General features: G+C 33.5%; 1 protein-coding gene and 1 long non-coding RNA gene across 3 annotated transcripts; one reads left to right on the top strand and one right to left on the bottom strand.

Moving 5' to 3' along the window:
* The first annotated feature begins 13,708 nt into the window (after positions 1-13,708).
* LOC143238296 (para-nitrobenzyl esterase-like) lies at positions 13,709-41,418 on the top strand. Of its 2 annotated transcripts, XM_076478389.1 has the most exons (10): positions 13,709-13,906; positions 16,344-16,556; positions 22,931-23,215; positions 23,440-23,761; positions 28,214-28,285; positions 34,730-34,885; positions 36,849-36,994; positions 38,946-39,204; positions 39,667-39,707; positions 41,150-41,418. In XM_076478389.1, exons 1-10 carry the CDS (start codon positions 13,709-13,711, stop codon positions 41,159-41,161), a joined length of 1,704 nt encoding a protein of 567 aa, XP_076334504.1. In that variant the 3' UTR covers positions 41,162-41,418. The 2 variants fall into 2 exon arrangements, with proteins under 2 accessions (XP_076334504.1, XP_076334503.1); XM_076478388.1 differs by having other exon boundaries at positions 39,667-41,418.
* LOC143238297 (uncharacterized) lies at positions 16,551-42,887 on the bottom strand. The gene is made up of 3 exons (XR_013020502.1): positions 42,536-42,887; positions 18,292-18,348; positions 16,551-17,294 (listed from the first exon to the last, which is right to left on the bottom strand). It is a non-coding gene; the product is annotated as an uncharacterized LOC143238297 (long non-coding RNA).
* Between the last annotated feature and the right edge of the window lie 20,479 nt (positions 42,888-63,366).

Here is a 63,366-nt window from a genome sequence, read left to right on the forward strand (position 1 = left end):
AGTCAGTGTGACCCTATTCGTTCAAGGAGCGGTTGTCATCATGCCCATCCATTAATAACGCACTGTTGTCATTATAAGTATCCAACGACCATGGAAGATGAGTCATGTTGACTCGGTCAGGACCACCTCTGCAATGTCACTGTTAGGCAAAGAGACCATTTTCAGTCAGTTGTGGTCAGCAGAATCATCACTGAGCAGTCAACCCCGCAGCTATCTGATGATTCAACCTAAGTCCCAGTAACCTGCCACCATCCTGAAAAATATAAAATACATTTTAGCAGCAGCATTTTTATTCCAAACTGAACACAAGTGTACATCAATATACATGCACCAAAATAAAATTCAAAATGCAGCAACAATTTGAGAATAAACAACTGAACTTTACACTTGGTTTTGAAAATTCACCCTGGATCAAATACACATGACAAGTTACTATTACCAGATCTAATATAACCTTATGGCTTTGAACACTTTCCTCTTCCTTTAAATGTGGACGTTTTGACAGATTTCTTGCTGCTATGTTTTTTGACATTCAAGAGATCAAGCAACTGAAGAACACATCTGTCTGTATCTTTATCAGATTTGGTAATTTTCCTGGAGTCAGCATAGAGCTTCAGAATAACTCTTTCAACAAAGTTGAAAGTTTTCTTGAGTTTTGTTGGAAATGCAAAGTTGAAGATATAAAAACATACATAGTGAATGGTTCCATAAAATCTTCAGTGGCACAAATATCAAAGCCATCAACATATAGTTTGAATTTCTGATCGCAAAACTGAGAAATTCAACCACATTGAATGTATATACCACTCTTAGCAGGTTCACTAATTTCAGTACCCACCATGATACTTTCACTTTCTTTTAGAAGAAAAGGGATACCAAGAATGGCAATATTAGATGTAACATCAGGCATGTGTGAGGACTGTTTCATAAGAAATGCTAACAATGGATTATTTTCTGGTGATATGTTTCTGTCCTGCAGGTAAGAATTTACTGAGTCCTTATATTGAGAAAGTTGGACACCTTTTTCTGCATCATTTCCAAGCCGCTTAAATTTATTCAATAGCTGTGCTGGTGATGCCACAAAAAAAGGATAATGCTCTGTAAGTTCATTGACAGGAGTGTTGTCAATGGCCAGTTTCCTACGATCATGCAGAGTTTTGTCCATAAGCAAGTCCACCCTTTTTTCTGCGATACAGACGAGTTTTCATCCATTTCTCGTATTTTTCGGTGGAAGTTTCATCCTTTCCAACTGGCTTTTCACGCAAGTATTGCTTTAATCCATATAGCCTCTGTTCTGAGATGTTTTTTGGATGCAGTTTTCGTCTTTTTTTCTTTCTTGGACTATAGACAAAGATGAATTCTTCCGCTTTCTATTATTCTGGAATTTCTGACGAAGTCTCATCCTCAACAGCTCCTGCAATTAGAATTGACAGAATTAGTTCTATTGAGAATGAATAACAAAAATGCCCTGGTATAACTATAATTATTTTAAACAATATTTCTTTTAAACCACTTTTGGCATTTTTCAGATTTAATCTGAGAAACTGAAAGTCATACACATACTGGTTAATAAATCAGTTGTACGAGTTCATCTTGACAATGTATTCTCTTTAGCGTCAAATTAGTTGAGTTTCATTAGTTGAGCCATGTTATATGGTATACAAACAAAACAAATGTTTCAAAGTATCAAAATAGTATTTTCCACAGCCCCTTCTTGGTAGATATATGTACTTGTGTGTATTTAAAAAATATAAAACTTCCCACAAAATTTTCACTTGTTTCTTCACTAATATTATGCAACACAAAAATGTTACTTAATTTATTTTGTAACTAATGAACATATTTCTTGCAAAATACATTTACACCCTTACAAGTGGTCATATGATCATTCCTGTTATGGTGATATGGTCATTCCTGTTATGCACTTTAGAACAAATTTTACTGGGCTCATTGGCTTTTAGGCTCATAAAGTCAAATGTATATATGAAAGAATATATTTGTGATGAAAATATATTTCACAACAAACATAACATAATGCACATGTGGATAGTACTTACACGAACACCTTAGGGTGTTAGATTTTGAACATCTGACAGCTAAGGGTTGCACATAAATATTTTATCCACTACTTGGCCATACTGCTTTGAAGTGGGATATCTGGAAAATAGAGGTTAGGCAGGCTATCAAGTGCAGAGGAAGACATCTGAAGAGATATAATTACACGCTTGTAATTAGAAATGGTACACATGGTATTCACTGCACAGCACTTACAAGGTATAGTTGGAAACCTCTGTGTAGACTGAATTGAGTAAATGAAAGCGACCTTCTTTCTCAACAGGCTTTCCTTGCGACAACAGCAAAGCAATAGATCTAGGTAGACTTGACAAATTTTCCAGCTTAAAGGGTACTGGCCAAGACTTAAATGCTAAGATGCTGACCAAAGAAAATATCAAATAGTTCAAAACACTTGAAAATTGGGGTTGACTGATTGCAATGAAATACTAACTAAGGCCTAATTATCTCAAGTGAAAGATGAAACTATTTCTCCAACAGATTAAAAGATTTGTTTGACATTCATTAGGACATATCCTACCATGATGATATGAACTGAATTTGTTGAGTATTGGGACCGGGTGAAGATGCGCTCTGTTTGCTTGAAGGCACTTCAGGGTTCGGTGGATTCTGGTCAAAAATAAGTTTTTGACAGGTCTAAATTTGTAATAAAACAAATTAACAACCGTAATTGTGCTATGTTGAATAATGTATATTGAACAATTTTACTTTTTTTCTTCGAAATAAAGTTTCCACAGAGTGATTTCCAATGACTACATAAATGATTATAATCACTCATATTTAAAATTTAAATGGGTTGCGCATTCTTACAAACGACTCACCACAACAGCTATATCTCCGTCAGAGGCACCAACATTAGAAACCAGAGAAAAACACAATTTTCTCGTGGTTTTGGAATGTCAGACCATTGAACATCAACCCAGTTCTGCCAGTCTTTCATGTACACTTGAGCTGACAAGTTGGTAGCATCTACATCCAGATTTAGGTTGTCAGAAATCTTACTGGGCAACAATCCCAGATCATCCACTGACACCACAATTTTGTGTTTCATTATAGGTAATTTGGTAGGATAAAACCTAAAACCTCTGAAATCTAAAAGTATGGTACTGATCAAAAATGATTTATATGCAGAAAAGGTGTCATTGAAGAACAACTACAAAACACCAAAAAGATATATTAAATTTCCATAAAGTTAACATCAGCAGAACTGGTATAAATCAGTTAAATAAGTAATTTGTTTTTTTCCCGAACAAATAGTAGACTTTAAAAGGTAAAAGCAAATATAAGTAGCCTGATCTCAATAGATGGTGATGATAGTGGTGATTTTGGTGCAAATATGCATGATACATATTAATATGACACAAGCTCTCTTTGAAAATTTTGATGAAATTTGTCACAAAAAGGCAGAAACAAATTTACATAAAATATGTCAAATCTTTTGATGAAATTTTTCACTGAAAGGTACACACCAAGTTGCATAAAATAGGTTAAAATTTACCACTGATTACCGAGTTCTGTTTAAAATTTGTCATCATTCAGTCGCTACGAATGTAGTGATGTAGGATGATCATATTTTCACCTTTGTTTACATAACAAGGCAATGGGTAATGATCATAAAGATCTGGAATGCTCAGAAGTTCATAGCTTCTCATTGACTCTACAATGTAAGCATGAAGATGCTTGTGATAATCAACAGTTTGGTATCTATCTGATAATACAAAAAAGGTTTTCCCCAAAGAACAAAGCAACAGATCACTGAAGAAAATTGAAGATTGTCGAATTCGTAGCTACTGATAACCATTGTCCCTGTGTTGTATGTGAGGCAGTTGACTGTACAACCTGATGTTTTAGTGACAAAATCGCCTTCCCCAACAAATGCACTGACAAGGTTTCGCTCTTCTCCGAGTGAATTCACAGGCAATCTGACAGGATTAGTCAGGTCAACGGCATCTATTCCAAGAAATCCATTGCTTTCGAATTGTGAACAGAGTTTATACTGGTGTCTCATTGCCATTGTTTTAGCTAGATTCCTCTTGTTTTTGGTACGTCTTGCAACATCAACAAAAAACTATGTTTGGCCTCAAATCTCATGGTCCACACATTCCTCAGTGGACCAAATCTGCGGGTCATCTCTGGGTAATGCAAAGTAAAATGTCCCTTTGGCTTAAGAGTTATATTTGGAAATTCATTTTCATAAAGAGAATGAAACTGTTGTATGACATCATTTAAGAATTCAATGCTTGCATATGACATTGATGGACACATTATCAATTCTACCATATCCAACAGAGCCAACGGAACTTCCCAATTGTTGTTGCCTTCTGGCACTGCATCACCCACCAGTAATAGAAATAGCCTTAAAGACACAAAACTTGCACAGCTTTTTGCTTAATGTGTACAAACCCTCTCAAAATAACAAGCTCAGGCCTATTGATTTTATCAGTTCCTTTGTAGTGGAACTTCTTCACTCTGTCTGCAAGGTACTGAAGGCTGAAGTATCCAGACAAGACATATTGATCTATGAGTAAAACTAAACTTTCTGACACAAAGCCAGATTAAAAAATATCATGTTATATGTCAGGTGGTAGAGCATTTGCCACATGAAATTGCTGCAGAACGTTCAGGGGCGATCTTTTTTTAACCCCATATATACTTGACAAAGTCGGTTCAGTTTCGACCATTGCAACTGGTAATTATAGGATGCAATAAATCTCTCTGGACATTTTGAAATATCAGTCAACTTTCTTAAATCATCCCGAGTTACCATGCAGGATCTGTAGGATCTGAGAGCAGAAAATTATTCAAGAAACCCTCCAATAGCATGGCTTCCCAAATTATCTGCAACAACGACAAGAGGTGCATCTCTGAATTTGAATGTTCCCTCTGGTTTGACAATGTCAATACCGATGTTTTCAAGAACAGATAGTTCTTCAATCAAAGGTCTCATCACTGTTCTTAGCCCATGTTTTTTTACATTTTGGCTCTTCACCAAGATTGTTAAGAATATACAATGAAGCTGAGATCTCAAAGTAGGTTCAATATTGCCTAACTGATAGTAGAAAGCAGCATATTTGTAAGCAGGAGCTCGTATTCCAGCCTGGTTCACAGCTGTAAACTCATCAAAATAGAGAATGATTTGAAGGGCAAGGGGAGTTTCTTGCCAGAATGGATGGTTTTTGAAATGTTCACCATCAACGACATCTCTAAGACAATCATCAGCTGAATGGCGAGGATAAACAACCTGACTAAAAATATCATCATGTTTAAGCAAACACTTCAGAGTATCTAATAAAAAAACATACTGCATTGTGTCATGGTTTCCCATCACCAGCAATTCCCAGGTCATACTCAACAGGTTTTACAAATGACAAATTATCTTCAATATCAGAATGGAAATTATTATGGTCAGTGAAATTTTCAATCATGGAATGAAAGTCAAGACTTTCCTTCTTGGAAGCTTCCATCACTGCAACTATACTATTTCTAGGAACCCCATCACTGATCAATGTTCTTTTTATGGTTTGGAATAAACGTTCATCTTTGGCAGCCATAATAATACAGGACAAATTAGAAAATTACTTGTAGTTTTGTAAGTAATATTTTCATTTTCACGCAGCTGCAGAATTGTTTTAGCTAAGGTTCTTCACTTGTTTGTGACAATCATCTCCTTATTACCATCAACTATCTCATCACTGTCAGAGTTTTAATACCTCTGTTTCATAAAGTACTCGGCACATTCACCACCAGCTTCATTATCATGCATACTGGTAGTAGCAAACCATCCATGCTTTTTATTTATGTCTTTTCAAACCTCTGATGCTTTTCAATGGTCTTTCACATCCATTAACCCCACATGAGACAACAAATCCAGGCTCATGCTCATGAACCAAAGAAAAATGTGGAAGAAGCTTGCTAAAATGCCTAACCTTATAATTACATTTAATGCAAGGGAAAATATTGAAAACGTCTGACTGTTTTGCCATGTTTAACTCCAAAGTTTACCAAACTTCACAGTGTCTATTAATAAATATCATGCAAGACATGCATCCAAATGTCACGGGTTTTCATTCTGGAACATAAAATGTATAATCTATTTAACTAAATTTAAAGATAAATTTCAACAATAACAATTAGCAAATGTCGGTCGCCCGCGAACCGACGGTGTATCCTCGGACTTACCCTCAATCTAGCGAATAAAAACGTACTTCAAAATGCAAATTCTTGCCACAACCCCGGGGATGGCCAAAACATTCATTGGCCAAACCTCAACCTAACTAACGTATTCACCAAATTGGGCAGAAATCCGAAAGGAATTGTGTACTGTAGAGTGAACACAAGGAAATCTCTGCAGACACATACGCATGCTGATGCATGATCCATAGTATCCCCTGATTTTCGTAAGGGTATACAATTTTTATTATTTTAACTACACAACTCGGTTGCTCATGGCTCGATGCAATATCCCCCGGATCCTACATTTTTCTCACCGGTATGGATGTGGTATGGATTATGGGAGGGACATCAAGTCTGAGAAAGTTCCCTGGAAGCAAAGAAGGGAGAGGGGTTGGAGGAATATTTTGCAGGATCACAGGCCTTCTATTCATAGTGTATGGCCTGGATGAATTCACTTTAGCTAATCTAGAAAATTAAACATTCGTATTCTTATATTGTTTTATTGAAACATAGTATAGGAAAATAAGACATAAACGATTAATATTTACCTGGATTTCTTCTTTCCGTCATCTGCGCGGTTGCATGGCAATTGTGCAATGTCAGTACAAGTTTCGGTCATTATAAATTCTATAAACGTCATATGTAATTCTCCAGTGGGCCCAGCATAGTCAAGCGTGTTCAAAACGTTTGACTCGTAATCTGAGGGTCGCGGGTTCGCATCCCTGTCGCGCCAAACATGCTCGCCCTTTCAGCCGTGAGAGCGTTATAGTGTGACGGTCAATCCCACTATTCGTTGGTAAAAGAGTAGCCCAAGAGTTGGCGGTGGGTGATGATGACTAGCTGCCTTCCCTCTAGTCTTACACTGCTAAATTAGGGACGGCTAGCACAGATAGCCCTCGAGTAGCTTTGTACGAAATTCAAAAACCAAACCAATTCTCCAAAATGTTGCTGTGTGTGATTTCTCCACCACCCCCGTCCCATTTGAGTTTATAGTGTCATCCCTACCTTCGGCTGCTGCTAAGGAGTGGACAGTGCCGTCTTTACTTCTCCCTGTGTATGTATTTGTATGTGAGCTACTAAATCCCTCCTCGACCACCTTGAAGAATGATCAACCTCTCTCCACAAATAACACCTACAGCCCTCCTTCAGATAAACTCCACCTGGTACACCCCTTTGGAAAAGAGATACTCGCGCTTGCGCCTAATGTAGCTGCTCTCCATTTGTACTCGATTTGCGCTGCGGACCACTAGACGAATCGGATGCATTTCCCGGACGTGTGGTGTCAGCGCGAGTGTTAACCACGTGGGGAAAGCTTATTTCAGTCATAACTCAGATCGTTGTGGATTGTAATAATAAATGTATTGATTATTGGATTTCATATTCGAATATTCCAACACACGCACACAACAATATAAAAACACAATTGTCAAATAAAACAGTGAATAAATAGTAGTGGTCGATAAATAAAATTTATTTAGGTAGGATTTATTTTGTGTGAAAAAAATTTATCCCCCCCAAATAAAAGTAAATAAATAAATAAATAAATTCTTGCAAAGTTTAGCCGTGGTTACGTTTCAATTGTTGCATTTATGGAATAAAATACATGTATATAGTCATTTGTTTGAACTGCGCCATAATGATATAAGAAACATCAAGGGTGTTAATTCATGAGTTAATGCTGACTATGGTGTTGGTCTTCCTGAGCACAAAGTAGTCCTTAAGACTAGCATAGCAGTGCTGCTATGAAGTAGTCAAGGTGACTGAGAAGTGGTAAAACAGACTGGGACGTGGTCATTCTGACTGGGAGTAGTCAAACTGACTAATTGCTTAAATTGACTGAGAGTCAGTCAAACTGACTAGTAATAGATCATCGTTACTACTTAATAGTCAATTTCATATCCACGACTAGAAAATGATAGTCATCTTGCTTATTGATACATTTTAGATAGTCAATTTGTCAACGGACCACGATATCTTTAAAGCAGAAAATAGACGTGACTATGCCCTGGTAGTCGTAATGAACAACTTTTATTTAGAGTAGTTCTTCAATACGTTTCTTAATCCATGCTATACAATGTGTGATTTATAGCTGTAATAAATGATCAAAGACAGCCTTGTATAACGATACAGACTTTCTCAGCAACATCGCGATCATAAGTTACTATGACGAATAATCGCTTTATTTTTTCTGCTGCTACAGCACCTAGTTTATTAGATCAGTTTCTTGACGTTTCGTTCAGTACAAATTATAGAAATACTTCTGTTTAAGTTGTTTTTATTCGTGTGTACACAGGTAGCACTAAAATAAACACACTCGTCTCGCATTGGTTTTATGGTTAATACCATACATCAGTCGAGAAAATAAGTCAACCCCAGTTTAATCAAACAAGGATATTGTCTATAAGCATGCATTTTCGTAAAACATCTACTTTTGTTTCATGAAGTGAGACCCTGAATAAACCCCTTGCATGTGGTTTGGTAGGAATATCTTGTAAACAGGTCATATGATATGATATTCTGGCTAAGCTAGTTCTGTAGCGAATTGTAAACGAAAGAATTCTATTGAATGTAAGCGTTCCCACGAATAAACAAAAGACCATTGAACTCCTAACTCACATAAAATACACTCCTAACATTGAACGTTGAATGCTGTAAATACTCAACCGTTTCTAAGCTGGTTCAAATGTAAATTCAATGTTCTTCGTAACTTTACCAACCCCTTCCAAAATGTGTTTACCAGCCCCAAACACTGACATAGATACGGCATAAATACATTATTATACGACCAGGTGTGTGAAACAATGTATCTTGTTTAAACAGTGAATTTTCTGTGTTTAGGAATTAATTGAAGTGTCACACTCATATTTGGAGAAGAATGATGAATGTTTATCTGTACGATAACACCAAAATAAACAAATGTAAATATAAAGCGCCATCTGCGAAGAGGCAGAAACGTTTATAAGGGAAAGAACTAAATAAGAAAACAAATATTTATATTAGAATAAAATAAACGATGTTATAATGATTCGTCATTATTATTTATCAAGTTTGTCTTACAGATGTGTCTTACTATTTTAAAGATTAAATCAAATAGAGTAGGAAACGTTTTAACAAACCCAATAGAAATTACATAAATATATATATTTGTTCATGTTTTAAAATATTTTAAAAAGTCTTTCAAAATTGTTTCTCTCCCTTAAAGTTATGTTTTATCCCTAAAGGACTGATTTTATAATTTCCTTATTTACATAAGCAGCAAAAACCATAATCTATCATATAGCAATAAATAGATTTTTTTGTTTTCTTGTGTTTTGAATTTCGCGCAAAGCTACTCTAGAGCTATCTGCGCTCGCCGTCCCTAGTTTAGCAGTGTAAGACTAGAGGGAAGGCAGCTAGTCATCACCACCCACCGCCAACTCTTGGGCTACTCTTTTACCAACGAATAGTGGGATTGACCGTCACATTATACACCCCCACGGCTGGGAGGGCGAGCATGTTTGGTGGGACCGGGATTCGAACCCGCGATCCTCCGATTACGAGTCAAACGCCTTAACACGCTTGGCCATACCGGGCCTGCAACAAATAGAAACTTTGTACAAGATACAAAACATTACGTACATAATATATACATATATGTTCATGAACATAATATTTCTTGTTCATTCTGACCATGTTCATTCTGTAAGTAAAATGCAGATAACTGATCTGTATCTTTACAATAATGAAGATCCCAGGTCAATATTCAGAAGACACATAAGAAATACGATCACAATTAACAAAACCATAAGACCGAGTAAAGAAAAAAATGTATCATTTACAACATCCTTTGTGAATGTAGAGTACAATACACTGAAGAAATAATACGATTAAGACAAAAACAGCCACGAACATAATAAATATAAAATACGCTGTGCCTGTTTCGTATTGCCTTCACTTCCTCCGTTTTCTTAGTTCGTACTATCTCCACTTCGCCTATTTTCTTTTCACGTACTATCTTCACTTCCACAATCTGAGAGTCCACAGCTCGAACCTCTGTCTCACTTTAATTTTTCTTGTGCAGTGAATTATAATTTGAATCATTACTTCTGAGGTACATCAGTTTTCCAACAAGATTAGTAGGCCCGGCATGGCAAATGGTTTGGGTGCTCCTCTCGTAATCTCAGAGTTGTGGGCTCAAATCTCCGTTTCACCAAACATGCTCGCCCTTTCAACCGTGGGGACGTTATAACGTATGGTCAATTCCACTACTCGTTCGTAAAAGAGTAGCCCAAGAGTTGGTGGTGGGTGATGATGGCTGCTGCCTTCCCTCTAGTCTTTCGCTGGTATATTAGTGGTGGCTCAGCGCAGATAGCTCTCATGTGGTTTTACGCGAAATCAAAACAAACAATTTTTACTTGTGAAAAAAGAAAATAAATATTTAACATGTATATATGTATATATATATATATAAACCATTAAATAGTTGCTCAGATGTATAATATCGAATAATGAACTCAGCGAAATTTTATGACATTATTCGCATGCCTAAATTAATTTATGTTCTGTATGGTGAGGTAAAAACAACTCAAAACCACATAGGTATTAGCTACACTTTACCATCACGAAAGGCCTATTTTAAAATCTAATAACTAAATCAAGAAAATATATAACCGTGGAATTTTTAATATCTTATATCTCAAATCAAACATTGTCGTGTTTTTGTTGTTGTTTTTCTCATTCCAGTAGTAGTGTTAATGAGTAAAATGAAATCACGCGATAATAGAATGTGTCGTTGTGCTGGCGGAGACCAATTCAGTGAATGTGATGCAGCGTAATTACACACGCCGGCACAGATAGAAATGTGGGGGGTATGTTAAGGATATCTTGTATCACACACTTATAGCAAATATCACGGAACTAAAAACAAGGATAACGAATGAAAAGTGCCCTTGTAATTGTGGGCATGTTGCAGCGACAGTGGTTAGACGTGTTTGGAGCCAATAATTGTTCACATGTATAAGATTACTGACATTTCCATAAAAACGTTTTAAGTTGGGATACAAGTTGTTGAAAACTACAAAGTTGTATCTTCTTAGTTTGTTTATTATTAAATTTTAAAATGGGAAAGATAATTTTGTACCACTCTTTATTTCTTTGGTTTGCTGACCAAAGATGTGCTAATGAGGCTTGAATAGGCGAAGCTGCAGTCCACAGGTTACAGCCTATGAAAGAGTGCATTAGACCTTTACGTCACAGATTCTCTTTTCAAGTTCACTTTTCTTAACTGTTTCACCTCTGTTTAATTATTTTATGGGGACAATGGTTTTGCCCTATAAAAAAATCGTCTGTTGTATGCCTTGCAAAAAAAAATTCATTCTGTAAACCATATAGAAAAGCTGTTGTATTTTACAGTACGTTTCTCTGAATATACTCCGCAGTAATTCCCTGTTTATAAACATAGAAAATGTTAGCTTTGAAATTTAATAACGAACCACAACAAACTCTCACTCATAACACGCTTAATTAAATAAATAAAAATTACGAAGTCATTTGTAACGCTTTCACTGTTAGGCAGCCAAGAATACAAACATCTCTTATTTCTCTTGTTTCGTGTCTTATTGCGATGATAGTCTAGTGTATGTTGAAGTTTTTAACCGTTTGCTTAATGAAATTCTAATAACTGTTGTAGTTGAGATTCAAGGCTCTTGTTTTTAAATAAAAGGAAAATAGTTTTGGTTTTTCCAGATGTCCTCTATATGCATCCTTCGTCATCATAAATGCATATTTTTGTAGTGTTTAAATTATATCATGTTTCAGTTAATATCAGAACATGTCAATATCATTATATGTTATTTCCTAAATAATTTTTAATAATTATTAGCTAAAATAGGAGAAAATAGGTTTGGAAAATAATTAACAAACAATAGTCGGGGAATAAACCTATTTTTCAGCCATGTCTTCAACTTCATTAGTACGGAGGTTCAGCTTCATGAGTACGGAGGTTCAACTTCATTAGTTGAAAGCATTTTGCGGGTTCAAAGACCTTTCAGATCTCGTAGATAGCCTTGTGGAATCAAGTGAAACTTAGTGGACCTAGAAGGAAAAGAAACTCTGTTAAACCTGTGTATTTATCGTTATAGCTTTCTGTTTTGTTCTGCTTTCTTGTATTTTTCGAAATCAATTTGTTGATGTATCTTATAATTTTTCTCGCAAAGCCTAACAAATACTTTCTTTATTCAAAGAACAGCATATTTTCTCAGTATTCAAAAGTTACTTTCAACATTATTACTTATGTAAAAGTCTCCTTAAAATCAAGCATAGCATGTGATAACTTGTAGTTGTAGGTAAGTGTAGGTTCTGTATAAACGATCGCCTATAATGAATCATAATACATGCGCAGTAATGACACAAAATAAGCTTTACTAAAAGAATCATATAATCTACGGTTTTAGTTGGTGCATCGGCGGAAAATATCAACTATAAGTGGTACTTAGCTTATTCGTTCACTCATCGATTAGTAAGTATTGTTACGTATACATAATTTTAGCATTCAGGCAAAAAAATTATCTTCATACTTCATACGTTTTGTGTTGGAGTTTGCTGTTGAACGACCAGAAACATAGTGAACATTTGATGTTACCGGTGTTGATACTACTATATTCTAAAGATAAAATAATACGTGGTCAATTCAACGCCATTTATGGTCGTTCTTGCTTTTCCATAAATGAGCTCCGTATTATTTGTCAAAGGCCACTAGTAGGTTTGACAAGGACGGCGCAAGAGTTGCCGATTTGGTTTGGTTTATTTTGAATTTCGTGCAAAGCTACACGAGGATTATCTGCGCTAGCCGTCCTTAATTTAGCAGTGTAAAACTAGATGGAAGGCAACTAGTCACCACCAACCACCACCAACTCTGCGCCCTCTAGCGGCACAGCAGCATGTCTACATAATTACAACGCTAAAAAACGTGTTCTGGCACTCGTGGAGGGCAAAGCACAGACAGCCCATTGCATAGTTTTGTGCTTAACTTCAAACAAACAAGCAAAGTTTTTTCTGTAATATATCATTTAAAAATTAGGCGTGTTTAGCATTATGTAATTTATATTGTGGAAATGAATGTCATCATCTAATTTTCTTTTTTTTTACCAGAAAGTCCAGGATCAGTTAAACGCTCCAGGACATACGTGTCTTAAGCCTTGAAAGCAAGAAACCTGGAGTTTCTTACAGTAAACACAATCTGAACTTATTTTCCGTAAGCTTGACTTTTATGAGAGTATTACTCTAACTGAAATAAGGTACTTACGTCTAGTTTCAACTACGTCACCCGAATGAATAAAGATCCTCCAATCAGCGACATCATGTCACTCCTGGGTAATCCCTACAAGCCTTACAGCCATCTGGACGATGAAGATGACTTTCTTCGTCATCATCAGCAAGAGCACAAGGAACAAAAAAATGCCAGTGTTCGCGAGCTCTTCCTGTCATGACCTTTGGCTTTACGGTTGTCTTGGTGACAATTATCGTTGCCTGTTTCACAATAATTGGGCTTCCGACACCAGGGAGTGAGAAGTTTGAAGACACTGCTTTAGGGACTTCTAATGCATGGAAACAATTTGTAACAGTTCACACCGAGTGTGGGAACTATCAGGGAGGTATTGATGGTGAAGCCTTTGTCTTCAAGGTGAGTCACTTTTATTGTTAATCAACACACACCAAAAGAGATTTGTAACAGAATAGTTAAGGAACATCTGATTTATACACTTACTTAATAGCATAATCTATCTATAAAGTAGCTGTTTCTTATTGTATCTGATTGACAGTCTGAGGAAAACGTTTAGAACGTTTAAAATATTTATAACCAAGTCATGAACAATCAGCTATCGTCTGCTAAACATCTGTGCTAGATATACAGAATTAAAGAGGTTTGTCCAAATGGATAAACAAACATGAATGTGTAGGCTTTATTTCCCAGTGGTGTTTATTTATTTATTTATTTATAAGTGGTGTTTTGAAAAAAACATATTTTAATCTTATCATTCCTCAATATAAGTAATTTACATTAAGCGAACAATACGGGATATGCTGACTATAATTTACACTAAACAAACAATACGGGGTATGCTGACTATAATTTACATTAAGCAAACAATACGGGGTATGCTGATTATAATTTACACTAAGCAAACAATATGGGGTATGCTGACTATAATTTACATTAAGCAAACAATACGGGGTATGCTGACTATACTTTACATTAAGCAAACAATACAGGGTATGCTGACTATATTTTTACCCACCACAAAAGACCAGTGACGGCTCTACGGAGGGAGGGTGCATTTGCTCCCAAGAGAAGACTCTGCCCCAACTTGCCCCCCCAGTAAAAATGTTTAAAAATTTAAAAATATACATATTGACGAAATAAATATGCAGGGCCTATTGGTTAAAATGTGAAAAGATTTGTTCTCTAAGAAAACTAAGATTTGGGTTACTAATCCACCGTGATAAAAATTTTAAGACAAATAGTCTATCCAAACACAAATAACATCTGCCACTCTCCCAGAAAGAGGCCTTGTCTTTCCACTGAGAAAAATATGGCAAAACAACTGCAGAAGACAAAATAAAATTCCTGTTCACGGAAAATCAGTATTAAAGTACTTGTCTTATGTTTCTTCAAAAGAACTGAAATATAATTCCCTTAAAGCATATTTCTTAGATGTGCTTGTTATTTCAATTATTAAACATGTTTAATTAAAAATTGTGAGAAGAAAATATACATACGTCTACGGTTGAAAGCATATATTAAATAATATGTAATAAAATGCAAACACTTTTTTCTTCTTCTAATATGACCTGATGTTTGCTACGCATTAAGAATTTGCAAAGATGATTTAATTTTGGTTCTAGTTTAAATTGAAACAAAAATATTTGATTGAAATTTAATATGGAAATTTGATTATCTTACACATATACACAGAGTGATGTATAACTTATAATGATTAGAATTTGTCATAAAGAATTTCCAAAACATTCAGTTAAAACAATTAAAATTCAATATCCAGTTATAAATCTGTTTTCTATTTTGTTTGATTGTGCCTGTAATCGAAGTTTCTAGACTAGTAAGAAACCGCTTAAGGCGAGTGCGTAATAGCTTATTTTATTGGATCTAAAATTAATACAATTTTTCTGCTTTGGGAAGTTGTTACCTTGCCAACTCTATAAATCTGAGCCTGTTTCTTCGTGTGGCTTAAATCAGAAGAAAAAAATTCTGTTTGTCTCCAAGAATCGTGTTTGTACATTAAATAGTGAATTCTCAATACAGGGTTTTAATGCATTTGATATACAACATTTTGCTATTTAACGAAATTCTTTTTAGTAAAGAGGGAAAACGAAAGGTTTTCAGATAAAGTAATTTGTATAAATACAGTAAGTTTCTTTTGGAAAAATTGTTTGTCAACTCCAACACTATGTGATTATACAACAATCCCTGATTCTTATTTGAAACTCTGTGTTTGTAGTTTACATTTGCTTGAAGAATTTTTACTGGGTGCTGAGTTGGTTTATTTGTGTACTCTAACTGGAATACGCTGCATGACACACATGTCTTAAATAACGTATTAGCAAAATAACCTATAACATTTATATTCAACAAATGTTTAAAGGTGGTTGTAGTTAATAGTATTTTACTCCAGAAAGTGTTTGAACGATTGGTTATAGTTTGTGATATATATATTTCCAGGAAGAGCTTCAAAGATTGTTTGTAGTTGGTGTAATTGATCATTAGGAAGTGTTTTACGTATTCTTTGTGGTTGGTTTAACTGATCACTAGGAAGTGTTTCATATATTGTTTGTAGTTGGTTACATTGATCGCTAGGAAGTTTTTAAAATATTGCTTGTAGTTGTTGGTATTTAACAAAACGAAACGATACAGATAATGATGAATTATTTATTTAAAACTCATTGAAGAACTTCTGATCGATTATCAGTGATTTTCATTCCGTAGATAATGGTAAGTATTGTAATTAGTAAAATGTTATTGTTAACCCATGATTAAAAGTTAGCTATGTTTTAACTAAACTAGTTATGTATGTAATATAGGACTAAACTTTAGCTTTTTACAGGGAATCCCGTACGCTGTACCTCCAACTGGCCCTTACCGTTGGAGACATACGGTGCCACTAACAGAAGATGAGGAAAAATGTAGACCATACTCACAAATAGAAGCCCATAACTTTGGTTCACCTTGCATTCAACTGAACCCTTACACAAAACACTATGAAGGGCAGGAGGACTGTCTTTATTTGAACGTTTGGACTCCGAAATTGGACAGCGAGGTAAGACTGCAGTGTACGCGTGATTGACATGCAGAGCGCTTTGTATTATTTGGACATTTTGAGAGGAATTAGAAAAAAAAATCTAACTTCCAAAAATGATCTGTTTATTAGTTCACATAGGTTGGGGATAAATCAAAGAAAATGTTAATTTCAAAAGTGGACATTTTAGCTATTCTAGGAATTTTCTACTGTTTTAAAAACCTATTATTCTGCAACACTAAAAATAATATTTTCAATGTCTGATGTACTTTTCGTTCATTGTAAACTCTAGAAGAATTTCTTTGATCACAGAAAAAACACGAACTTATTGGTTGTTTTTCACAACGTATTACGAGTTATTTTAACTGCAATGTCTCTTTAAAATATCTAAACGACAAATGAAGGCTGTTAGCACATTTTTTTTAGTAACTTGAAATTAGTCATTATTAAGTTATAATACTAGGAAATAGCTATCCTAATAATAATAGCTGGAAAATGTAATAACTATTATATTGGAATGTGTCGCTAAAATATCTTGTGCACAATATATTAAAACCAGGTTCTGTTCACCAAATGTCAATTAGTTTACAATAAAGTAAAAAGCATACTTTAATAGGTAGTTAAAATGATAATAACTGTATTTAGTCATAGAATCAACAGTCCCCCGCTCGCACAGTGGTAAGTCTACAGATTTACAATGCTGAAATAAGAGGCTTGATTTCCCTTGGTAGACTTAGCAGATAGCCTGAAGTGGTTTTGCTATAATGAAACGAACACATAGAGTTAATATTTAGCTAATCAGAAATTCATCAAGATGGTTTATCTCACATATATGTTTTCCGTTTAATTTAAAATTGTTATAGAAAAGAAAGTACACGCTAACTTTAATAAAGCAGAACGAAGTAAGTAGCTGTCCCACTGTTGTGAATTACGGAACAGTACAAGTCAGATTATATTTTCTTCAACCAAAACTGAAACCTTCAGAAATAATTGATACGACAATGTTATTAAATTGTATATATATATATATTTTTTTTTTTCAACAACTGAAACTTTCACTAGTAATTAAAACGAGAGTGTTATGAGATTGTATATTCACTTGTTACGTACTCAACTAATTTTTAAACAGTCACAAATCAAGAACTACAAATGTTATACACACAAAATCAAAATTTCAACAAGAAGGCGGTAAACAAAATGTGTTGCGCAAAAAAAAAATCATAATTTGGTTGTTCTCATCACGTTACAGGAGGGTTATCTGTGATAACCGTCCCTAATTTAGCAATGAAGGCCCAGAGAGAAGACAGTTAGTCATCACTGCCCACCGCCAAATTTTAAACCACTCTTTTATCAATGAATAAGTCTATTGACTGTCACGTTATAACGTTTCCACGACAGAATGTGGGTGTAGACATGGTGTCGAACCCAAGATCCTCAGATTGTGAATCATGCACCCAAACCACATGGTCATGACGGTCCTTGAAGATATTGTGGTTTAAAACATGTGAAGAGACGTACCTGCAGAATGTGAATCACCCAACAGTAGGGATACGCTACTTATCATACGTTTATTAATCTCATGTGAGGAAACTATAAATAGCTATGAAAAAATCTAATTTATAAACTAAACCAACCTGGTTAATTTGTGCCCTAAACTTAGGAACAAATAAGCTCTCTTTAATAAGGAGGTTTTATTCATCATTGGTCCTTGTTGAGATCTTGGAATAATTTGAATGGACAACTACGTCACACTTACCTAGAGTGTGATCCATAACATTTGGTTTGTTTGGCGGCCACTCTCGTCAGGGGCTTTCTGTAAGAAGAACAGGTGAATTACTATTTCAACAGAATATGCAGTACCTGAATAAGAGCTGCAGGCGACAACTTTGTTTAAAACCAAATCTTACTTGCACATGCGCTTACATGAGTTAGCTGATGTTTAACACAGAATATTTGCCAGATTTGCTCAAGGTTACACAGAATGAGGAGTAGCGATGTCCATGCTATGATTGTTTACTACGTGTTCATTTAATAGATAGACCCGAGTTATTCGATTGATTAAATGGACAAGAAAACCATTTTTGAGTAGAAGTGTTTTGATATTAACAAAATACTTTTGGAAAACAACAGAGGTATTTAACTTGTAAAGCTCACACAGAGGCTAATTGGTCCTTATTGTGGTAAAGTTCAGATTCAATTATGAAGTAATGTGACTAAAACTGCATAAAGAAATGGAGTAGTGAATTAAGTGGTGAGGTCAGTCACAGGGCAGGAAAGTAAGAAGTAAGGTCAATCACAGGGCAGAAAAGTAAGTAGTGAAGTCAGTCACAGGGCAGGAAAGTAAGAAGTAAGGTCAATCACAGGGCAGAAAAGTAAGAAGTGAAGTCAGTCACAGGGCAGGAAAGTAAGAAGTGAAGTCAGTCACAGGGCAGGAATGTAAGTAGTGTGGTCAGTCACAGGGCAGGAATGTAAGTGGTGAGGTCAATAACAGGGCAAGAAAGTAAGTAGTGAGGTCAATCACAGGGCAGGAAAGTAAATAATAAGGTCAGTTACGAGATCCATCGTAGTGCAGCGAAGTAGTGAGGTCAGGGTTTGGAAGTAATTTGTAACGTGAGGTGTATCGTAAGGAAGTAACAAGAAGATCAACCTGGAGGTACAAATACTTAGAATAAATTCAAAATCAGTATCAACTTCCCATTACATTAGATGTGTACTTAGTGACTCTTTTTAGACATGAATGCTATCATATTGTTGATAAACATATTTCATCTTTAACTGAATATAACTGAGTGGTTCTTGATTTGTGGCATTTTAAAACATTGTTCAATTATATTAATCGTTGAATATGATTTAAAAGAAGAACATTTTTAACTCATTGTTACTTTTCAAATCAATTTCAAAAGCATTTGCATTTAATTATGATAAATTTAATTAATTCTGAAATTCAATTAGAATTTAATTTAAATAATCCAAGAAAACGTTTCAAAATATTTTATTCTTTAACTAATCCACTTAATATAAATATTTCAAAATGTCTTCCTTATATTTGTGCTCTGAGTGATAACTAATCCACTTATGTGTTTTCTTATTGATTGATGATCTATATTCAGCGTGACACGTGAATATTTGCAGTGTCTGAAAAGTTTATCTAATAATTATTAAAACAATAATGATAATGTCCAAAGTTTCACAGTTTATAAATAAATAACATAACTAAAATAATTTAACGAAATTAACTTGAAGAATAAATTCCGAGTTGATTATCTTAATTTTAAAAATAATAAAAATTATAATAATCCCTAAGGCCTGTGATCGACACTTTGTTTCTAAAATAATTTAACACCAAACAATAAAAAGTGGGTTTTAAAATATACAACTCCGACAGAAGCTAATCCTAATTGTCAAAGCTCTTTAATTTGCTTTATTCAACAGTTGTTTCTTACGTTTATTTATCATAATTTAACTTTATAATTTCTCACGTTTGTTTGTCTTAAATTAACTTATTAATTTCTAAAATTTTTATCATAAATTAACTTATTAATTTCTAAAATTTTTATCATAAATTAACCTATTAATTTCTAAAATTTTTGTCATAAATTAACTTATTAATTTCTAAAATTTTTATTATAAATTAACTTATTAATTTCTAAAATTTTTATCATATGAACTTATTAATATCTAAATTTTTTATCATAAATTGACTAATTAATTTCTAAAATTTTTATTATAAATTAACCTATTAATTTCTAAAATTTTTATCATATATTAACTTATTAATTTCTAAAATTTTTAATATAAATTAACTTATTAATTTCTAAAATTTTTATCATATTAACTTATTAATTTCTAAAATTTCTATCATAAATTAACTTATTAATTCCTTGTATTTATTTATCCTAAGTTAACTTATTAATTTCTAAAATTTCTATCATAAATTAACTTATTAATTCCTTGTATTTATTTATCCTAAGTTAACTTATTAATTTCTGACATTCTTTAATATAAATGAACTTTCTTCCTACAAGCAAAGTTACTAACTAGTGAATCTAGTGAATACTCTTTGGTATTTACTGAACAGACACTTATGGCTGTATCTATTATTGTTAATTTAGGAAGGATATTCATTAATAACCTCTACAGGCACTTCTGCATGAGATCATCAAAAACTGGCTATAACGGCACTGTTAAACGAAACATTCATTAGTTACTTCTATAGTTACTTGTAGAAGACATAAATTATTAATTATTTTTACAGAAACTTGGACGAGATAACTACTGATAGTCGCTACCAGAATTTGAATACGACATCTTGTTAATTTTGTCTTGTTACGTAATATAATTTATTATGGACGGGTCTTCGATTTATTATGTTATGTATTACGATTTCAAATAGCCGAAAAACTTAATTTTAATTTAGAAGTTAATAGAATGTCAAAATATATCAAATTTATGTTATTGGCCAACAAGACTGATATACACAATTTGCTTTATTAACATAAATATTTTCAATATACAAACGAGAATATAGTTTATAATAATGGTTATTAGAAATCCTAATTTATATACAAACGTTTTACAAGCTTACAGACTCTTCTATCTGGGCCGGAACTGAATATTTAATCGACGATTCACGAGGAGCGAATTAATTCTGTTCCATTAATTAATTCTATAGTGATACACAGGTACAATTGATTTGACAGGGAAGCGAGCTGCTTCACTGAGCACACGTATTTTTTTCACCGAAGAAAATATCTAATGTTCTTGTCGAAATACCAACGTTCGAATTTAATTCTATGAAGTTGAACAGTTTGTATTTCTAATAACCATTATTATAAACTATATTATCGTTTGTAACAGTTATAGCTTCCCAGGTTTGTAGTATACAAACGGTGGCAAACCAACAATACATCACTGTCTTTCCACGTGTTGCAATTTATAAGACGAAGTTCTCAAAAGTTCAGTTGGCAGTTGTACTGGCCAATTTAAAAAATAAGAGGGACTTACGCAATACACATTTAAGTTACATTTAACTTAGCCATAAATTACACACATTTCTAAATATATATTTAACTAAAACAAACATAATTATTAAAATAAATATGTATTAGTAAATCTGTTGCAATCGCTATACTAGCTTTATGGTTGAGATAATTATAATTATAGACACTTGAATTTCTGGATTATAATATTGGATTTGCCAACACATCACTGCATACTTGAGTTTAATAATTTCTAAATAGATCTCATAATTGTTAAGTGTTTTAATACTTATTATTCAGACATAATAATTTTAACTATTTTAAATTAAATGTTTACAGAAATATGTGTATGTAAAAGCTGTTTTTGCAACTTGTTTCCGTAACAACATGTGAGCACATCCGTTAAATGTCTTCGCAAACTACTACGATTTAACACTCTAAAAACTACATCAAGACGAGATACTAATAAATTATTTTCATTATTTCGTTTGATTGGTGAATTTATTAATTATCTTCACTAACATTCGAGAATAAAATATTCATAAATTATCTTCAAAAGCTTATCTAGAGGAATATTCATTAATTGTTGTCATAAGTATACGAACTGGTTGTTGATCATCTGTAGATATTGTTCATTAAATGTATTCTGTGATGTGCTTTGCTTATTTGATCGTTGTATCTGTTAAGCCCTTTCAAAGGAACGCTTGGATGTGTTGTCAGCATTTTTTACATAAATTCTTGGAGTTACTGTTGGGTTCACCAGTGGCACAGCGGTATGTACGCGAACTTACAACGCTAAAAACCATGTTTCTATACTCGTGATGGGCAAAGCATAGTTAGCACATTGTGTAGCTTTGTGCTTAACTTCAAAGAAACAAGCAAGTTATTGTTGAAAAATAAACAGCCTTTCACAGGAATATATCGATATATTGTCGTCATTTTTTACACAGATACTTGGAGTTACTGTTGAACAAAATCAACCTTTCACAGGAACATCTGAATGTATTAACAGCATTTCTACATTAGTATTTGAAGTTATTGTTTTAAAACCAAAATTTCACAAGAAGATATGGATGTATTGTTAAAATTCTTCACAATAATATATCTTTATGTATTCTCAAGACGGCTGGTATGGGTATTAGAACTTTAAATAATTAACTTGAGGATGATCTAAGAACATCTAATCGTTGTTCTATACTTTATTTTAATTAAACTTCTGATACCCATACCAGTCGTATTAAGAAGACGTTTTGACTGGTTTCTCGTCATCAAAGTGACATCTATTATTAAATAATTGCTCTTCCAGGTTCTTGTAGACGTCGTATTTATCAATTTTTGTTACATGTAGACAAAGTTAGTGTTCCCAATTATCTTTATACAGACTCAAATGGTCTTACTATGTATTTATATTCCTAGGCACACTTAGACGTGATGGTCTGGATCCATGGAGGTTTTTTACAATTCGGAAGTGGTCACCAACCAGGACTTAGTCCATCTGGAAAATTAGCCCAGAAGCTGAACGTAGTTTTTGTTAGTTTCAACTATCGCATATTTGCTATGGGATACCTTGCTCTTGACATTTTCACCGAAACAAATTCGAGTAACAGTAAAACTGGAGGAAATTTTGGTTTATCAGATCAAATAGCTGCTCTGAAATGGATTCATAAAAACATCAAAAATTTCGGAGGAGATCCTAACAAGGTATATATTTCATTCACTGATTTTCTCAGCTGTTTGAAGAATAACTATACGTCCAAACGATTTACTTCAGTAAACCAGTGTAAGCAAAAAACACCTTCTATATACAAAACGCTTACAGAATAACGATATATATTCTGTTGCAGATTAATGCCACATAAACATTCGGAAAATATACGGATATGTTTTACACTATCAATACACCTATGTTTGTCCTCTCGTTTCAGATAACTGTGTTTGGAGGAGACGCAGGTGGAGCCTCTATTCTTGCAATGATGACTTCACCTGTTTCCAGACAACTTTTCCAGAAGGCTTGGCTCACAGGACCAGCGTTAATCTTCAGAAGAACGTTTCCCGAAGCCAACAGACATAACGAAGCTTTCTTCCTGAGAAGGTCAAATTGTTCGGACCAAAACTGCTTACGTAAACTTTCGGATAAAAACGTTATCAATTATTACTTAGGAAAGGACGATCCATCATTTCGTATCCGAGATCAAAATGATCTACCGATCCAAGGAATCTATCCTGAACAACTCGTGGTTGTAGGAGGTACGTTAATACTTCGCAACAATAAACTGGATACTTTATACTTGAATTTTGAACTTTAATATTTTATCAAATTTCATTTTACGATATGTTTTATATTTGATTGAAGTATGCAGAGAATAATAATTATGTCCATGAATTGGACAGGAAGAGCAGTTTCCAGTGCTTATTGAACTGAAAGTGATAATAAAGTTAGTTTAGTTAGCTTAAGGAAACGTATAAAAGTACTCGCTGTAAATAGAAGACGTAGAATCATGTAATACTATCAAGTGTTTAAACTAAAAGTTTTCAAGAAATCGGTAATAAAGTTTGAGTCGTTAAAACATAAATGCTGTATATTAGAACCCTCTGTGAACCATGTTAGCTGCAAAGTTATAAAGGAAGTATCAAAATAACAGTAGTATAAAATAATTATAATGTATAATATAATACATTTGAACCAACTTTAAGCTGACCAGTATAGTTCGTGACTAATAACATGGATAAAAAATCTCGCCACTAGTAATTCCTTCTCGAATTATCAGTCTAAACTCGCCGATAAATTATCAGTGAGTTTTAAAGTTTAATGTCTGATCATTAGCGAGTATTTAGAATGGCACCTAGAACTAATCATCAGTGCATCTTTAGGATGACACTCAGAACTAATCATTAGTGTGTTTTAAGATGACACTCAGAACTAATCATTAGTGTGTTTTAAGATGACACTCAGAACTAATTATCAGTATGTCTTTATAACATCATATGAGTCCAGCTTAGAGTGTACACCAAAATTCTTCGCCACTAAATAAGGTGAAAATTATATTTATCTTTCCATGTATTTCTTTGAGAAATTAATGTTGATTTCAGTTGAGGTAATATAATATTTAAGAGATTGAGATTGGTTTACAAATACAAAAGTGTAGTTTATATGTAGGCCTACCTATTTCATTTTAGCAAATACGAAATAGCGGTAATATTAGATATATAAGAAATAGGTGAACAGAAAAGCTTAATTACAAGCAGTAGGACAGCCTCGTTTCTTTTAGCGGATAGCTCCCCAGTGGTATACAGCGAAGTGTATGCGGAATTATAACATCATAATTCGGGTTTTGATATCCGTGATGGGCACAATAAAGATAACCTATTGTGTAGCTGTATTCTTAACTTCAGCCAAATTATTTATTGGAAATCCCTTATAGAGGAGGTTGTCATGTTTTTTTATATATATTAAAAAGTTTATGTATTAGTTATATGTTATTTTAACTACTTTTATCTTAGCTTCAACAAAATATATCCTCAAACATGCTATGTTTTGATTTCCATGTATATATATTTTTAACCAATAAACAGGAGGAAGTTCTACGCGTGAGTTGATAACATTTTATAACCCGACCATTAAGTCACTGTCGTCCAAAACTGAAGTATTGAACAGCGGGAAACTTGCGTAGATAAATATGCGAAATGTGTAAGATATTTCAATAGCATAAAGAAATGCAATGTAATTTCAAGGCAAGTATAAATTGTTTAGCCTCAGGAAAAAAGGGTGTTAAAGGATTAAACCTAATTTTCCACAGGAAAAGAAGGCGGTAAGGGTTACAACGTAATTATCTTCTGAAAATAAAGTGGTAAGGGGTGAAACGTAATTATCTTCTGAAAATAAGGTGGTGAGGGGTGAAATGTAATTATCTTCTGAAAATAAGGTGGTGAGGGGTGAAATGTAATTATCTTCTGAAAATAAGGTGGTGAGGGGTGAAATGTAATTATCTTCTGAAAATAAGGTGGTAAGGGGTGAAACGTAATTATCTTCTGAAAATAAGGTGGTGAGGGGTGAAATGTAATTATCTTCTGAAAATAAGGTGGTGAGGGTGAAATGTAATTATCTTCTGAAAATAAGGTGGTGAGGGGTGAAACGTAATTATTTTCAGGAAAATAAGGTGTTAAGGGGTGAAATGTAATTATCCTTAGGAAAACAAGCCGGTGAAATATATAACGTAATTTTTATTCCAGAGTCTTTGACAGTGATTAGACATGCACCTATTGGATTTATTTAGCGTTTATTAACACCCCCTGACTCCCCCTACATATGATCTTAACCAGTATATTCTGTTGACTACCCGCAATAGTTGTCATCTACAGACATAGTTTGTCATTAGCATGTACCTTATTTGTGTAAGGCGTTTATAGTAAATGTTTCACGACAACGCGTATCCTGGACTGCGGTCGTTATCTAATGTCCAAAAATGTAGATCGTGTTTTTACGGCAACGAGACGTGAATTCTCGGGTTTACAGTAGAAAAGAATGTCTGGTTGAAGAGACAACAAATGATGCATAAATAAATTATTGTACTTTTACGCTCTAGTGTTTTAGTTTTTTTTTGTTTAAACCTTAACTAAGCAGCGATATTTATGATATATACTTTCATAGTAACATATTTTCGTCAGTCTAATGATAAAATTAATTCATAAGTTTAAATATAATATTTATTAGATATTTTACATACATCTTGATTAAATCGATTCCTGATTACTGATGCAAACAACTTATAAAGACACGAATTAGTTAAAATAACACATGTTAACAAATCGTACACAATTATTCAAACGTAAAAAAAGTGTCGATCATCAACCAACTTTCTGATCCCTTACAAGATCTTGTGTTGGTTTTGAATTTCAACAAAGGTACACGAAGGCTATCTGCGCTAGCCGTCCCTAATTTAGCAATGTAAGACTAGAAGTAAGGCTGTTAGTCACCACCACCCACCGCAAACTCTTGGGCTACTCTTTTACCAACGAATAGGGGGATTGATCGCATATTATAACGCCCCCACGGCTGAAAGAGAGAACTTCTTTATTGGGACATGAATTCGAACTCGCGACTCTCAGATTACGAGCCGAGTGCCTTAACCACCTGACCATGCCGGACCGCTGTAAAGTCAAGAATATGTAATAATAAATTCTCTTCGTTAAGCACAAATCTACTCTATGAGCTATCTGTGATTTGCCCTAGCTGGTATCAAAACTCGATTTTTATAAATATAAGCTTTAATATTTATTTTTGGACCACTAGGAAGCACAGAATTAAGTAGCTTTGTTTGTAATTAAGCACAAAGCTGTAGAAAGGGCTGTCTGTACTCTGCACACCACAGATATTTAAATGGGTATCGTAAGTCCACAAACGTATCTCACAAAGTGTTAAATGTTACAAGAATATGTCTACCTGGGGCTCATTAGTAAGATTAATAAGTTAGAACGGTAAAATGCGGAACTTGGTTCACAACGGTTGACACGACGCATATAGCCTTGCTGAAAATCGAAATTGCAAACAATTATTCAGCGCATTTGCGTTTTTTAATGATGAAAACTTGAATCGTAGACACGTGTGTTATGATTTACAGTAAACAAGTTAATCTCTACGGAAGAACTACCCATGGACATGTGTTATGTATGGAATTAGCCCGGCATGGCCAGGTGGTGTTACGGCGTTCGACTGGTAATCCGAGGATCGCGGGTTCCAATCCCCGTCGCACCAGCATTCTCGCCCTTTCAACGGTGGGGGCGTTATAATGTTACGATCAATCCCACTATTCGTTGGTAATAGAGTAGCTCAAGAGTTGGCGGTGGGTGGTGATGACTCTCTGCCTTTCCTCTAGTCTTACACTGCTAAATTAGGCACGGTTAGCGTAGACAGCTCTAACTGTAGCTTTGTACGAAATTCAAAAACAAACTGATATTGTTTTATTATCAACTTATGATAAATGAGCATGTTAACATACTTAGGTATAAACTTGTGATTTATTGAATCATAAACTATATTCATCATCCTATCTTCTATTTTACAACCAACAAAACAGAAAAGTCTCAATGATATAAAAGGTTTTACTTTCTACAAATATGTGTAACACTGGGATGTAATTTATAACGATTAGCTTCAAAGTTCTTTTATTATTAAATAAGCCAAAAAATTATCTTATTTTTACGACAAGTTAATACGATACTCTAACAGCCAGGGAAATAAAACACTTCTGCTGTCTGTACATTGGGAAATTTTGCAATTTAATTTTTAAATACGCTTATGTTCGTTAAAATATCCTGATATATAACTTATGAACACCTGGAGATTTTTCACACTTATTAAAGCATTCTCTAGCTTTAATAAGCTGCTTCTTTATTTTATTAATGGAATTTCATTTTTTAACGTTGTTTCTATATCACGATCAATGTATTTTTAAATAGACCGAGACTTTGAATGGTATATCAAAAAGTATTTTATATTTCCATGTCGAGAGTATCTGTATATATATTTTTTAACAGTTACATTATTATTCTACTCGTGAGTTTGTACTCTCTAACTTTATTTTCTAACTATATAAAAAATATGCTGTACATTTTTCATAGACCTATTTACAAACGGCATTTTTTTGCCTTTCATATTTCCGGTCTAACTCCATTTCCCTTTCTTTTACAATTGTTTAACAGATGATGAAGTGCCAAAACCACCAATAGAAGCAATAGAATCCAAAGAGATCGCAGATATACCTCTTCTAATTGGTAAGTTATTTGTAAACTCTCGTGTAAAATATGTTGTTGAAATGTTCTAATGCGGTATATGTTATCAGGTGGCCCGGCATAGCCAGGTGGGTTAAGGCATTTGACTCGTAATCCGAGGGTTGCGGGTTCGAATCCCTGTCACACCAAACATGCTCGCCCTTTCAGCCGTGAGAGCCTTATAAAGTTACGGCCAATCCCACTATTCGATGGTAAAAGAGTAGCCAAAGAGTTGGCGATGGGTTGTGATGACTAGCTGCCTCCCATCTAATCTTACACTGCTAAATTAGGGACGGCTGGAGCAGATAGCCTTCGTGTAGCTTTGCGCAAAATTGAAAAACAAACAATGTTAACAGGTTTTAAAAACTGTTTTAGTTCCTCTACTAACAGCACAGCTTTAGTGAGTGTACGTGTGTGATTTTGCAGTATGCATTAGTTTGTTTGTAATTAAGGAACAAAGTTACACAATAAACTATCTGTGTTCTGCCCAACACGGGTATCAAAACCCGGTTTGTAGCAGGAGATCCACGCATTAGTACAATTCTAATCATTTCAGACCAAACTGTGTTTGTTATGTAGATGCTTTAAGTTTGTCAAAGTGAATAATTTGGATGTTTTATATAACCTGAATACGAAGAACTAAGATGTTATAATTTTCGAGACCTCGTTAAAATCTATTCTATAGTTTTACACAGAACATTTCCAAGTTAACCTACATTAATAATTAATACTCTCAAAACATAAATCTAAAAATTATTGTTTTTCCTTTAATATTGATCTTGTATAATGAAAAATAATTTTTCTTTAAAACTTTCAAAATACATTCGTGCAATGTTAGGCAGGTTTTCATAACAGCTGTTTTTGTTAGTTTTACAGCGCGTTTCAGGAGGCAGTCATACGTCCACACTTTACTCAGTTTTCTGACATGAGTAACGTCACCATTTGTATGTATATACCACTTGCACGAATGGTATTTTCCCCTGTGTCCTGGATACACACTTTGTCTCCCATGTGATTCTCAAAGTAAACTGTGTTTTATTATCCTGTTCGTAATATCCCTGCAAACTTTACGTTTATTGTGTGGTGAGCAGACTGAATACGTAAAACTTTTAGACAGCTATAACATTTTGTTTAGGCCCGGCATGGCCACGTGGGTTAAGGCTTGCGACTCGTAATCTGAGGGTCGCGGGTTCGAATCTCCGTGGCACCAAACATGCTCGCCTTTTTAGCCGTGGGGGCGTTATAATGTGACGGTGAATTCCACTATTCGTTGGGGAAAAAAGTAGCCCAAGAATTAGCGGTGGGAGGTGATGACTAGCTGCCTTCCCTCTAGTTTTACACTGCTAAATTAGGGTCGGCTAGCGCAGATAGTCCTCGAGTAGCTTTGCGCGAAATTCAAAAATAAGCAAAAACAAAACATTTTGATGACCTAGTGATATATGTTAATCATACTTTAAGAATTATGCGTTTTGTTAACCTGTCCGTCATAAAAATTATGCGCTTACAATCTGAATACTGAAACCAGTTTTTATTATTAGAAAATCTCTAATAATGTTGTTACTCATTCTCTTAACCGGTTTCATGGATCAAAATGTCGAATTTCTTTGCCAGAAGTGATAACGTATTTTTGTAGTACCTGTATTAATATTTTAACTTAATATTCAGTACTGCAGATGCTTTATTAAACCAGTGAAAATAAAGACACATTACAACAAACACGCAACTGTTTTTAAAGCTTCTTACCTTCCGGGTACTTGTTAGACACCACACTTTGTCCAATAATTATTTGCCTGCTCCATATTTGTAATAATAAACAGATTCAGTATTTTTTATTAAACTGTCAATGACTTACACGTTATATATGTAAAAAACGGTTGATATGACTTACACGTATCCACATATAACTTGTCAGACACTTGAGATTCGAGTGTCATAGAAATCAGTCAGTTCGAAGGAAGACCATAGTTAGAGATCAATAATATAATAATCAAGCTGAATGAAAAGCTTCCAAAGTATTTCCCTGGTTGTAATCTTGTTGTGTATAGACAGACTAGTTGGAGAACTTTCATTCTCTATGATGGAAAAGGGAAGTGACGTGTGAAATTGATAAAATTTACCACAAAAAATTAAAATTACAACAGAAAAAAATTCGCGACAAACAATTTGCATACGTTAATTATTACTTACTAAATATCTTTACTATTAGTTTATGTGTGTGTTTTTCTTATAGCAAAGTCACATTGGCCTATCTGCTGCGTCCAACAAGGGGGAATCGAACCCTTGATTTTAGCATTTTAAATCCGTAGACTTAATGCTGAACCTGCTGGAAACATGATTATTAGTTAAACTCATTTATAACAACACACACATGTAAATATTCTGTCTATTAGTATAGAATAATATGTATTGTTTAAATGCATAACATTGAAAATGAACTCAGTTCATAAGCTTAAATTTTAAAATCAAGGTCCATTACACTGCTGATATGATTGCAGTTCCTATGAAACAAAATTGTATATATATAATTATATATCTATGTGGTCTCACCCTAACTCTAAAATACACAGACTTTATTAAGTTACATACGCGTTTGTTTGATTTTTTGCTACACAGAAATTTTTAATTCCTGCTTTTTAATGCATGATCACAGATCAAACTCAAAGGCACTTTAGCATACAAACTCAACCATGCACAAGTAATTACTCAGAACGTAATTATTAATCTTAATTAGTAAAGCAATGAAATATTTTAACGAAGCGAGATTCGATCGCCAATAAGGTTTTCACTTTACAAATACAAGAACCTTTTGTATAGTAAGGTCCTCACCTCTGGATATGTAATACTCTCGTAATTCATAATAATATATAAAACTTTTACTGTATATTTTTTAAATGTCAAAAAAGCTTTTTTTCCACCGATCTATAACCGTTTTGAAACACTGAAGCACGTACATGATGTGGAATTACATTAGATAATGTCTTCTAACGATGCAATAGTTTAAAAAAATATCAGTTAACTTCTAAGACTGATATTGGTTATCGAAACGAACTGGCATGGAAGTATGGGATCCAATCTACTTTTGATTTGGCAAGGTCCTTCAAGTTATAACAGTTCAATACGAAATATCTCATACGTACGTGGAAAGTGGCTATTTCCAATATCCATAATGTCAAAACTGTTCATCACCTCTCATAAAAAACATGAACCAGTTCCAACGAGCTTATTTAAGATAGTTTATTTTTACTTCAGTTATCATGAAACCGACTGGAGATCTTATTAACAATAAATTATTAAATACACAAAGTGATGATATAGTGTAGTAATATGGTGAATTTGTACACTGTGGTTGCAAATACAAAAAGATAATATTTTTACCCAAACTTCCATACATAACACATGTCCATGGGTAGTTCTTCCGTAGAGAGATTAACTTGTTTACTGTAAATCATGACACACGTGTCTACGACTTAAGTTTTTACCATTAAGGAACACAAATGCAGCAAGCATTTGTTTTGCCATTTCGACTTTTTGCTAGTCTACATGCACTGCGTCAACCGCTGTCAACCAAGTTCCGTATTTTACCGTTCTAACCCACAAATCTTACTGCTGAGCCCCAGGTGGACATATTCTTGTAATATTTAACATTTCGTGACTCATAAATGCAAAATTACGAAAACTTTTAAAGGTAACCACTTTTACACGTGTGCTGAAAAATTATGTGCGTCTTAATTAAATATTTCACTGCTATTTAGTATCCGTATATTGGCACAGCGGTAAGTTTGTGGACTTACGATGCTAGAACTCGGGTTTAAATACCCGTGGTGTGCAGAGTACAGACAGCTCTTTATACAGCTTTGTGCTTAATTACAAACAAAACTACTCAGTTCTGTGCTTCCTAGTGGTCCAAAAATAAATATTAAAGCTTATATTTATAAAAATCGAGTTTCGATACCAGCTATGGGCAAATCACAGATAGCTCATAGAGCAGATTTGTGCTTAACTAAGCGAATTTATTATTATATATTCTTGACTTTACAACGGCCCGGCATGGCCAGGTGGTTAAGGCACTCGGCTCTTAATCTGAGAGTCGCGAGTTCGAATTCATGTCTCAACAAAGAAGTTCTCTCTTTCAGCCGTGGGGACCCTATAATGTGCGGTCAATCCCCCTATTCGTTGGTAAAAGCGCAGCCCAAGAGTTGACAGTGGGTGGTGATGACTAGTTGCCTTCCCTCTCATCTTACACTGCAAAAGTAGGGTCTGCTAGCGCAGATAACCCTGATAATTATAAAGATAACTTTATAATATGCAGAAAAAAATTCAGTAATTAAATCTTGGTAACAATTCTTGTGAAGTCTCTAACAGTGTGCTATTTCTAATTACTATTCTTATTTTTAAAATGTGAATTTGTACAACACTTAAAATTACAGAATACTTTAACAACTGCTGAAAACTGCAGTCCTTACTGAAACACCTGCTATGTGAATAAGTTTAATAAGGCCCAGTTCAAATTCAGTTTTTAAATAAATATTTTTACACAAGTGTCATATTCTTATTATTTTTAATTGTGTTTGTGTTAATTTTAACTGCAAATGTCTAGTATTTAGTGTGTTTTTCTTATAATCTTACAATGTTTCAGATATATAATATTTTCGTAGTTCATTTTGAGGCACTTTTTTTACGGTTTTCTGTTATTAGAAATACTTAAAGTAGAATGTTTCTCAGTTTTATAACTTTTACATGGAATACAAATTAAAAGTTAAGAACAACCATGGAATAACAAAAATGTTTTCTGATACACGGACCCTAAGGCTAAAGCTGTGTAAGAAGTGAGCCTAAAATATGTAACTCAAATACAGTTCTTAAAACTAATTTTTAGGCTCACTTCATACATAGCTGAAACCGTAGTTTTGAGGAGATTACAAACAACAAAGGCCTCCCAGTGGCTCAGCGATATGTCTGCGGACTTACAACGCTAAAAACCGGATTTCCATACTCGTGGTGGGCAGAGCACAGATAGCTCATTGTGTAGCTTTGTGCTTAATTCAAAAACAACAAAACTATATATTCTTCTCCCTAGCATAAGAGAAAGTGATACCAGTTTAGACGTTTAGAATTACGTATGTGTTTTTTTGTAACTGGAATATCAGCATTCTTTCTGAACAATAATTTCATCAAAATCGACAAGTGTGAGAGTTTATATTGAAGACTGTGTTCTAAATCAGAACATAAAAAGTAACAATAAATAACACAGGAAGCAGATCATAGTTTTGAGCTGAAATCAATATAATCAGATCGCTTACATAGGAGTATCACATAAAGAACATCGTAGAAATAATGAAGTTTACTAAGACAGTTTTGTGGAATATGACACCCGAATTCTTATAAAACTCTTAAGATATACACTTAATATATACACTTAAAGTTTATGTGAAATAAAAACCAACGACCCTTGTCTAACCTATATGTCTTTCTTTCTGCCATTTTAATAGGCAATCTAAATTTGCTGGTATACGTTAGAATAGGATACGTACGTTTTAGTACTCGGTGCTAGCTTGTTATCCATTCAGACTTTGGAATTATTTAGTTTATTTATATTTCTTGCTTTTTCATAGGATTGCTTCTCTCAAATACCACGAATAACAAACAGGATCAAAGTTTATTTGTTATTTCTACCAAGATCTAATAAGATACTTACGACTAACTTATTTTTTGGTTAAAATAGATTTTAGAATCGCTTGATTAAAATTCTTGTCCTGCGACTATGAAATTCATTCATAGTATGAGGTATTATATCTGTGGTTTAGTTGAAACTTGTTGAACATATAAAGTTTCAAGATGAAAGAAAAGTCTGAGATATTTTGGACGTTGTTGTGTTTTTCATTTTGTTTCTAAACATACTTAGTTAGCCCATGTTGTATGGTAACTTAACATGCAATCAAATTCGTTTTTCTTACAACGAACTTGATACAAACCTTGACAAAGTTACTTTATTGAAATACAAGTACGAGAAGATAAAATGGAATAAACTTGAAATTTTGTTACTAATTTATTTTTAAAATAAAAGTTTGTACTTTCTAGAACATAGTTGAAAAGTTTCGTTTACTGCTTCGTGTCAAAACTAAATATTTGAAATTTCATGGTATATCAGTCGATGTAGCGTGGAAGAATATAATACATATGTATTGGGCCCCAACCAGCTTTGCTCGAAATACGTGCAGGCACGATGGAATTACAAACAAATGATATTTGTTCATATGCAAATCTGCCCATCAGTGTTTACAATTCAGACATTTGTATCGTTCTCGGGTCCTTTATATCTGCACTCTTAAAGCCAACACATATTTTATTTCGGGTTTCCAAAACAAAAACCTTGGATTATGCTGTCAATTTACGTTATTCAGATGGACAGTAAATGGTTAAAGAATTAATATGCGAATTTCCTGACAGGAACTTCAACTCAAGCAGTAGAATTCTGGCCAGGACCGGACGACTTACGTCATTGGTCGTGGAAAAGGTACAAAAAATACGTGACGACAAGTCTGGATAGTTTTGGACCTGGTGTCGCTCGTATGGCACTCCAACTTTACAATAGTTCCGAAACAAGTAAGTAACACAATATTAACCTTTTTAGGGACAAGTGTTTTTATTTCCTCTAATAATCTCATCATTCATCTTCTGAAGTATTTAGAAGAAACGCTTTCTTTTAAGCGTATGAAAATGTTGATGTCTTAATAAAAAGTATTCCAAACTCTCATCATTACTGACTGTGTTAAGTTTCTTTTATTACCTTCTTCTCAAGTACATAAGTTATGGTTTCTTTCTTTTGTTTCCATTAAGTAAGGAGATACTTTGTGGCTGCGCTGGTTCTTTTTCCGTTTGTGTAAGAGCATTTTAACTTCAGGTTATGCTTAACCATGAACCATACTATTTAGTCTCTTTCGATAGTTGTTAAAAATATGAATCTAGCGTTTTAACAGAGTTTTCAAACTTTTATAATGTACGTCATCATCTTTCTATTATTACTGGAGTTGTAAGGGTTGGATGCGACACTTAGTTTACTATACGATATTCATAACTACTGCATATTCATGTGTCGGTATGATGATTCGAATGTAACAACAGTCTAAAGAAAGAAGACATTGTTTTATAACTAAACATTATGTTGAGAGTAAGTTTCTTCCAAAGAGCTCTCATTTTCCTGTGTGAGCTGTAATCCTAGTAATGGACATTGGTTACACTTTCTTAAACTTCTTATACGATTTTTAGTTTTTATACGTACCACCAGATCATCGAAATACCTAACATGGTTAATGTGATGATAAACGAGTTATACGTGCACGTGCGAAGGTTGTTTCAGAAAGATTCTGCCACTTTCTGAGGAAGAACTCGCGTCTGTGTGAGTCGTTCCATGTTATATCTCGCTTTTCTTTCTCACGCAAATATACGAAAACAATCAGTGGAAAGAAAGATGTTAGATTTCATTCCCTTTTAATTTGATTTCAATTTTCACTTCCGTGGAAAACTAGTACTGAGATCTGTGCTTCAGCAAAGTTGTCAGTGATTTTTCATTTGTGATTTAATTAGTATCTGTAGTTATAGTTATGTGTTTTAATTTTGAATAGATGATTTCAAATAAATTTCCTGTATATTGCTTGAAGTTCCTAAACCAATTATTTAAAGAAAAACAGTCATGATCTAAGACACGTCTACGAAAATATTGACTGGTAAACAATCAGATAGTAAAGAACTCGACTTGGAAACACAGGATGTTTAAAATGGTTCAAAGAATAAAATAACGACCCAGAGTTTTGGTCATTTGACGAAGATCACTGGAACAGAATACTGAACGCATAATTCGTATTCCGTTGTCGCACTTTAAAGGTTTCGTTTCTTTTTCAGATATTACAATGGGTGCGTTTGTTGTCCATAAAAAGAAGGAGAAAAAAAAAAAAGCTTATATCATATCAGGCTTAAGCAGACTCACCACTTGACAAGAATTTTAAGTACTTGAAGGTTACTATTGTCCAGTTTGCTAAGCCTTATAAAACAAGTGTTAGGTTAGACATGAAGGAGTAATTACGTAATAATAATTACATATGTGGGTGCCCAACAATACGTAACACCAGTTTTTATAACGATATACAATAATTTTAATTGGTTAGATAAAATCAAATCACTACTATTTATTACCACTGAAGCAAACTAAAAAATGAACGCACGTTCTTTAAAATTAAAAAACGAAACTCATTCAAATCGCATTGTTAAAATATTAAGAAAGTGACATCATAACACTACGGTAAAATACGAACAGGGAGTATATATTTTATGAAACTAAAGGAAACATATCTGTATTTATACATTATAACAATGTAAATATTGTAGTATGTAATAGCAAAGAAATATCACCATTGTTGTATGAATTCCCCTTTACTGATCTAGTAACGGTATCTAGGAAAGAAAGTGCATTGATAATGTTTTATATTTTTATTATGATAGTCCATTACATATTAAAATTATATGAGCTGCTTAGACAAGAATTTTCATTTGTTGTTTTTTGGGGGGCCAGCTTCTGGAACAATCGAAGAACTGTACACGACAATGGTTTCCGACTTGAGGCAGACCTGCCCTGTGAATGAACTGGCTTCTACTTACACTGATAATATGAAATCATCCGTATACCGATATATCGTTACAACACAGCCCTCGGTATCTGTAAGTACACATATTTATTTATATATCTTCCATTATGTCCGATATGGATTTTATTCTTGCATGTAAAATTAGAATTGACGACCGTAATAAATTTATAGTGTAGTGACATTATGTTAAGAGCAAACACGATATATAATTCAACATATATTTTTATATAATATCTTTTGGATTCTTTTATGTGTAACATGTTGAGTGATCGATGATTATGCATAAGTTTAAAAAAATCAGTGGAAAATAAATTCTCTATAGAAAACCTGCATATTACTTTTCAATATAAACCTCCCTTCTCTAACTATGAAATACACACTTTACAGGCACAACTGTAATTTGTAGACAGAAATGAATGAAATTATGGAAATGATTAATGGAATAATTTAATGTATCAAATTACCTTTTCTAAGTCGTTTTGAGCTACGATCACAACCAGAAAGTAATAGGAAGTTTATAATTATTGAGAATATGTGTTTTTCGCGTGCGAGGTAGAAACTTCTTTATTTCTTCTGCTTCACTGGTACGTATCTGATTGTTTCGCAACATTCATCATCAAATGATAAAATTTATACGTTTACTGTTATTATGAACGAAGTCTTATATTGTTTTATTATACAATAGAGCTACATTGTGCGTAATTGTACTGATTGTCAAAGGATACATTTAAAGTCATAGCTTGTTTTCCCTTTAACTTATTCGCCGCCCTTTTTTCCACCATGGAATTAGTACCACTTCCATGGTTCCAAGAAAGAGATATGTGCGTTACGTAAACGGTTAAACGTACAGTTTTTATTTTCGTATATATTTTTGTTTACTTTTCTCGTTCATCTCCAACTTAAAATATATTTTGTTCTATTTCCTATTAATTGAGATCAAATGTTAGAAGAACAAGTGTGTATGCAATACGCTTTCCTGTAAGGACATATTATCTTATACGTAATTAAAATATTCTTACTTATAATAATAATTAGATCGTGCAGTAGTCAAACCGAAACCAATAAAAGACTAATACAGAGTACGATATTTGATATTTTCAACCTCAACACGACGTTATTCTGAAAAGCCAGCTAAGAGACACCTAGCGTCAGTTTTCATCGCTTCTCATTTAGAAACTGTTGATCAAAATAAGAGCAACAAGCCAGCAGCAGCCGCTGCCGAATGTATGGCTACTTCTCACAGAAAGTGGATTAATTGTAACAGTTTTAACAGTCCCGCAACTCAGATATTGAAATATTGTTCAGCAGTATATCGCGTCACGAAACCTAGACATTTCCATCTGGACCCCATTAATCAAACCACAAATCCACACACTTAGAAAACATGAGTAAAGTCTGTTCTAAAGTATCGTAACACAATACAAAATAATTTCACCATGAGAAAAGTGGGTCTTAAAGTTAAAGTACTTCCTTATACAATGTGATTTAATTTCAAAATTGTATCAAATCTGCTTAGCCTTTAACTTCACTCTTTTCATAATTTCTGCGCGTTAAGGAAACAGAGAAAAGGCATTATTTTAAGTATCTAGTATTGTTTTAAATTAAATTAAGAATCCAAGGAACTCGAAAGCTTTTGACAAAGATATCTTCCCTTCTCAGGGGGGTCGTAAGTACCGGATCGTGAATTTCAGGTGCTACTGTTTGCTCCAAATTTACACTCTATATTTACTAGCCGCGAGTTCGTAATATTTAAATTTTACTACTTGATTAGAATAGCCTAAGAGATGGTGGTGTGTACAGTTGATTAGCTACCTTCTCTCTACTTTAGTTTTTTCTCAGTTCAAATTTAAGAACTGTTATCGCATATATTTCTAATGTGACTTTACGGAGATGTCAGATAAACAAACACGTTCTTTGAGGGATAGGTTGTAAGCGCTAATTATTGTTTTGTAGGATTTTTTTTAGGCTAGTGTAAATGGCTTTAGAGTGGTACTCACCATTTTGGTTTTTCTTATTATTTGTAGGTTAAAGCTTATGATTATAAAGCTCTCTACAGCTTTCACCTATGGGATCTTATTGCGTTTTTCAATCAGCTTGAAATTTACATTGACAACCCTAGTGTAGAAGACTATGCTTTCAGCAATCTTCTGCATAACATCGTAATGGCGTTCGTTAAATCAGGTGAACCAACAACCGAATATCCTGATTGGCTGAAGTTTCCCAAGGCCCTTGCGTTACTAGCTGAAAACGTTTCTGTCATCGACAGCTACCATGTCACTCAGTGTAAGTTCTGGAAAATGCATGGTTTGACAAGATATGCTTGGGTGAGTTAAAAATTGAGAAGTTCAAACCTGCCTCTAGGGAATGTAACGTTGGGAACGATTTTATGAATGAAGAAACCTGTTTCTTTTGCATGTTAACACACTTGAGAAAGCACGTTTAAACTTCACTTTTATCAGGGGTAAGATGGGACTTAGATTATGTGCAGGAATGGATAAAATGTATATCTTAAAGTGAAGTTATTTCAGTGTACGGATAACTGAAGTAAACAAGTAGTACTGAGAAGAATAAATCGTCAGTATCTCATGGTTATTCACGTCCCAGATACCTTCAGTCTGTGTTTGTAATAACTCTCGTTCTCATATGTCTACTTCCCACTTATTAAACAGGAACATTTCTCCGTCCCTCGTAAAACGCTCAGAAACAGAACTGTTAAAAAAACAAACATTTTTTTTCTCTCTGTAGTTTATCCTGTGTTTTCACATCCGTCACGACATCAACTGGAGGTAATTATGATGTTTTTTTGTAATTGTAACCCATGTAAATAGATGTGTGTGTATATATATATACATGTAGAGGCATAACGTTAAAGCATTTTACCAGATATCTTCAATCACCACAACTGAAGGACGTGTTCCGTACAAGTTGAGTAACTGTTTAAAAATGATCCGTATATATCGTGAATGTTTTCGTATTTATTTTAAGCATCTGGTAAATTAAGTGTTCTTGAAAGTTTTTCGCAAATGAAAAAAAAAAAGGTGCCATAATTTTTGTGGAACTGTACGGAGCTTAACGCTTACGTCATAAAAATATATCAAACCTAAACACGCAGACCACTTGCTTTCAAGTATTTCCCAAATGATAGTGCACAGAGCAAAGCAACAAAGTTACCATTAAGGTTGATGACAAGGATGATCAATTATTCTAGAAATTACCATATTCGACCAGTAAACTTCGTGCCTGATTTTAATGAAACTGTATGAAGTGAAACGAGATACAGCATCGCTTCACGAAATAGTTTACAAAACTTCTGTTATTGTTGTTTTTATTGTTGAAACTTCAAAATTTATTAAACCATATCAGGTTAAGGATTATTCCCTTAAGTATAAGCGTAACTAATAAACTATTATAAAACAAGCTTCTTAAAGTAACACACTTTTAAAACATTAACTTCAATTACAAACACATATATTAAGCATGTTCAAACCTTATAGCTCTTCCTAATTTTCAGATTACAAGAATTACTGGAAACGTAAGGTGTATTTCTATTTTCTTTCAACAGAATTAATATTATTTATCTTAATAGGAAATTGTTTTATTTCACTTCATTTTCGCAGAACACATGTTATATATATTTAAAAAATGGTTTATTTTTTACGAAAAGTTGTGATGACGACTTCAGCAGTTTAATTTTGAACGGTTTCGTGTGCACTTTTTGTGAATGTGAGACATCAAAAATAAACAAGCGAAATCACAAATATAGAAAACCTTATGTGATAAGGCGAGTTACGTCTGAGAGGTCACAAAACCAAAGCAAAACACCACTTAGATGATTCATTTGGTAAATCTTTCCGTATTTAATGTAATGATAAATTATTTAAGTTTACGCAAAGGTTTAGAGGCAAAAAAAACAGCGTAACGGCAGGTTTATCAGCAACGTTACATTCCTGATATATAAATATACAGAAACCAAAATGAGCTTTCAGATGGCCAAAAAAACTTAGACAGATCTAGTGATTACTATAAAAAATCGGTCTTTAATAATACGGTGCAGTAGCGTTGTCTCTTCAGTCAAACGTAGAATCTACGTACACATGAGCGTGAAATAAAGATGACGTATACATATAATTATTTTTAATTTATTTGTATTTTGCTAAATAATGAAGGTGTAAGACACGACCACTTGGAAACAAGTTTGAAACTAATATTTGTTTCTTTCTTTGTGTAGTTATGTAACTGATACGAAAAAAAGTGAAGTTTAACAAGAAATACGGTTTTCTGTTTCAAGAATAGTGATTAAAAACATCCTGCAGAGAAAAAAGGGTGTTTTAAATAATCGCATCTACTGGTTATGTGGATTTTACAATTAAGAAAACTCAAATCACTAGAAATATCTTAAAAATTACCAACAGCTAGATGTGTTTAATGGATAATTTCTTTCTGTCTTTGTATCTTCGATTGAGTTATGAATATATTGAATAAAAATGTCCACTTCAATTCCTCAAGTTTGTGTCGTTCAAACATAATTGAAATCCTCAAACATCTTTTATTCAACAGTTTGTTTTGTTTTTAACTCGAAACTGCACTATGGTTTTACTGCTTTGTGTTTTAAGCCCTCAAACCTGCCGCTGAACCACAGTGAATTTCAATACTCTACAAAACTATACAGTTGGAAACGCAATACATTTTCCAACCAACTAAATCATTCGGTTATTTTCAAGTTGTTATGCTTGTTTAGCGTAACTAAAATTTCGTGGTTAAATTAAACAATAGAAGGGGTAATAAATGAATTGGAAATCAAACCATAACAAAATACAAAATAAAATGCACTACGTTACAATGTATTTACACGTACACATATTTATATATTACGTAAGCATTGTTTTAAAAGAAGAAACAGTAAAGATTTCTTCTAATCTCTAACTTCTATTACTAATTACTTAGATACAGTAAATTACCAAGTCTTTTGGAATTTGTAATTCTTATTGGTGTTACTGTTCTGAAATGACTTTTCATCACAAAGCAACATTATTTGTTCTTCATAAATTTAAAGCAAACTGAGTTCCTGACTTTTATCCTGTTCACAGAGGTATGATCAGTGTTAATAATTTTAATTGTTGAGTTAAGAAACAATTTGACGCTCAAGGTTCAAGCTAAGTTGCGAATGCTGAATATATTATATTCTACATAGAAAAAATAAGAAACATATGTGTACATCAAATACTTAGTTTTAATAAGGAGTTTTGTTGAAGTTTCGTTAATTACTTTTAAATAGAACTTGTTATATCTGCCGTTATTTTGTAAATTGCGTTAGCAAATATTTCATCACCAGAAAGAAAACATTAAATTATCTCATGTTAATTGCATTTAAATTACTAAATGCAAAAAAAATCAAGTTAATGCCATGAACAGTCTAGAAATATATAGTTTCTTTCGTGTTCATTTTTTGCTTATATTTTTCGTCTTTATGGTCGAATTGGTTCGTGAGACAAAAGTATTAACACACGTTCATTGTCTTTTGTTTCTTATGACCAGCGTTTTTAACTAGTCGGAGATAAGGTATTAATGTGCTTTAAAACAAAAGAGTAACAGACAAAAACTCCAACGTACTTACTTGAAAACCGTCTTTTACTCTAGTTCTCAACGACTTACTGAAACAAATAAGAGGGTTTCTTGAGTGACCAGTTTACGTGAGTTTTGAGCATTATCTCGAATTCACGTGACTAAGGACTGTGTGCATTAAAGACGAGTGGCAAGTTGATAGATCGTCTGTCAAAGGAAACGTTTTGAACAGAAGAGAACGACTGTCAAACGCAGGAACAGATTGGGAACACAGATGGGTAGACAATAAGATTGCTACTGTTCTTTGTTCGTCACTAGTTTCTTGGTTCACTGCTTACTATGGCGACTGTCTGATAACACGTCCCACGCTTCAATACTCCATCAAAACCACCATAGACAGACACTTTCACATATATTTATTTCACTTCTTTGTATCCATTGTGCATTTATAATTGTTTGTATTACTACAAATAAATGTAGTAATAATTCATGTAATGAATATTTGAACAAGCTATTTATTATAAACTTTATTATTAACAAACAATGTATTTAGTATCATGTTTGAAAACATCATTTCAGTTTATCGTGAGAACCTAAATATAGTTCTCACAAGTAACACAAATGCTCTTTTACGGACTTTAAAAGTAACAGTGCTACACAAAAGCTTAATTTAGCCTTTAGAAATGTTTGCGTCGATTCTTTGTTGATATGGAAAAACTATTAATCTAAAGCTTCAATGTTTTATCTTTCAGGAGTTAAAAAACTCTTTCATGCCTTTTAAGCTAGTTTTCAAATGCAAAAACAAAGTTCAACATGTTGAAATAATTAAGTAGTTTGAGTTTTGGAGTTTCGTTAAATATAGTACATTAAAATCAAGGTTATGACTCAAAATTGGCTTTACGCGTATTTTAACGATGTAACGTTATTAACTAAATTCATGTTTTGTTGTAACTGCAAATATTCCTAACACCAAAATAGTTAATACGGTTTCACCTTGCAAACTCACCTATTATTAAAACAAAAAATCACTTTTACTTCATTAGCTGAGATCTTCACACTTACAAACCTTTCGTGAATTTTTCATTAAGTTTTAGCTAGATATCACTCATTTTTCATTTCTTTAACAAGCAGTGAACTTCAAAATACTTCGAATGGATTTTACTTATATTAATGTATCATTGTAGTATTTCACATGACCCATTCACACAGTACCATTCAACAAAAGCTCGGAGCGCTTTTATATTTCGCTCACAAACTAATAAGTTTTGTAAATGTAACAATTTTTTATCAAAGCGTTGAAAAGGATTTGAATAGATTTACAGTTTTCGTAAGATGATGATAAAACTTGTATTGCATAGTACTAAGTAGTAAATTGTTGTGAACTGTGAATTTTAGGCTGCAAAAGTCGTTCTCAGTGATCTTGAGTTCAGAAAATGTGAACACCTTGAATTTTTTTAAAAGAAATAGTTCAAAACGTCACAAAATATATATATTAAGTGGGATGAGGCTATGTTTTTGTAATTAATGGGCCCGGCATGGCCAGGTTGTTAAGGCGCTCGACTCGTAATCTGAGGGTCGTCCTGTCAGTCGTGGTGGCGTTATAATGGGCGGTCGTTCCCACTATTCATTGGTAAAAGAGTAGCCCAAGAGTTGGTGGTGGTTGGTGATGACTAGCTGCTTTCTCTCTAATCTTATACTGCTAAATTAGAGACGGCTAGCGCAGATAGCCTTCTTGTAGCTTTGCGCGAAATTCAAAAAACAAACAAACTTTAACAGTACTTTACGTGTACCTTAGCTAAACGGTCAAGTCGGGGGCTTTTAGGTTCATGTGGTTTTAATTTCAAGCGATAAGGTCAGAAAGGCAACATTGGCCAGCACAAATGGCTTTATCCTGCTTTGTATCCAACCACTGTTCAAAGTACAGAGTTTGTTCGAACGTGGCAGTTTCTGATCGAATACAGGTAACTATAGGCACACCCACCAAGGGAAAATTGTAAACATTTTATACAAAAAATAATACCAGATAGAATAATTATTATTTTTATTACTCTTCTGCTAAAGTTGTTTTACCAAAAATGACAGTTTCTTCAATTTTTACGTACATTTTACCTTTAGTTTGGTATAAAGTGCGTCAACTCATAATAAAATGTAAATAAACTAGTAAATTAAAGGTCAAACTGACGTTTGAAAAAAACATTCAAGTTATATATAAAGTCAAAATTTAGTATGCGCCCACATTAGCAAAATTAAAATTTTCAAGAGTAATTGTTTGTATACCCTTAAGCTGAGAAGTAAATATCCGAATAAAATAACCTTAATTCACGTATTTACAAGTATACTTTCATGTAGGGGCGTGCGCAAATATTTATGTTTGATCGCAAATAAAAGTGAGGGCGCGTTAAATCTAAACATAACATATCTACATTTAAAGTACACCACCATATTTGTACATGATCGTGTTCAAAGGAATCTTTACTCCATTATGTATGCACCTGTTTTGTGACAAATAGACCTCGTTCCTTTAAACGCGAGCGATTGAATGGTTAAACAGAAATATGTGAAAATTCACCTTTTTCACAAAACACAAAATAAGGATATTATAATACTGTTACTGTTATTTCTAAACTTACTACCAAGTAAATCTTTTGATACAAAACATTCGAAAACAAAAGTTCAAAACGGACAAAGTTAAGAAAGAGGGCATTAAAATATTGACTGGAAAATCAAAAACAATTCAACTGATTAAAAATATATATTATTTAGTTTTATTTCACAAAAGTATCAGAAATTTCGAGAAAAATATCTGCTTTTGGAAAATATATGTAACAGCTCTTTCCAACGTAAAATATTCAAACACTAATTGTGTTTCGATTGAAAATTTAGAATTTCCAAGATCGTGGTATCCCTTGTATTTAATAATATTCTAAAACTAATGTATATGAATCAACGTAGGACACCAGGGCCCAGAAAGATACCTGTAATAATTTTTTGAGTAGGGTTAAACAGTGTGCAGTATTTTGTAACAAATGAGAATCCTCGAACGCAAACACCAATAACAAAAAACCTACGCGTGCGCTAGGTAATAAGAAGATAATATACCTAAAGACTGTCATCTGGAAATATGACACGAGCTGCTTATTTGACGTATCCGCTCAACCGTCGCATATCTGAATCAGATAGAGAAAGAAACTGATTTTCATGTTATTCTATACGAATACACACTGTTCAAGTCGCAAGATGCTTTGAATATGGATTTCTAAGCAATTAGACTTTTGGTGCTGTTGTCCTGCTACATAAGGTAGCTTATGCAAACCAATAAAACGAATGTAATTTAGACTTTGAGTATGAAACTTTATTACTGATTTTTTACAACTTTTTTTTCTATAGGACCATTGTAGAGACACACAATCTCCAAATGGAGGATGAATGAACGTGGCGACATATACTGTAATGTCGCGGTGAGGCTCCAAAACTATTTTAATATAATGTAATCAACTTTTGTATACTCAATTTCTGCTTTAAAAAGAACATCAAAAGTAAAATTGTGCCACATGTAAAAACTACAAAAGATACAACTTTGGAGTGAAATAAGTAGGACAATAGCATCCAAACAGTACCGTGAATACCCCATCTCTAGAATACATACAACAGTTCTCTGTTGTACAGTTTTCATCTATAAGATGAGAGATGATACTCTAACGATTTAACGTCTGCCACAAGTGACTATCAATTCTAGACACTTATACTAATGTCAAGAAACTCAACAAACACTGTTAATATACATGATTCGTTGATCCATCGTGGTATCAATTTACTTCCCACACATTCTACTTGTTTGTTTGTTTTTGGAAGCATAAAATATCCTAGACAGCGTCTCCCTACTGCCCTGTAAGTCGGGCTTCCGTATATACCTCTGTTACTAAGGTAATCTCTTACTTAAATACATTTTTCTCTTTACAACATGTAAAGTTTAACACAGTTTATAGACGGCTTGAATGAAGAATTAACAAAATTATCAACAAGTTTAGCACAGTAAAAGATGTAGGAAATTTCTTCAAGATTCTGTCATATTCAGGTACAACTAGTTTACCTAGACACAGGAATGTATAGGGACTGCTGAATGACTTAGTAAACTTAGCCTGACATCCTAGTTTACATGATTGTTATTACTAAATTATGATGGCTTCTTTAATTTTACGTTTTTTTGTCTCTTACTGTTTGTTTGGTCAGGACTGCAGTGTTTTTAAAAGACATAATATATTTTTAGTTGCACTTGTTATAAACATGGGAGTTTCTAAGCTTTGTATTCCTGTTTTCCCCTCAGTGGCACAGCAGTTTATAAGCGAACTCACACCGCTAAAAACCGGATTTCAATACCCGTGGGGGGCATAGCACAGATAACCCATTGTGTAGCTTTGTGTTTAACTCAGAAACAACAGAAATAACATCTTCTGTTTTTTCTGGTGTAGAATAGTGGGTTGTTATTGCATTTTATTTTATACGTGGTATGAATATCGTGTGGTTCTACACAGTTGTTATTCACTCAAATTTTTATCAGGTCATCTTTTAAATAATATCCAATTTTAGGTTCAGAAAAAGAAAACGTATTTCAAACGCTTTAAATGTTAGTTAATCATAAATGTATGTTCCATTATTATTAATTACGTCCTGCCAACGATTCACAGGCTTTTGATTGACACTTGTATTATTGGGGTTTAGAGGAAAAGAATGTAGAGGGGGTAGTTTTGACATCTTCATGTGTTCCAAGCTCTTTTCCATCAAGATAGTTCTGTTAACTTTGATATAGATGATAATCAGATGGAGCAAGGTTTAGAGAATAAGGAGGATGTGAAAGTTTTTCCCAGTCTAGCTCTTCAATCTTTGCAGATGTGATTCTTGCTGTATGTGGCTGTGCATTATCCTGGTGTAACACAACACCTTTACGATTGATCAAAACAGGCCTCTTTTCTTCCAGTCCAACATTTAAGCGTTCTAACAGTTGACAGTAGAAGTCTGATGTAATCCTTACATTGAGTGGCAGCAACTCAAAGTGGATCATACCAACAATATCTTACCAATCGGTTAACAAGACTTTCCTAGGGTGAAGGTCCATTTTGGGCTGCGCTTTAGCCAGTTTACCTGCACTAAGTCATTGTCTGCGGCACTTAACATTTTTATAATATATCCATTTTTCATCTCCAGTCACTAACCTGCCCAAAAAGGTGAGTTACGTTCACGAAAGTGCAGAGAAGTGCAAATGTCCACCCTTGCTCAGATGTTGGCTTCTGTCAAATCATGGGGGACCAATTTTCCAAGCTTTGACACCTTTCCAAACTGTTGCAAATGACGATGAACTGTTATGAAGTAGGCAGGAAGTTTATGTTTGAATGGCAAGTTCTGTTCAGTTGTGAACAGTTTTTGAACTAATTTCCGTGATACATTGTAAACTGAAGTGCAACATTTTATTGTTGGTTTGCTCATTGTTATAAACTTAGCTCATCAGTTTATTTTTAAGATGTTTTGGCGTTTTATATGCAATTTTAAAAATTAACTGAATAAAAGGAATGTTCTTGAAATTTGCTTTATTGTCTCATGGAGAAGTCCTGAAGCTGTATTTATGAAAGTTTTAGAGATAAACTATGATGAACTTTTAAATATGATCTTTTTTGTTATCCACCTAAACTTTAATCTCACGTAGTTTCGTATCCAGTCTTATTTAGTCTTTTATATACTATGCTATTTACTTCTTTATCTCATTGTCTAGAAAGTGTTATTTTACATACGATGATACAACTGGATTTCTTGAAAGATCTGTATTTTAAAACTTTTCAACTAATAGAACGTACAGTATACCTTTACAACTGTAAGGTGGCTTTTAGTTCTATTTTCTCTTCTGAAAGCGTGCTAGCAGCTTAAAAACCACACTTTCGAAAATCAAAGACGAATAAAAGGTTGTTTCAATCACATTATGTCTCAAAGTAAGTTTTGACTTTTATATATGCACTGTGACATACACAAAATCAAATACAATATGAGAAGTTACAAAACAAAGCATTATCTTATGTGAATTAAACATAGTTTTTACCATATTTTACTTCACATAAAAAAAACTAAGGAAGCTGGTGTAGTGTGCAAGTTGTATGCTTTTAAAAATATTGATTTATGAACTGAGTCTATAGATAACGAATCAGTGATTTGCACCTAATGTAGTTTCTTAGATCCTCTTGTTCCAATTAGCCTACGAAATAATCAAACAAGTTTTTCTGCAGAAATCTAACATAAGAATGAAACTCAAAATAACACAAACCGGTTTCACAAGTTAATATTTGGTCAACGTTCCCTTGGATTTCAGTACTGCTTCACATAGAGGTGACATGCTTTCAATGAGTTTGCGCAGATATTCCTGAGAGACTGTCTGTTATCCTTCTTTGAGTACTTCAGAATTTCTCTGTTTGGTTTGCGATTTTTCGTTAATCGGTTTAATTCAGTATATATATTTTCAATCGGATTGATATCAAGTGACTGACCTGGCTATTTAATGACATCGAGTCTCTTATTTCTAAGATATCAACTCCAAAATTCAGAGAGACTTGTTTGATCATTTTGTAGGCTAATTATGATCTCCATTTATGAGAATATGTAACTAAAATCATAAAAAGTTCAGATATTTGTAAAATCCAGTGTTAAAATTAGGATTTTAGATTATATTTGGATACGTCTCGTCGACTGCGTTTTAAAACATATAGTTTAATATATTTTTTCTTATCTAATGAAAGATTTAACAAATTAACAACATTTCAAGGGGTGCCACTTGTTTCTGTCCACATCCTGTATATGTTTAACATAAAACAAATCTTATAAACCAAAATAGCATTTGATCAAACGTATTTATTCAAAAAACAATTTGAAATTTGTTTCTATATCTTATAAACAATAGAGAACTGATATATAGACAAATGTTGTTCAGTGCAAAACTGTATATTGGTACCAGTGCTGTAACTACCACAGAGGTCGAACCCTAAGTTTCATCTTTATTATCTCAAAAACTTACCGAGGCGGGAGGGTTATGTGTCAGGATCACAGGCAACAACATGTGATTTTGTTGTTGTTTTTTTAATTTTCCAATATTTAGATTCATTTCAATAATACAAACACAATTTCTAACTCTCTGTAAGTTTCATTTATAACAATTTACTTTGAACTGAAGTACTGGACTTTTTTGAAACATGCGGAGTGCTATGAAAGTTAGTATTTCTTTCTTTAAGCCAGTCATATCACATTATAATCAAACAATTGTTATTAATATTTATAATATGAACAACCAAATATCATTTCTCAATTCCGTTCCTTTTTTGTTTTCTCGTGAGCTTCATCGTACCCTAGGTGAAAACCAGGTTTTGACTTACGACACCAACAACGCCCAGCTGCTTTAAAAATATAGTTGTAGTTTCGGTACAGAGTCATTCAAAAAGTAAGAACAATAACAGTATCAGGAAGATAGGTCAGACTATATACATGCTAGATGAAGAATGGGTGTCCTTGAAGGAGTAAGAACAATAACAGTATCAGGAAGATAGGTCAGACTATATACATGCTAGATGAAGAATGGGTGTCCTTGAAGGAGTAAGAACAATAACAGTATCAGGAAGATAGGTCAGACTATATACATGCTAGATGAAGAATGGGTGTCCTTGAAGGAGTAAGAACAATAACAGTATCAGGAAGATAGGTCAGACTATATACATGCTAGATGAAGAATGGGTGTCCTTGAAGGAGTAAGAACAATAACAGTATCAGGAAGATAGGTCAGACTATATACATGCTAGATGAAGAATGGGTGTCCTTGAAGGAGTAAGAACAATAACAGTATCAGGAAGATAGGTCAGACTATATACATGCTAGATGAAGAATGGGTGTCCTTGAAGGAGTAAGAACAATAACAGTATCAGGAAGATAGGTCAGACTATATACATGCTAGATGAAGAATGGGTGTCCTTGAAGGAGTAAGAACAATAACAGTATCAGGAAGATAGGTCAGACTATATACATGCTAGATGAAGAATGGGTGTCCTTGAAGGAGTAAGAACAATAACAGTATCAGGAAGATAGGTCAGACTATATACATGCTAGATGAAGAATGGGTGTCCTTGAAGGAGTAAGAACAATAACAGTATCAGGAAGATAGGTCAGACTATATACATGCTAGGTGAAGAATGGGTGTCCTGGAAAGAGTAAAAACAACAGTATCAGGAAGATAGGTCGGACTATATATATGCTAAATGAAGAATGGGTGTCCTGGAAAGAGTAAAAACAACAGTATCAGGAAGATAGGTCGGACTATATATATGCTAAATGAAGAATGGGTGTCCTGGAAAGAGTAAAAACAACAGTATCAGGAAGATAGGTCGGACTATATATATGCTAAATGAAGAATGGGTGTCCTGGAAAGAGTAAAAACAACAGTATCAGGAAGATAGGTCGGACTATATATATGCTAAATGAAGAATGGGTGTCCTGGAAAGAGTAAAACAACAGTATCAGGAAGATAGGTCGGACTATATATATGCTAAATGAAGAATGGGTGTCCTGGAAAGAGTAAAAACAACAGTATCAGGAAGATAGGTCGGACTATATATATGCTAAATGAAGAATGGGTGTCCTGGAAAGAGTAAAACAACAGTATCAGGAAGATAGGTCGGACTATATATATGCTAAATGAAGAATGGGTGTCCTGGAAAGAGTAAAAACAACAGTATCAGGAAGATAGGTCGGACTATATATATGCTAAATGAAGAATGGGTGTCCTGGAAAGAGTAAAAACAACAGTATCAGGAAGATAGGTCAGACTATATATATGCTAAATGAAGAATGGGTGTCCTGGAAAGAGTAAAAACAACAGTATCAGGAAGATAGGTCGGACTATATATATGCTAAATGAAGAATGGGTGTCCTGGAAAGAGTAAAAACAACAGTATCAGGAAGATAGGTCGGACTATATATATGCTAAATGAAGAATGGGTGTCCTGGAAAGAGTAAAACAACAGTATCAGGAAGATAGGTCAGACTATATATATGCTAAATGAAGAATGGGTGTCCTGGAAAGAGTAAAAACAACAGTATCAGGAAGATAGAGTCAGACTATATATATGCTAAATGAAGAATGGGTGTCCTGGAAAGAGTAAAACAACAGTATCAGGAAGATAGGTCAGACTATATATATGCTAAATGAAGAATGGGTGTCCTGGAAAGAGTAAAAACAACAGTATCAGGAAGATAGGTCAGACTATATATATGCTAAATGAAGAATGGGTGTCCTGGAAAGAGTAAAAACAACAGTATCAGGAAGATAGGTCAGACTATATACATGCTAAATGAAGAATGGGTGTCCTATTAGTTTCAGTCGTTATACTATATTATTCAGTAGCAATTCAGATCAGAGCAAATTATCTTCTTAACGCCGGAAATAAGTATATAGCTGATTAAACATAATTTTCTTGCTATGAGGATTACATTGTAGGGTTTTATCAGTCGGGTACTCCCACTCTTACCTATATATTCGAATCTAAACCCAATAATACTTCACGACGTTTAATCAGCTTAGAAGATGTAGGTTAGTCCTATATTCACAGACTTACCTAATAATTCATAGCCGTCTATAACAAAAGTATATAACTAAAAATATACGAAAACTAGATACAGTAAATATTCTTAAAATACCCAAACTAGATACAGTAAATGTTGTTAAAATACTAAAATTAGATACAGTAAATGTTGTTAAAATACTAAAATTAGATACAGTAAATATCGTTAACATACTAAAACTAGATACGGTAAATATCGTTAACATACTAAAACTAGATAAAGTAAATATTGTTAACATATTCTAAAACAAGTCACAGTAAATATTGTTAAAATACTAAAACTAGATACAGTAAATATTGTTAAAATACTAAAACTAGATACAGTAAATATTGTTAAAGAAAGTAACAAACAAGGAAGAATAAACTATGCTGTTTTGTCTGTTTGCTTCAAATACTTTTGTAGATTCAATGTTTGTTGAACAACACAGCGTCAGTATAATCATGTATAATTGAATGTTTTTACAGATTTTTAGAAACGTCTTGTAGCCAATGGAACCTATTTAAAAGTATCAGTAGTGATTGATATTCTGATGCTACCGACGCCACCTATCATGTAAACTTATAACATGTGGTAACACGAGCAGAGGTTAAAGGATGACGTTTCGACTCGGTCAACTGTCGTTGCAATTTAATCATTTCTGGTGTACAGCAACGAAAATCCTTTTAGTTTAAATTACACCAATACTTCCATAACTAGAGGGGCATTCAGTTGAGAGCTCTTAAAAAACATGAAAATGTGTCAGTATGTCCATCGTTATAAACACGGGTCACTTTGGGAAGGACAATAAGGTATGATATTCTACATATGTCCATCACGTTTTATCAAAATCCTATCAATAAAAAAGTATGAAAAATCGGTCCCCGTGTTAAAAGATAAGATTTTTTTTAGTTTCCTTGACCTTGCTATAAACTTGACCCTTACTCTCTAAATACTACCTACTTCTAAGTAGAGTTGTAGTGCAAATATATATTACGTTTTGTTCAAATTAATTCAGCCGTTTTCGAGAAATATTTCTGAGAAACAAACACACGTGAACATATAAATACAAAGGGTTGAAAACATAAAATCTGTCCGTCTTCGGTAGCGGAGATAATAATCGAACGTGTTTCTTTCCTGCTTTTGTTGGCCCGGCATGGCCAAGCGTGTTACGGCGTGCGACTCTGAGGGTCGCGGGTTCGCATCCCCGTCGCGCCAAACATGCTCGCCCTTTCAGCCGTGGGGGCGTTATAATTTGACGGTCAATCCCACTATTCGTTGGTAAAAGAGTAGCCCAAGAGTTGGCGGTGGGTGGTGATGACTAGCTGCCTTCTCTCTAGTCTTACACTGCTAAATTAGGGACGGCTAGCGCAGATAGCCGTCGAGTAGCTTTGTGCGAAATTCAAAAAACAAACAAACAAACAATCCTGCTTTTGTTAACCGATAAAATATATGTTTCTAATTTCTTTTCACATCCACGGAAAAAATATATAGAAAAATAACATTTAACACGAAAACGTTAGCATACCAGCCCTGGGTATAATTGTATCCTTACTTACTCCTCTGTACTCGTCTGATTAAGAATGCATATGTACTCTTAGGAAAATATACCCTAATTAAAACTTTATCCTCATATATCCTTTCCCATTTTAAAGTGCTTTTTTTTAAATCAGGGCTTAATAAACAATAATAGAATTTGAGAAATCGAACTGAAGTAACTTAGAGCTACTTCATAATTGAAATTTTATTTTATGAAACAACTACTAGTCAGGAAGTAATATAATTTATTATATGTTTGTTTGTTTGTTTGTGTGAATATATTCTAGAACTATATGAACTGTCTGTCCCTAATTTTAAAGAGACAGACTAAAGGGTTTGGTTTGTTTTGGATTTCGCCCAAAGGCAAAGCCACACGATGATTATCTGCGTTAGCCGTCTCTAATTTAGCAGTATAAGACTAGAGGGAAGACAGCTAGTCATCATTATCAACCGCTAATTCTTGGACTACTTTTTACCAACGAATAGTGAGACTAACCGTCATATTATAACGACTCCACGTCTAAAAGAACGAGCATATTTGGTGTGACGGGGATTGAAAACCGCGACCCTCAGATTACGAGTCAAGAGTCTTAACCACCTGGCCAGACTAAAGAGAGAACAGATAGTCAACACCTCTCACAACCAACTCTTGTGCTACTCTAACAACTGATCGTGACATTATAACAACCCCACGGCTGAAAGAGTGAACATATTCGGTGAATGTATTCGAATCCAAAACTCTCATATATTAAGTCAAAGGCTTTAACCACAGGCTTTATTTTATGAAAAACATTCAAATGTTTACAACTTCTGACCCAGTAACAATACTGTTTAAAGCAGCAAATCTAACATTTTTCTTTCTTTCATATGACTGTATAATATTTATGCTTTAATAAAATAAGCTCTCCCCTCAAGTGTGAAGGCTTATTACGCTTGATATTATATTTTAAGAATTGCACACAAGAAACAAATAATCAAAATCCAATAGCACAATTTAACGTTGAACATCAAGGTTGTTTTCCCATGTTTTATGATAAGCTTAACACACAACATTGGGATATAAATTTTGCGCTCACGGTATAAAAGCTCGAAATATAACAATATAAGCCCTTAAATTTGCACCAAAACCATCTGTGGATTGTATACAAAAATATGAAGTGGCCTTCATACTGTGTCTAATGGATTTCAAGAAAATTTTAATCAGTAAAGAAAAAAATTAGAAGTCGTCATTTACTTCAAACAAGATGCAAGAAAAAGCAACAATGTAATATATACAATAACAAGGCAAAAACACAAAACACATTTTCAACAATGCACTATATAATACAAGGAAACAAAAACCACATGAAGCTGAGAACAAATGACCGTGTTACAAATTAACAAAAAATACCAACAGATTGCTTGCCATAACCTATCACGAATCAGAAAAAGAAAATAAAAAGGGGAAGGTGCGAAAATCACTAGCAACCACAATCCATTGTCATAGTTTGAAAAAATAAACATTTATGTGAGTTTCTCCTTTAAAAGTATAATTTCTAACTGTGTTAAATATTCTTAAAACTATCTTGATTTTAACATATACATATTTATCTGTCTTCCAAGCATCTGTTCATCGTTATGTTTACTTGTCTATAGAACTGATTCCTATCATAAAACTCTTCTTAATTCTTTAGCTATACAGAAATAGTAAAGCAGCTTTCAGTGGAAATTGTTCTTAGCTTCACGAAGATTCAGTTTAGTAATGAAGGCCTCAAAGTGTCAGTAATAAAAAGGCTCAGCTAAGATTAATTCATTCTTCAGTAAACTCGTTAGTGCAGTAATTTACCAGTGAGAGACGTTTGTTTAGCAACATGTTGAGCGAAGTGGGATATAAAGGGATTGACAAACAGTTCTGCTTTCACCTGGGAAACCCTTTTATCGGAGAATTTACTGAGGCAAACATCAAGTTGGAGAAAACTTCTAGTGGATGTTCACATACATCTGGTAAGATACGAACTTTAGAAAACCTAGACAACACTCACCCCCCTTCTATAATGTACATATATATGTTCTTCCTTAAGTCTAACATAAACACAAATTTTATATATATATATATATATATTTTGAATATGCTACTTAGTAGCTTTTTAATTTTAAATTTGGTAAACTACACAGATTTATTGTAACTTATAAATCCACATTATGCTCAAATATATCTTTTTTTAACTTAAGAAATGTTATGGCTTTAAGTTTAGAAAATACATTTATATAATTTTCTTTGTTAAACCTACAAACCACCAGTAAAAGTTTTGTCCTCCAGGGAAGATATTTTTAATAAGTTTTTTTTTATGTTCAACCTACCCCACACAGATCGTATTCAGTGATTGGAGTTTGTTGCCAAGATCCGGGATTGAAAGGCACAGCTGACGACTAAGATAAATCATTACATTTCTAGTGTGAAGCAATATAGTGCAATAACATCCTGGACGGCAAACAATAGAAATCATAAATCCACGGAATGTCACAGCAGGTTTCGCGTATTTGATCCATAAATACAGTTTATAAATAATGAGAATGACGCTGAAGTTTCTCTCGAAACTGTTCCCTTGCTCAAGATATCTTTTAGAAGATACTTCTGTATAATAAATTGGATTTCTTTCATTCTTGCTGTCAACTTATAAAGTAACCAAGCATTGAAATCAAACAAGTTTATATTCTTTCTTGTTTGGCACTTTACATATAGTCTATTTTATTGTTCGGCCATTTTGTAAGAAATAACGTTGCGTATTTGATGACGGAATGTTTCAGATATTTAATACTTTCTTCAAGACATCGACCTATCTTTTACAAATACAGATTCCAAACATTGTACATTGTATGTTAAAATATCTTTTGCTGATTTCATTGTTGAAAAATTATTATTCCTAAAGAGTTGTTATTGATTTTGAATTAAGCACAAAGCTACACAATGGGCTATCTTTGCTCTGCCCACCACGAGTATCGAAACCCGATTTCTAGCGTTGTAAGTCCGCATAAGTATAAGTGGAAATATTGCTTTTCTTTAATAAATTGAGGCCTTTGTATATGTAATAGACGTAACATCAAATTCTAAGGTTCGATTTAATCTAAGCACGAAGAAACAGTTTATCATATTTTGATTTCATTTTTCAATTTAAACAACATTACACATAAAAACTATCATATGAGCTAAAAATGTTCTTATCTTCTGTACTAGTTTTGTATCTGTGAACATAATGTCTTTACAAAACTTAAGATCAGTCAGTAGTTAGTCAGTTAAAAGTTAGTTTTCCAATATTAATAACTTTTCCTTTCGTCATTCTATAATCATTATACATTATTCAAACACCTGTTTAAACTCAATATTCCTTCGAAGTTATCAATAAACGTTAGGCTAACAATATTCAGGTTTCAGTAATTTATAAGTATTATCTCATTAGATCAAATATTTGTTATGCTTTTACGCTTTTTTTTCTCACCAATGTGAGTTTTTTTGTGTCATTTACGAACACTGCAATCTGTGCGTTTACAAATGTAAATACACAAAGCTACTAGAGCTATGTGCAATATTGGTCCATAATTTAAAAGTAACATACAACAGGAAACGCAACTAGTCAATTTTCTACCAACACTCTTGAAACACTTTTGCAATATCTTTTGTAGATTTATTTTCCCTTTCACACCACACTGTACTCTGACCCGACATTACTTAAAACATACCTTTTTCCGAGCTAAACACTGTTACACTAAGTTATACACACTTGCAAGATCGGAAAGTTATCCAAACGAAATTAAACCTTTAATATTGAAATGTTGTTTTCGCGGGTTCTTCAGAAGTTCTTCAGATAAAGGTGTTTTGTCGAGAAACTTTACTCGAAAGAAGTGTCTAATAAACGTTTGTGAAAAGAAGATGTTTCTACAACATGCTTAATACATTCTTTGTTTGTGATTGGATATTAGTTCAAAGATTAATAAAAGCTACGTCCACTGCTAGTTCCACTAATAGAATAGAGGAAATGCAGCTTATCAACAACTCAAAATGCTAGTTTAATTTAATAGTGACTGCATCTATCTCATAACGTGCTCACGGCTCCAAACAAAATGCTAGTTTAATTTAATAGTGACTGCATCTATCTCATAACGTACTCATGGTTCCAAACAAAATGCTAGTTTAATTTAATAGTGACTATATCTATCTCATAACGTGCTCACGGCTCCAAACAAAATGCTAGTTTAATTTAATAGTGACTGTATCTATCTCATAACGTGCTCATGGTTCTAAACAAAATGCTAGTTTAATTTAATAGTGACTATATCTATCTCATAACGTGCTCATGGTTCCAAACAAAATGCTACTTTAATTTAATAGTGACTGTATCTATCTCATAACGTGCTCACGGTTCCAAATTGCAGTTCACGAATTTATGAAAACGGGACTTGGATCATTAGAGTGTGACTATGTCTAATTTCATATAAAATCAGAAAAGCATCAAATATCACAGCAGTTGAATAAATATTTCATTATTATGATTCATGAGAAACTGATATCCTTTAGAATGGGTAATTGTTAGTTATGTTAATTAACTCAAAGTTTACTTAAAGTCAGAAGAGATTCATCCTGTATACGGTACGCAGCAGTATAAGGTTTTGTAGTTTGTTGTATCTTTGAAGTTATTGTTGTTTGTTTGTTGATGGTCAAGGTGTGTGCGTATAATTGAATGTGATCGTTGACGGACACGTCCTTCTATGGCACAGATTGAATCTTAAACGATCAGTTTAGCCTTACACCCACTACTATACTGGTACAGGTATGTTGATGATACAATTGCTGGATTCACATCTACAGAACACAGACTTAGTTTTCTCACCCACGTTAACTCTGTACGCCCCAACTTTAAGATCACTTGTGAAGAAGAAAAAAACTAACCCAATAGTATTTCTCTACCTTAAAATCACAAGAACACAATTCAAAACAGAAATCCACAGAAAAATTACCCATAATGGATTAAACATTCCCTAGGACTCAACACATGAAACAAAACAAAACTCAACATATTAAGAAACCAAATAAACACAGCCATAAAACTATGTTCATCAGAAAACATTAATGATGAAATCAAAATAAAACAACATTTTATCAGCATCAACAAATTTCCTCAAGAAATCGTAGAAAAAATTATGGACACACACCTAGACCAACAACAAACAAACAGCAATAAATCCCAAGATACACTAAACTAGAAAACCTTATGCTGCTGCATACTATATGTTCCTGACATCAGCAAAAAAATAACCAACATTTGGAAAAACATAACAAAACACAACATTCCAGTAAACACCAAATTTATTCAAAAACCAGGCACAAAACTGAAGTTCATAGTATGTAAAACCTACACTGACAAACACAACACCAACATAATTTATAAAATACAATGCAACAACTGCTACGATTTGTATATTGGAAAAACAAGCAGGAAAATGGAAACTAGATTCAAAGATTAAAAAAAAACAACCTGCACACGTTTTTGAACACTGCAAATCAAATAAACACAACATAACCATAGAAAACATCCAGATATTAAGTAGGGAAACAAATATAAACAAACCCAAAATCAAAGAAGCCCTACTTATACAACAACTAAAACCAAAATTAAACTAATATAAAGGAACACTCTTATACGTATACCAATTAATAGCTTAACATCCACCTGCAACGCCCCCTACAATCCGGTACATGTTTATACTCTCTTCCCTGAGACATGTGTCAACGGTTACATTAAACACTCTCTTTCTTAACCTGAAGATGACTTAGGAAGGTTGAAACGTTGTTCTCTCGTTATCAATAAAAGTGTTAATACCAATACCAGCCGTTCTGAGATACATTTTGTATAACTAGAGGTCTAATCTCTCAGAAGATTTTAACCGTCGAGAACAAAATACATTACAAACTTTGAGAGAAAGAAGCATATTCATATAAAATAAGTTATACTTTATCACAGTTATACTTTATCATAGTTATACTTTATCACAGTTATACTTTATCATAGTTATACTTTATCACAGTTATACTTTATCATAATTATACTTTATCACAGTTATACTTTATCATAATTATACTTTATCACAGTTATACTGTATCATAGTTATACTTTATCACAGTTATACTTTATCTTAGTTATAATTTATCGTAGTTATACTTTATCGTAGTTATACTTTATCACAGTTTCTGATCAAAACTAACAATCACTCTGTACAGACATTACTGTCTGAGCTTGTACATACACTTAACTTACATTATAAAGGATTTTTAAATAAATGTAATGAAGTTAAATACGAGTTAAATTAATAATAGTTTAGGAAACTGGCCTAAAATCATTTGATATCAATCTTATTTAGCGATGTTTGAAGATAAAACAAGAGCCTTCGTTTTCTACGAATGTAAAACTCTTATTCTATTTTTACCTTGCAGGTAAATAACACACGACAGTTGTATAATACAAACAACAAGTTAAAAGAATAGTCGTAATTAAGAATTTTTTTACAAACCCACGTGTGATAAAAAAAATGTTGACGAGAGAACTTTATTCGTTTTTCTATACAACATACTACGAGTCTCCGTTTGATACCAGTTAAGGATAAGAATTTAAACTTGAAAAGAAATATAAAATTATATTTTCATTTTAAACCCTAATCATCCTTATTAATTAATTGAGTGCAATGAAATAAAAACCACATTTGTTACTTTTCTTTGTTAGAGATTGAAAGTTTGTAAAATCTCGATTTGGTTATCTTGCAACATTCGGATTATCCGCAGTCATAGCACTAAAACACATTCCATGTTTTGTTGTTCACCTGAACGACTGTTCGTTCTCACAATGGGTTAAAAGGTTAAATCAGAAAGTACTATGATTCAGGAATAGATAGTCCTAATTGTGGACTGTGAATCAAGTGGAAGGTAACTGGTTGATTGCTCCCCCTGTCTAAAGTGGTTACCCTTAACCAAATAACGAGAGTGGCTGCCAGTTAAAAGTACAAGTACATTTGACAGTATTACGTTTCGAACATAAGATTCCCAGTCTAATATTCCAAGTAATAGGGAAAACATAAGAACGATTAGGAATAACATAGCCCTATATTGTTTTAGTCAAAAGATGAAATGGATGTTTATATAACTTTCAAATGTCTGAAACACACTTTAAAAATACTAAATACTTAACTAAAGCAGCATTTTGGTATAAAGTATTTTATTTAAACGAAATATGTCAAATTAGCTGATAACTATAATTAAAATTCGCAATTCGAGAATAATTTTCTAAGCCTAATAGGGTTTGGAATTATATCGCTTCTTCAGCTGTATTTAATCACAGGTTTAAACTTGAAAAGTGTTCAAAAGGTATCTCATTATTGGATAATTCACTTAATATTTGCGATACAATAAATAAGTTGGATGATGGATCATGTATCCATTCATATGAAAAAGGGTAGAAAAGAACTAGATCTGGGATACTCTCATGTGTTTTTCTATGAATTTAAAAACGTTAGACAACATTCGTCTACCCAACGTGTCGCCACAGAGGATCGAGCCCCGGATTTTAGTGCTGTAAATCCTTAAACTTACCGCTGTCCCGCAAGGGAACACAATAGATTGCTCTGAGCTACGAACCTTTGAGAACGTAATCTGTTGAGAATGGATGTCTTGCCTCAGGAATCAAACGTCATCCAGTCTAACAATCCGAGTAGATTCTTTCCATGTAAAATCTAACATATAAATATTTTCTTATAAGATGGTTGAACAAATTTCAGTCTAAAGTCTAAACAGTAAGTCTAAAGGGAAGTCATCGCCAACTTTAGACTATTCTTTTACCAAAAGTTAGTGAGATTGACAATCACATTATAACGCCCCATAGTTAAAAAGGCGAGCATGTTTGGTGAGACCGGGCTTCACAGCAGTGACAAGCATATTCCAATTCGAGCTCCCTGCTCACTAGGCCGTGCCATGCCCGACCAATAGGTCTAGGGCTGGTAATAAAAAAATGTAAACTGTAGATGTTTAGTTTTCGACAGTTAATTTGTTTATTTCAGGGTTGTGTAAAACGGTATTTCAGATCTACTTTTATTGTACCATAAGTCACTGCTCGTGGTATATTCTATTTAGTACTGAATATGATTACCTAGGCTATATTATATAGACACTATATCAAATGCTATTTATAAATTTACTCTAAGAATTTCAAAGTTACTAAGGTCAGGCGTGACCAAGTGGTTTGTATGACAGCTTGTGTTTACACCTTTCATGGCCTTTGTTCGTTATTTGTATTTCTTATTTTGAGGCCGTGTGAGCTTTAAAAGAGTAAAAGTTAAATCCCGCTATTCGATTACAACAGTTCAAGAGTGGATGCTGTTAACTAGATACCTTTCTATCCTCAATTAGGTCAAAATTAAGTGAGTCTAATGCGAGTAGACCTTGTATAAGGTGCATGTCCTACAGAACGAAGAAACAAGACCAGGTGTTTAAGGTGTTCGATTCGTAATGTGAGGATCGCAGGTACAAATCCTCGTCGCACCATACATGCTCGTCCTTTCAGTCGTGGAGGAGTTATAATGTTACGATCAATCCTACTATTCGTCAGTAAAAAGAGTAGCCCAAGAGTTGGCAGTGGGTGGTGATGACTAGCTGCCTTCCCTCTAGTCTTACACTGTTAAATTAGGGACAGCTAGTGCATATAGCACTCGTGTAGCTTTGCGCGAAATTGAAACAAACTCGTTACATTTTAACACAGTTTAGAAATATTATTCTTAAACCTGTTCCGCATCATTTTCTCAAGTGTTTACCAACGTTACTTGTTAATATATGATATTTTATCTCATTTCTTTCAGCCGAGCGCTTATAAACGTTAGTTGTTAATATATATTTTATCTTCTTTCTTTCAGCCAACTGTTTACAAACGTTAGTTGTTAATATATGATATTTTATCTTATTTCTTTCACCCGAGTGTTTACAAACGTTAGTTGTTAATATATGATATTTTATCCTATTTCTTTCAGCCGACTGTTTACAAACATTAGTTGTTAATATATGATATTTTATCCTATTTCTTTCAGACTACGCTTCATAAGTGATGAATCAGAATGTCATTTATCCGATATCTAACTTGTCACTTAAATGTATCCACTTTATCTTTTCTACACAAAATGTACGATTACTATCTACAAAGTGGAGTTTGAATATTTCTATTTGTTTGTTTGTTTTGACTTTCGCGCAAAGCTACTCAAGGGCTATCTGCGCTAGCCGTCTCCAATTTTGCAGTGTTCGACGAGAATTCGAACCTGCGATCCTCAGATTACGAGTCGAACGCCTTAACACACCTTACCATGCCGAGCCATTTCCATTTGAAAAAAAAAAAAAGGGAAGAGGAACAGAAAGGAAAAATAGTAAAACAGAACAAGACAATTATCTTTTTATTGTCATTAGGTTTCACTTTCATCGTTTCAAACGTATATTGTAGGATATATAAAATTATTTAACTATAACAAATATTTTGAATTATATTAAATAAAAAAGATATACAAAGCTACCACTTTTTAACCGAGCATTTCATTCCGTATTTTTGTGTATAATTTCGACATTCGCACGTGTTATTTCAATTATCTTGTATACTTTTTCAACATCATTACAATGATTTTTGCTTCCTTTGGTTAGTAATTTTTATTACCTTGGTTAAAATTTTG

Source organism: Tachypleus tridentatus, chromosome 13 (assembly GCF_004210375.1).
Source record: "Tachypleus tridentatus isolate NWPU-2018 chromosome 13, ASM421037v1, whole genome shotgun sequence".
Classification (NCBI taxonomy): Eukaryota; Metazoa; Arthropoda; class Merostomata; order Xiphosura; family Limulidae; genus Tachypleus; species Tachypleus tridentatus.

What these genes read in the sequence shown, in the direction of transcription:
- LOC143238296 (XM_076478388.1), top strand. Translation starts at nt 13,709, where the DNA reads ATGACCTTTGGCTTTACGGTTGTCTTGGTGACAATTATCGTTGCCTGT. An exon ending in GTGAAGCCTTTGTCTTCAAG is followed by an intron (nt 13,907 to 16,343) that starts GTGAGTCACTTT and finishes AGCTTTTTACAG; the next exon opens with GGAATCCCGTACGCTGTACC. An exon ending in CAACACAGCCCTCGGTATCT is followed by an intron (nt 36,995 to 38,945) that starts GTAAGTACACAT and finishes TATTATTTGTAG; the next exon opens with GTTAAAGCTTATGATTATAA.